Source organism: Phascolarctos cinereus, unplaced genomic scaffold (assembly GCF_003287225.1).
Source record: "Phascolarctos cinereus isolate Bilbo 61053 unplaced genomic scaffold, phaCin_HiC Scaffold_4;HRSCAF=312, whole genome shotgun sequence".
Classification (NCBI taxonomy): Eukaryota; Metazoa; Chordata; class Mammalia; order Diprotodontia; family Phascolarctidae; genus Phascolarctos; species Phascolarctos cinereus.
In genome coordinates, this window is record NW_027555847.1 from 720,163,502 (window position 1) to 720,234,333 (window position 70,832).

General features: G+C 50.5%; 2 protein-coding genes across 2 annotated transcripts in view; one reads left to right on the forward strand and one right to left on the reverse strand.

The window, feature by feature from the left end:
- Positions 1 to 1,027: 1,027 nt before the first annotated feature.
- Positions 1,028 to 26,742, reverse strand: PATZ1 (POZ/BTB and AT hook containing zinc finger 1). Its single transcript, XM_020996547.1, is given in 6 exon segments — positions 1,028 to 2,209; positions 2,211 to 2,461; positions 4,144 to 4,281; positions 10,741 to 10,912; positions 23,357 to 23,420; positions 25,418 to 26,742. Coding segments are annotated over 6 exon segments (2,118 nt in total). The 3' UTR covers positions 1,028 to 2,041.
- A 34,605-nt stretch (positions 26,743 to 61,347) lies between these two features.
- The window catches only part of DRG1 (developmentally regulated GTP binding protein 1), a 12,066-nt gene continuing 2,581 nt past the window's right edge, over positions 61,348 to 70,832 (forward strand). The window contains exons 1-6 of the mRNA XM_020996545.2: positions 61,348 to 61,509; positions 62,028 to 62,151; positions 62,649 to 62,824; positions 66,007 to 66,076; positions 67,493 to 67,662; positions 69,848 to 69,978. Of these exons, the coding sequence (XP_020852204.1) occupies positions 61,468 to 61,509; positions 62,028 to 62,151; positions 62,649 to 62,824; positions 66,007 to 66,076; positions 67,493 to 67,662; positions 69,848 to 69,978 (713 nt within the window). The 5' untranslated portion in view covers positions 61,348 to 61,467. The remainder of the gene's footprint in view (positions 61,510 to 62,027; positions 62,152 to 62,648; positions 62,825 to 66,006; positions 66,077 to 67,492; positions 67,663 to 69,847; positions 69,979 to 70,832) is intronic.

The window sequence follows — 70,832 nt, forward strand, 5'->3', positions numbered from 1 at the left end:
ACGCTCTGGGCATACAGAGGACTTTCTCCTGTGCTCCAACAGCTCACGACCTAATGACATTTATTTATTTATTAAGAACATACAAGAGTGGAGAGAAGGCCTTCCCAGAGGACAGCCTGGTAGCCTTGGAAGGCCTGGGAAGGGCTACTGCTGAGGGTGAGATCTGAGGGGTTGTTTGGAACCTACAGGGTCATGGGGGGCAGTCTGGGAGAAGGCATCTGAGGGACAGAGACCCTCCAGGATAGATGGCAGACAGGCCAGCCAGCAGAGGGGGGCTGGGAAGGGGTGTGGTGGAGCAGGGCTCCGAGCTCTTTGGAGAACTGCTGGAGCCTCAGGCTGCCTCCTCCTGGTGAAGACCTTCTCATCTACCCTGGCTTGCCTTGGCCTTCACGTGTATACAGTTATTAGGGTTCCCCTCCTGACCCCGGACGTTCCTCGACCTATAGGAGCGTGGCCTGTGTGCAAAGCGCACAGTCTAGGCCACGGTAAGGCTGTAACAAAAGCATTTCAGGGTCAGATTCCTCTCATCAGACGAGGGGATTCTGTCTACATTCTGGGGGCCCCTCTCTACCAGGGTTGTTTAACCTTCTGGGGGGCAGCAGTCTGGGGAAGCCTACGGGCCCCTTCTCAGAAAAATAGCTTTAAATACACAGGATTACAAAGGAAACCACAGGTTAGTGAACACAGAAAGACAGACATCCTTTTTTCCCCACCCAAGTTCACAGAACTCTTGAGATGCAGCCACAGACCCCCGGGCTCCTGCTCCAGAGGCTCCACGGGGCTGGCAGGACCACACGGCCGACACCAGAGCACCTTAGGATTCAGACATCAAGGGGACACCAGAGAGAGGGGAGGTCAGGAATTGGCCCCTAGGGACAACGCGCCTGAGAGAAAATCTGGCATTCCAAGCCAAGCTTCTTGGGACCCCCAGACCAGGAACCACGCCCCCCATCCCTCCGTCGCATCAGCGGCTCCTTGCCTTGCCCCAAGCTCCAGACTACCCAATTCAATAACCAGACAAAGCGGGTAACATACTAACTTTTTTAATACAGTCTGATCAGATCAAATCACATCACTCGGCAAAACTGGGTTTATTTCAACGCAACATACGAGTGGTACAGTGTCCCCAACTCCTGGCTTCTACTATCTTTGGGGTACTCGGATAGAAACCAAACTTCTACAACCCCAACCAGACTGGCATTTTTTTAAAATTTTGCATAAAACTATTTCTTCCATAGACTTAAAACCATCAACTAGCCAAGTTATTATTTATGATACGCCTAAAAAATTTTAATACTAACCCTAATGTGACTGCTGCTTAAAAAGAGCTCTGTATATCACCTGGACTGGCTTTCAGTAGCAATTCACTACAACAGGTCCTAAAAATAATAACAATAATAATAATAATCAGAGAATTAAAACCCGACAGCAAGTTGAATGGTCAAAGTTCCAAGAGAACTGGCTTGGGATGTTGGGTGCCCTCGGCAGCTGGAGCCTCCCGGCCTCTGGTGGGGGGGGCGGGGTTGGGGGGCTCGGGAATCTCGGAGCCCCCGGCCCAGCTTCTCTGAGAGTCTCTGAAGAGGATCGTGGCACCGTGGTCTGCTAGATGCTACAGGCTTCCGGAGTCTTTCCGAACAGCTGGGAATTGATCAGTGTTTGCAGGTGGGTGGAAAACTTACTGCGGTTTCGTGGGTGGAAGGAGGGAGGTCAGGGAGGGGAAGATGGAGGGAAGGACAGGGGAGAGGGCCCCGGGACGCCACGGGGAGTCTCCACGGGAAGCCGGTCCAGGTGTGGCCTCGGAGACGTCTGTAGTGTCTGGCTGTCCCGTGTCCTAACCCTCGTCCTCGGCCGCAGAGACGTCCCGTACGGCTTCGGTCTGAGAAGCTACCTCTACAGAGCTTTTAGGAATGGGGTGGGGGGGTGGAGGGAGGGAGTCTGGGGATTAAAAATGAAGAAAAATCTCTCAGCTACGGAACCCAATGACATCACTTCCTTCCTCATCCTCAGCATCGCACTGCTGCTTCCGGGGGACGAGCCCACCTCACTTTCCCTCCGGCCCCATCGGCTGCTGGTCGACCTCTGGGTCCACGAGCGATGAAGCGAATGCGGACTGCACGATCTGAAAGCCGAAGGACTCCAGGAGGGACATGTTCTGCTGGGGAGAGAAGGGGGAGCCCAGAGTGGGGCCCAGGTCCCCCAAGGGCCCCCCCGAGGGCCCGGACATGCACCTTCTGTATGTGTTTGTTCAAGTAGGACTTGGATCGGAAGAAACTCCCGCACTCGGGGCAGGGGTACTTCTTCTCCCCGTCAGGCTCCATCTTGTTTTTGGGGACGGCCATGTCACAAGAGAAGGAACCGTTGGTGCTCTGTTTCTCGGGGGTCTTGAGGTCGCTGGCATCCGAGAGGTCACCGTAGGAGTCAGAGCTCTCAATCGGGTCCTGATGTGAGCATTTCTGGCCTTCTATAAACAGAACGAGACAAAACACACAGATGAGGCCAGGCTTTGGAAAGGCCCCTTCCTGGAGGGGAGCGGGGGCTCAGACTAGCAAGCTTGGGCTGGGATCTGGGGGCTGGGGGCAGGGGGCTGGCCAGCAGGTAGTCAAGTCAGACGTGGCCCCAGAAGGGCCCCAGGAGGCCTAACCGCTCAGTCCGTGGGCCAGGCACCTGTGAGGAAAGGGATCAAGAGACCCCCCCAGAGATGCCGCCTTCCTCGCTAGGGCCTTCTCTGCCCACTGCCCTCCGCCTCGCCCCCACCTCAGCCCGAGGATGGGATGGACAGCAGAGGAGACCAATCTACAGTCCCTGAACACCTGCCAACAGCCAGGTCCAGGCTGCCCCCCTCGCAGTTCAAGGCCACAGAAGAAGGCCATCCACCAACAAACACCATTCGCGGAGGCCCCCTGGCCCAGCACGCCTCCCTAGCAGGGCAGGACCGTCCTGTCCGAGCTGCCACACTCGGCTCGCCCGCATCTTGGGTCCGGGAAGAAGAAGCACTAGTTACCCCAAGAAAGTGGAGCCCAGAGCCCTGGATTGCGAGCTCCAAGACGGCCGTTGGCGATCATCCCGTCCAAGCCCCTTGCTCATTTTACAGGGGAGGAAACAGAGGCCCAGAAAAATTGGAGTAACTCGCCCAAGGTCACCAAGGTGGTGAGAAGCAGCAGCAACATTCACACCCAGGCCCTCTGGCTCCAAATCCCGTGCGCTCCACACTAAGGTAGCACACTGCCTCCTCGTCTGACTCCAGCTCTCCTTGCTCCAGATAAGAGACGCCCACCTGCCCGCCTGCCTGACTGCCTGCACACACAACCTGTGCAGACCCTACCTGCCTGCAGCCCCCCCCCCCAGGGAAGCCTGGGAGAGAGACGAGGCCAGACCGACTCCTCCTCTCACCACCGCTGGCCGCGAGCACCCCAGCTCGTCCCAAGCCCCTTCAGCCTCTCCCTAAAGACTTCAGGCCCGGAGCCCGCTGTGTCCAACGGCCTCACTCCTGACTAGCCCCAAGGCCGCAAGGGGGCTGCAGAAGGCAGAGCTACAGGCCCCGACCCCAGGGCTCTTGCCGTGGACCTCTCGAGCCCCTGATGGGAGCAGGGAGCATGCCATCAATCAGGGCGGGGGAGAGCGATTGGCCGGCTGAGCCCCCGGGGCTCACGGCCGAGGCCACAACAGACCGCGTCTCACCAACCAACGGGGGCAGTTCCCCTTCTCCCTGGGTGACTCAAGGCTCTCCAGGAGGCCCTAGGGAAGGAGGAGGCTTCATCGGCCCACACTTCTGACCTCACAGGAGCCTACCTCACGGCCACAGGCAGGTTGGAAGCAGTTGGCTTCAATGCTTCCAGACCCCCTGCTCACCCTGGACACGTCCTCTGGTTTATCATGCAGGGGGGGGGGGCGCGGGGCCAGGAGTCAGGGGAGGGCTGGCGGCGGCAGAGTGCAGGCGAGGGCCGGGAGGTGTGTGGGGCCTGGCTGGGGGACCCGAGTAGCCTCACTCACAATCCCCAGGGCCCAGCCTGAGACCGCCTGGTGCCCGCCCTCGACGGCCGCCTCTGGGCAGCCGGCCCGCTCCGCCCCTCCTCCCCGTGCCCAGCCCGGCGCCCACCGCACGGTCTGCGCAGACAAGCAGCGTGCAGAGCAGGGAGTCCTTGCCTGTGGTGCCAGAGGTCCTGACGCAGTGGAACGCTGCTCCCCCATTCGGGATGGGCTCCTGGCGCCTGGAGACCTGGGGAAGGGGAACACCGTGGTGGGTTTTAACATGGACCTTTAAGTAGGAGGCAGAGGAGAAACCTAAACGAGACAAAAGGAGATGAGATCCTGCCGCCGGCACCGAGAGACCTCAGTTTCCCCGACTGCGCCCGGCTGCCGGGCTCGCGCTAGGGGGGCAAGGCGGGGGGGGGGGGGGATGGCGTCTGACCGAGGCAGCCCGGGAGTGGGGAGAGCCCTGCCGGGTAAAACTCCCACAGGGCAGAGCCCAGCGCCCCGGGTCTGAACCAAAGCGCTCAGTAAACGTTCGGCAGGGGAAGAAACCGGACGCCAAAACATCTCCGTCCTTCCTCGCCCCTCGGACAGATGACCAGCCTCCGCGGCTATCTCGGGCCGGTTCAGACCGTCACAACTCAGCACGAGAACAGTCACTGAACCAAGAGATTCTGCTTGTGCAGCGAGGGGGAAGAGACAGGTTCCGCCAAGTGAGAGTTGGCCTTGCTCTCCTCAGACGGGGCAAGAATCTCCACGGGGTGACGGAGGTCAGGCGGTCAGACCCAGCGGGGCAGGGGGCAGGGAGTTCTTTGCCTATTCAGCCCTGGCATCTGAGAACCAGCAAAGCAGGAGTCGGGGTTTGTTGTTTTTTTTTAAGAAAATGAAACAGAGCAAACGCCCTCTTTGGTGTCCAGGGAAACCAGAGGAGATCAGACCTTAAGGGCAAAGTTCCCCTGAACAGTCAGATTTTGTTTCTTTGGGGTGAGAGTTTGTTTTTTAATTGCAACCTCGGGAAATAACTATGAATTAACTGCTGACATCTTCCGAATTGCTAAAGTACTTTTAAAATTGGGAAGTCACATTAAAGGGACACAGTTATCTCTGTTTCTACATGTCTTTATCCGTAGGTTTCCGACCCTGGAGTTATATTTTCAGAGCCGAGAGGCTTCAGAGGTCCACTCTGACTCTCTAGAAAGTGTGAAATGAAGATGGTGCCTCTGCCGTTAATCTCCATCCATTTGCTTGGAACCAAAGCCGCACTGAGGAGTGCGATTTCTGGGCTTTCTCCAGCTAATGCTGCTGTCTCCAGTATGTCTGGAGAAGAGTCCAATGACACCACTGGCTTTAGTACGCACATCTCCAAATCGGGATATTATGAAACTCTAGCCGTTCTAGAAGATTTAAAACAACATTTTTGGGGCAGAGGGCGTGGGGATGGGTAAAGTGGCTACGTCCCTTCAACCCAGTAATAATGATTCAGCTTGTATACACTTGAAACTTTCATGACTTTTTTTTTTTAAAGACATGACCGACTGGGCCCACTTGTACAGGACCAAATGGTCCTGAGAGATAGCCCAATACATACTTAGAAAAGCCACTCATCTGCTCTTTATTTTGACTGTCATGTCTGATGAACCCCACTAGCACAGCTTGGGCTAGGGTCCCAGCACAGACACTTCCGGGCTGTGTGACCAGGTAAGTGACTTCCCTCTCTGGGCACAGGCCAGGGCTTGTGCGAGGAGAGCTTGTGGTCAGCCAGGAGGCGTATGGGAACGGGGGCAGGGGATGCCCCCCCCTCCTGCCTTCCTTACCCTGAAGTGTACAGATCGTTGTGGAGGAGAATTCTAGTTATTCTGCTGTCCGGTCCCTGACCCCTAACAGCATCTGTGTATCTGTGCTGTGTGGATGGATTAGTATGGAAGATCTCTGAGAGCAGGGCATCTCTGAGTACAGTGCCTAGCCCAGGGGTGAAAAGACAGTAAGACACTTAGCAAATGTGCTGAAATGAAATGGGAGTAGGAAAAGAAGCCTCCTACACTGAAAGGCTGAACGGGTGCTCCCAGACGAGGAGGAAGAGGATGGTAATGGAAGAGGAAGGTAAGGGGCAAGGCAGGGCAAAGTCTGCTGTTGCTGCACACAGAAATGGTTTCATTCTTTGTACTTGTATCCCCAACAAGGCACGCAGGCAGGGCTTGACAAATACTTGTCAATGGACGGGTGGATGAATAAATGGACAGATGGGTGGGTGGGAGGGGCTCTGGAAATTGTTGCTTCAGGGAGGGGGGTGGACTAAATCTTACACTGGTGTCTGATGCTTGTCTGATAAAACTGCTTGGTTCTCAATAGAGAAACTGAGTAAGGTTTGAATGAAATCTACTCGCTGCTTTGGGGACTGGGTCATAAATGGGTCCAGAAGCAATGCTCAGAATGCAAGCTCTCTGAGGGCAGGACTGGGTTTTTTTTATGTCTTTGTGCCTCTTATATCCAGTTCCCTGCACGAAGGCACTAGATGGAGCACCTGTTACTGGATGGTATGGCCTTGCGGGCACTGGACCCTGGGCAGAGGGGCAGGTGGGAACCTAATGGAGCAGCTCACGAGTCAGGCTGCACAGATCCCCCCCTTCCTGCCCTGAAAGGGCCTGAATCGTATTTTTGTGACTGGCCCCTGAGGAGGGGGTGCACCCAGCTTTACCTAGCTTTGCCTAAATGAGGCTGCTGGGAGATCTGGAGACCCTGGCTCCTTTCTTTCCTTCCTTCTTTCCTTCTTTCCTTCTTTCCTTCTTTCCTTCTTTCCTTCCTTCCTTCCTTCCTTCCTTCCTTCCTTCCTTCCTTCCTTCCTTCTTTCTTTCTTTCTTTTTCCAATCGCTGAGCTATTCTGGATATTAGGAATACCGCAGCACGAGCTAAAGCAACTTCCAGGAGAACAGGGCACTAGGCTGGTCTCGACTATGGCTACAAGGAGCACAGAGACATGGGGACAAAGGTGAAGAGGGCCCAAGTAGAGCTTTGGGGCAGAAAGCATCTCGGGGGCTGAGTGCCTCGGGTCAGAACCCTGGCAGCGAGGGGGCGCATGAAATGGAGATGACAACATCCACAGCCTCGCTTGGCGGACAAGGAGCCTGGAGGCCAAACTAGGCCACGACTTCCACCCTCCACCCAGAGCCCACTAGCTCCTGACTCCCAGGTGCTGCACCTCTGGGGATGGGAGCTAGCTGCAATCCCCAGGGGAAGAAATCTTCCTTTATCTGGTACTGGTGGTGGGGTAGGGCGGGCACACACACACACACACACCCTCTCTGTTAAAACTAAACAGGTAATGAATAGCTACTCCTGTCCTGCTGTTAAACTCGACTATTCCTTCCAATGCTGAAAATGGGTTAGGCCTGGCCCTTCCATTCTCCCGGCTCCCATCTTCCTTCATGGCTAACTCCCTACCCTTACACACAGGGTACTCCATCATGGGGCTACAGCCCCCTGCCCCACCCCTTCTCCACCATCCTTCTTGACAACGTGCATCCCACTACAACTGAGGCTTTCAGACCATTAGGCTTCTAACCAGAGGGTGGCTGCTGGTAAATGTTTAACAAGCAGCTCTCAAAAAACAAAATTACACACTTTTAAGTTTAACCCGCCCCATTCACACGGTCTCCATCATTTTTTAAAGTCTAGACAGTCAGTAAAACAATGAATCAAGTCCCGGTTTGTAGCATCTGCTGATTTCTGAGGTACGAAGGCTCACGCTATGAACAGAACAATGCCTCAGGAGCCGGCACAAGCCGGCTCCAGCCCCCTCTCGTGCCCGGCCCCAAAGAGTTCTGGACTCCACAGGAGGAGAGGGATGTTGGGAATTTCCCAGGATTCATTAGAAAGGGCCTGGCGGTCCTCTTGTCCAGGCTCCCCACCACGTGAGCTGCATCTCCTCCCAGCGCCAGGCAGGCGGGCACCTGACCCCCAGAGGCAAACATCCTCCGGGGACGACTGCTAGGCCGCTGGTGAACAGAGATGGTGGACGTGACCCTACGTACACCAAGCCCCCGAAGGAATGCTGCTGAAATCATCTCTACAACACACAAAGAGGCACTGCCCTGGGCTGAAGACAACCCAAAGCAGCCCCTGGCCATTCCTGGCATCCCCAGCACATAACATGGTGCCTGGCACAGAGCAGGTGCTTAAGAAATGCATTTCTCAACTGTCTAGAATGGCTAGGGCCAGGGTATCTTCTTAAGTGAGGCTCTACACCAATTTTCTCTATCGGAGAAGGAAATAACAATATGTCCTAAGCTCCCATGTCCCCCTGTACATAGATGGCGGCTTAAAAGTGTCTCTGATGTCCAGAAATGATGCCTCATCTTCCACTCTCTGCCAAACGTCCTCTGCTTGATTCTTTTTCTACATCTGTACAAGGAACCAGCCTAGTCCCATAATTCTAGGAAAAGTACTCTGCAAACCTCAAACATTAAAGCAAATGCTTTATTTTTTTTCTTCTCTGATTAAGAATTGGATCATATCCTGTCCCTCTGACTTCCCAAGATGGGTTAGCCTAAAGTTGACTTTTCTTCTGGTGCCCTGGAGAAAGGGGGCCAAAGGCCTCCAGGGCTGAGGCCCAAGGACATGCCATCTGCAACCTGGATCCAAATGTGGCCCTTCTGAGAAAACGTGGTCTTCAATTTCATTGTTTCTGAATCATTTATCCCAGTGACTAAGTCTGTGTTCCAGCAGCCACACCACCCTCTTTGCCAGCTCTAGGAGAGAAAACCATATAAATCTTGTAAAATGTCAATTGTTTTCATTAGCTGCCTCTTCACTTGGGGTCTGTTTCCAATCTGTTCAGCATTTTCCATATTCTGTCATAGTCTGTGGTCTCCATTCTCTGGTCTTCATGTCACTGTCCAGGGCTGGGTCCATTAATGAGGTTCCATGGGGTCCCCTTGTCCTGGAGACAATAGCTAGGACTCTCCAATTCACCTGGGAGAACCAGTATCATCTCTCACTGGCCTCCACAAAGTTTACCAGATGCTAAGAGCCATGACAACGGAAGATTGTTGTGGAAACACTGGCCAACAGTTGGCTTGTCTGGGTTTGAAAGGATGCTTAGGCACCATCTGAAAGCTACATCTGACTGGAGGAGGGGGGAAATCCCATTGGCTCAATGTCTCGCCCCCACTACCACCCAAGCACTTTAAGCCAGCTACATACGGCCTCCACACCCAGCCCGGCTGGCCTGCCTGCACATCTTCCCTACAAGCACTACTTCCACCTCAAGGAGGTGTCCAAAAACTTGAGGGTCTCTTAACTTTCTGGAAATGATGGCTTTGCAATCAGCCCAACCCGGGTTCTCTTGTTAAGAGCATCTGATGAAAAGCATCAGCTCCCAGGGGCCAGTGAGCCCAGCCTCTGATCTCCCATGCTGTGACTGCCCCACGCCATTGTGACCTCAGTCTGTGAGCCATCAGGCGATACGCTACCCCTCCAGCCCCTCTGCTGAGGGCTGTTATTAACATCACTTCACATCTGTGAAGCATCTGGACACTTCTTAGATACTTACGCCGAGGATCACAAGGATGGTTTATCTAAGGGGTTGCCAGAAGTCACACCCTCCCCCATAGTAGTAATAATAACAATAATAATACTAGCGCCTTATCTGTAAAGCCCTGAGTATGCAAAGTCTGCTCTCAAATCCATACGATTCTTTGATCCTCACAACCCCGTGAAGTAGGCTGGGCAGGTGTTATCATCCCCATTTTACAGATGAGGAAACTGAGTTTCAGAGACGTGACCTGCCCACATCACGTGTCAAGTAAATGGCGGAGCCAATACAAGAACCCCGATCTCCTGACCCCACGGTCCAGCGTTCTTCCCACCTGACCTGACCTGCCAAGCCCACCATTCTTAAATCCCGTGGGAGCCTTTGGACGTGTCCCCTCTGATGAAAATCTCCTTAGCTCAGCTCTGTCTGTTCTACCTGCAGGGGCTCCAAAGAGACCCCTTGGCTCCGCCACGACCACCACAAAGAGTTGGCCTTTCAGCATCTTCCCACACAACTGGTCCCCATGTGGCCTCTTTGGATTCCTTCAGGGTCCCTAGGTGTGAGCTGTACATCCCTCCTCTCCCAGTCTGGCAACCAAGAGAGACGGCTGGGAAACGGAACCTCCCGCCCAACTGCCCAGATCCCCACAGTGTTCTCACCTACTCTGGGCACGGATCTATCAGAATTTTGCCAGGTAAATGGCCGTCCAAAGAGATGGAAATGAAACTGTAACCGGATACAATGAACTCAGTGGGTTCTTCTCTATCTACTCATGCCCCAGAGTCTTTGCCACCCCAAACTCCCCCTAGATCTCCAGTGCTGGCTAGAAGAAAGTCAGAGTCTACCCTCGCCAGGGGACGCACTGCCGCCCCGGCAACGTCCTACTGCCAGGCTATCTACAAGTGCATGTACCTGCCACTGAGAGCACACAAATGGACCGGCATCTTTACAGCTTTGACCTCATCCATCCAGTTCCCCCAAATCCCCAAGAGACACAAGGACCCAAATCTGGGCAGAGACGCCGCTCCCTCCCTACCCCCGGCTCCTTGGGTTGGCCCCCAACACTGAGTGAGCAAGCAGTTAGCAGGAAGCAGAAGCCAGGCCATGCTTCCTGCTCAGTGGGAAGGAAGAGCGGCGTGGGGGTAAGCCAAGGACGTGGCGGGATGCTGGCGACACGAACCCTCTCTCAAACACCCACGCTCACCGCCACCCGCCAGGACGCCAGGCAGCAGGAAGATTACCTCGATTACAGATACTGCAGAAGTTGCTCGGTCCTTCGCTGTGCTTCTTCAGGTGATCCGCCATGTATGCTGCCCGCAAGTACTTCCCGCACACCTGGCAGGGTACCTTGTCTTCATGGCAAGCCAGGTGGGAGCGCAGGCGGTCACGGGTGGCAAAGGAAGCGTTACAGGTCTGTGGGCAGGAAAGAGAGTCAGGGTGAGTGCCCACCTCTTTTCTCCAGAGACAGGACGCCCGGTTCCCGGGGAGACACTAGACCTCGGGGAGCGCTTACACACAGCTTGGCTGGAACCCAGATGAGACCGACTGTCCCAAAAGTAAGACAGCTGTTCCAGTGACACTCAGTAATACCTCACCTGTCTTGCAGAGATATTTCTTACACCAGTAAGAGGCAGTACAGCAGAGTGAGCAGAACCATCCTCATAGCCAGGAATCAACCAGTCAATCGCTCAGATCAAGAAGTATTTATTAAACACCTTCTACGTGCCAGGCACTGTGCTAGGCCCCAGGGAGGCAAATACAAAGAAAGAAACCATCCCTGCTGGCAAAGAGCCTGCACTCTGAATGGAAGGCCTGGATCCCAGCGTCTCCAAAGACGCTGTCAAGTAACATCCGTGCAGTGCCCCCAGGCCGGCAGACTTTAAACTGCAGTGCTAATCAATCAGCTAGGAGCAAGGCACAGTGCTAAGTAAGGAGGGTACAAAACGAGGCAGAGGAAAAGTCCCTGCCCTCAAGGAGCTTAGGTTCTTTTTTTTTTCCTATGCTTTCTTATGTTTTAATTTTTTAATGGTACTTTATTTTTTTCTAATTACATGCAAAGAAAAATTTTAACATTCCTTTAAAAATTCTGAGTTCCAAATTTTCTCCCTTCCTCCCTCATCTACACCCTTAAGATGTTAAGCAATTTGATACAGGAGATTGTGTGTGTGTGTGTGTGTGTGTGTGTGTGTGTGTGTGTGTATGTGTGTGTATATATATGTGTGTGTGTATATGTGTGTATATATGTGTGTGTGTGTATATATGTGTGTGTGTGTGTATATATATGTGTGTGTGTGTGTGTGTATATATATATGTGCAATTATGTGAAATCTATTTCCATATAAATCATCGCATGAAAAAAAAAGAGACCAAAAGGGAAAAAAAATATACAAAAAAATAAAGAAAGTGAAACTAGTCTGCTGTGATCTACATTCACACTCCACAGCTTCTTTCTCTGGATGTGAAGGGCATCTTCCCCACCAGTTCTTTGGTCCTGTATCACAGTATCGCTGAGAATAACTAAGTCATTCCTGTGGATCGTCATGTAATGTTGCTGTTACTGAGTACAGTGTTCTCCTGGTTCCTCGATGAGTTTACATTCTAACAGGAGAGACAACATGCAAACACACACGTACAACTGAGGGATGAAGGCACTGGAATGAACAGGCCTTGGGGAAGGCTTCCCATAGGAGGTGGGCTTTTAGCTGGGGCTTACAGGAAGCCAGGGAGGTCCCTAGTTGGAGAGGAAGAAGGAGCGCAGGGCAGCCAGAGAAATGCCAGGAGCCACAGCGATAAGGAGGAATTTCCATTCGAGGCAGCTCCAAGCTGCCTCTCTATCAGTCGGTCTACCCCAAGACCATCCAGGCCCACCTTTCTGGATCCTCCAAGAGCAGGGGTGGCAACTGAGGCAGCTCATTCCCTTCTTGGAAGGCTGGAGCCTCTTCACTGCTCACAGACTCAGTTTCCTCATCTACCTCCCAGGACTGTTGGGGAAACTCAGTGAGATCACCTGGGAAACGCTTTGTTTAAAGTGATACCCAACTATATCCCAAAGAGATCAAACAAATGGGAAAAGGACCCACATGTACAAAAATATTCAAAGCAGCTCTTTTTGTGGTGGCAAAGAATTGGAAATTGAGGGGATGCCCATCCATTGGGGAATGGCTGAACAAGCTGTGGTATATGAATGTAGGGGAATACTATTGTGCTATAAGAAATGATGAACAGGCTGACTTCAGAAAAACCTGGAGAGACTTGTATGGTCTGATGCTGAGCGAAGTGAGCAGAACCAGGAGGACTTTGTACACAGTAACAGCCACATTATGCAATGACTAATACTGTTAAACTGAACCCTTCTCAGCATTACAAGGATCTAAGACATCTCCAGAGGACTTGTGATGGAAAATGCTGTCCACATCCAAAGAAAGAACTATGGAAGTCGAGTCGCTATCACTTATTTTTACCTTCTGTTGAGTTTTGTTTCCTCTTTCTGATGGTTCCTCCTATTGGTTTTAATTTTTACTTACAACTTCACCAACATGAAAATATGTTTAATGGGAATGTAAATGTAAAGCCTATATCAGATTGCACGCCGTCTTGGGGAGGGTGGGGGGGAGGAAGGGTGAGAAAAATTTTCAACTCAAAAGCATATGGGAGTGATTGTTGATAAATCAAAATAAAATAATAAAATTTAAAAAATAAAAATAAAAAAAAAATAAAGTGATACCCAAGAGCTGGCCAGCCATTATTATCATCATTGTTAGGATGCTCCCAAGAGGGAGCACGGCATGGTGGGGAGAGAGCCGGCCTCAGAAACAAGGAAGAGCTGGGTTCAAGTCCCATCCCTGACATATCCTGGCTGTGTCACGCTGGGCAAGTCACTTAACCTCTGAGATGCCCATCTGCACAGACCTCTACCCTCAGTCACAGGTACAGTGCTTGTCCCCATCTAAAGGCTGCCATGCTCTTCCTAATCCTGAGGCAAAATATGAACCAGAAGTGCCTGAAGGGAGTCCCAATCTCCCCTAAAGGATCAATATAGGTGGCTTTTTTCTTTCTTTTTTTTTTTTGTAAGGCATTTGGGGTTAAGTGACTCGCCCAAGGTCACACAGCTAGTGTCAACTGTCTGGTCTGAGACAGGATTTGAACTCGGGTCCTCCTGACTCCAGGGCCAGTGCTCTATCCACTGCGCCACCTCGCTGCCCCTATGTGTGGCTTCTGAATCAGTCACCTAGATGAAGCACCTACTATGTACTTGGCACTGGGCTAAGCACTTTACAAGGTATTACCCCATTTGGTCCTCACAATTACCCTGGGAAGGTGGAGCTATTATTACCTCCATTTTATGGATGGGAAAACCGAGGCAGGCATGGGTAAAGTGACTTTCTCAAGGTCACCCAGCTAGTAAGTGTCTAAGGCCAGATTTGAACTCATGTCTTCTTGACTCCAGGCCCAGCGCTCTAATTGCGGAGCGGCCTAGTGGCCTCTCGTGACCACATTAAGAAGCTCAATTGTGTCAAACGCAGGTGAATTTGAGGGGAAGTGGCTTCTAGTGTAGACCTGTGCCCCCAGCCCCTCCCTCTCCACTTGCTTCATACTAAGTGGGCGTGGCGGTACTGCCAAAAGGGAACCATGCTACTGTGAAGCAAGGAAGAGAGAGGGCAATGGAGGCCGGACTCCAAATATAACTCTTGGTCACAGCACGACGGATGCCCACGAAATGACCGTACAGCTTCTGGCTCTGTGGGAATTACCGACCCGGGCAGACAGAAACAGGCTTGGCAACTTCAACTGGTTCCTTCCCCAGAGCCATCTGCCAAATGTTCACTCGCTCCTCCAACAAGCAATTGTGAAGCACCCAGTGTATGCAAGGGGCTGTGATAGGCACCCGAGACACAAAGAGAGGTCAGGGCACAGGCCTGCTCTTAAAATCTGACAGGGAAGAAAGGCGGGAAAACAAATAACCTTGATACCAGGGAGAGTGAAATAGAAAGACATGCTGGGAACGGGAGTAAATATTTATATAGCACCTACTATATGTGCCAGGCACTATGCAAAGCCCTTCACAAAGATTATCTAATTTGTTCTTCACAATAACCCTGCAAGAGAAGCACTGTTATCCTCATTTGAGGAAACTGAGGTAGACACACAGATTACAGTGACTTGCCCAGGATGACCCCGCCAGTAAGTGTCTAAGGCCAGATGTGAACTTGGGGGTTCCTGCTTCAGATCCGGTGCCACCTGGCTGCCACTGAAAGTGATGGGGACGGGACTGAATCCAAGGGGATGAGGGCTGAGAAGGGAATCAGGGAGACTTCCAGGCCTCTGGGCCCAGCTTTGAAGGAGGAGAGACAGCATCAGCAGTTAGACAGGGGAGGAAGGAAGGACCGCGTGAACAAAGTCAGGAGAAAGCTCTGGGGAAGAAGAGGACAGAGCTGAGTGGGGATCACCGAGGCCAAAGGGTACAAACTGCTGGATCTGGAGTTCGAATCCCCCATGGACCCCTTGCTACCCAAATGCCCTCGGATAAGTCAAGCAACTGAACCTCTCTGGGGCTCAGTCAGCGCCTCTATTACCTGAGGGGGCCGGCTTAGTGGCTCTAAAGCTACAATCCTTTGAAATAGGAGAATATGAAATCAGGCTGAAAGGATCAGTTAGAGCCCGACTCCCCAGATAAGAGGCAGAGAGGAGCACAGGAAATAAAGTGGACAACTCTGATGACATGAAATTGAAAAGGGTTCTGCACAAACAAAAGCAATGCAACCAAAATTAGAAGGAAAAGTGGGAAGTGGGAAAAAACTATTTGCAGCAAGTTTCTCTGACAAAAGTCTCATTTCTCAAATAGATAAGGAACTGAGTTAAATTTATAAAAATGAGAACCATTCCCCAATTGACAAAGAGCCAAAGGATAGGAACAGTTTCTAGAAGAAGAAATCAAAGCTATCGACAGTCACATGAAAAAACACTCCAAATAATCATCAATTAGAGAAATGCAAATTAAAACAACTCCGAGGTATCACCTCACAGCTATCAGATCGGCTAACGTGACAAAATAGAAGAATGACAAATACTGGAGGGGATGTGGGAAGACTGGGACACTAATGCACTGTCAGTGGAGTTGTGAACTGATCTAACCATTCTGGAGGGCAATTTGGAACCATGCCCAAAGGGCTACAAAACTGTGCATACGCTGTGACCCAGCAACAGCACTTCTAGGGCTGTATCCCAGAGAGACCATAAAAAAGGGAAAAGGACTTATTTGTATAAAATTATTTATAGCAGCTCTTTTTGTGGTGGCAAAGACTGGAGCTCGAGGGGATGCCCATCCATTGGGGAATGGCTGAACAAGTCATGGTATATGAACGTAATGGAATACTATCGTGCTATAAGAAATGACAAGCAGGACGATTTCAGAAAAACCTGGGGAGACTTACAAAAACTGATGTAAAGTGAAGTGAGCAGAACCAGGAAAACGCGTACACAGTAACGGCCACACTGTGCGATGATCAGCTGTGAATGACTTAGCGACTCTGATCGAGGCAACGATCTAAGACAATTCCAAAAGACCCGAAATGAAAACGGTGTCCACCTCCAGAGAAAGAACTGATGATCTCTGAATGCAGACGGAAGCAGACTTTTTTCACTTCCTTTATTTTTCTTGCTTTTTTTGGGGGGATGCAACATGGCTAATGTGGAATGGCTAACGTAGCATGACTTCACATGTATGATAATTATCATACTGCCTGCCTTCTTCATAGGCGGGGGAAAGAGGAGGGAGGAAAAGAATTTGGAGCTCAAATTTTTAAAAAATGAATGAATGAACAAACATGAATAAATAAATAAATAAATGAAAGCCCTGGATCAAGGGGCTTTGAATGCCAGGATCAGGAGGTTACAGCCCCCTAGACAGCAAGTTACGGAGTTAATACCCATAGCTATAGCCTTAGTTATGTTCTTAAGGCCAGGGCTGCAGGCTGAACTAAATCTCTCATTTATCAAAACAAAAAGAGTAACCCATGCCTGGACACAGGTATTAGGTCCCCAAACACTTTCATAACCACGACCTTAGCAGATTCTCCTACCCTTCAGGAGGCACTCAGGGCAGGTGTTATCCTAATTTTACAGCTGAGGGAACCAGCTGTAGGGAACTCAGCTGTCTGCCCCAGATCACCTGGCTACTCGGAGCCCAACCCAGAACTCAGGTCTCCAGGCTCTTACTTCAATCCAAAGGCCAAACATCCTTACAGGGTGGTCCCCAGCACCCTCGCCCAGAGGCAGCACCTCAGCCTCATCTTAAAAAACAAATGACATTCAAGCCAGAAGGGTCCTAGGGACAACTTAGTCCAAACCCCTCCCTGTACAGATGAGGAAATCCAACCCAAAGCGAGGAAACAGCGATCCCAAAGTTACAGAGACAGCTGCCACGGAAAGTTGCCTCCGAGAAAGGCATTTCCTCCACCCCAACACACCCTGTCTTACTAAATATTGATCAAAGACAGTGTCAGGGGAATGAAAAATTACTATTATTTTTGCTACCAATACCCCTGAGACAGCTGCAGCAGCCCTCCAGAGGCCCAGAACAGGGAAGGGAGCCGGGCAGCGTAACCAGCTGACAGGTGCTCCCAAAGGGCCCCAGAGATACTCGGGGTCACTGGGATCACAGATCCAGAGCTGGGAGAAGTCTTAGGGGCCACTGAGTCCAACCCCTTCATTTGACAGATGAGGAAACTGAGGCCCAGAGGGGGGAAGGGACTTGCCTTCACCCAGCTAGGAAATGTCCAAGGCAGGCCTCAGACCCATGCCAGGGAAATGAGTGGACCAGGATCACCCAGCAAGTGAGTGCCTTTGCCGAAAAACCACTCAGGCCACGTTCCAAGACGCGTTGGAAAATGTGAAGAGCCTAGAGTGAAGGAGACCTGGAAACATTGAGACCTGCCCATCGGGGGAGCGGTGCCCATCAAACCTCTGGAGGATGGCCACCCTGGGGGTTTTCTGGGCCTGACCACAGAACAGGAGCAAGGAAGCAAAAACCATGAGGTGTGACGCGAAGAAAACAGAAGCCAAACCGGGCTCCCCGGCCTCCCTGGGCAGAGTCACTGCTCAGCACCAGCCAGGGGCTCCACGAGATCCACAGTCGGGGCAGCCTTCCTCAACGGCACGGCCTCTTTCGTCCAGGCTGGTGACCGCCCTCCAGAGGCCACACACTCCTTAGCCTCCTTTGTAGTTATTTAAACTCTCAGCTGACCATGGAAGGCCGAATAACTTAATCCCCACTGGCCTGACTGCTCTCCCTCATCCCACCTCTTCTCCCTATCTCCTCATCCATCACCAGGGAAGGTAAACTAAATTTAATAATCGCCTCAGCAAAACATAATTTGGAAATCCAATCTGTTGAGGAGTGCATCTCTCTGTAGATATCACAGGATCTCCAATCGGAAAGGCCCCCAAGGGGTCCCCACACCTATCCCACCATGATGTCCCCGAGTGGTCATCTTCCCTCAACTTGAAGACCCTGGAGGACAGGGAGCTCACTACTTCCCGACAGCTCTCCCTGTTAGGAAGCCTCTCCCTTCCACTTTCCCACCTTGCTCCTGATTCCACCGTCTGGGGCCTCGCACCACAAATCTATTCCTTCTTCCCCGGAGAGCCCTCCAACACCTGAAGCCAGCTCCCATCTCCTCCCGGGTCCCGGCTTCTCCTGGACGGAGGATCCGCCTGGAGACCATGGCACGCCAGCCTCCCAATCTGACTGCCACACCAAGATGCTCCCAAGCCGCCACCCCCAAGTCCCCCTTCCACATCAGCGCGGTTTTGGTAGCATTTCACTGAAAAATCAATTGTGGGTCCTCAGCCCTCGGAGGTCACAGGTTCAGAGTCCAGCCCTGGGGACCTAGAAGGGGAAGCTGAGGCAAGTAACACCCAGGGGTCTCCCTCCAAGTATCCAGAGCCCTGACCCTGCGAAGGGGAGCAGCGCTGGCCGGGGCTCGCTCCTACAGGGGCCAAGGCAGCAGAGCTCCAGGGCCAGCTCCATACTTTCCACGTCCCTGGGGTAGGAAAGAACAAGACCTGAGGCCGAGAAGGAGAGGGCAGGGTGCGTCCAGGACCATAGGAGGGGCAGGGGACCCTCCCCCAGTGCAGAATCCAGAAGCACGGCACATGAGGGCTGGCAGGGACCATCTGGTCTGAGCCACGAGCCCTCCAAAGGATCCCGGGCATTTCTAGAGCACTTTACAGAGTGGAACGCGCTGCATAAATGTGCCCTCACAACAGCCCTGGGAGGTGGGTGCTATCACTAGCCCCATTTTACAGATGAGGATACAAAGAGGCTGAGGAAGGGGACGTGACTTGCTCAGTCACAGCTCACCAAACTCCACCCGGGGCCAGCTCTGACGGCCAGGAGGCCAGTCTTGACCTGGGGTTCTCTCCCAAAGGCCCCCACATCTCTCTAATCCACCCTCGCCCTCCAAGGCTGGGAGAATATGCCCAGGTCTTTTCCGGTCTAGGTGGCCCCTGAGACTCCAAGATGGCGGCAGAGTCTGCAGGAGACAGAGCTGGGACAAGCAGGACCCCCTCCCCCTCTGCCCTGGGCTGGAGAAGGGAATGGACGCGCCCACATGGAAAAGAATGTTCTCCCCAGGTTAGACCTGAAGGGACCATGGAAACCATCGGCCAACCTCCTGATTTTACAGAGAAGGAAACCGAGCCCCGGAGAGGGGAGTCGATCCCACCTAGCCTCCCGGGCAGAAAGACAGAGGCAGGCCTCCTCCTCCTCCTGTGCTACCAACGGTGCTAAGGCGACCGAGCCAAAGCAGGCACAAGGCAGGACAGTGCCCTTCTACCCCAGGCCCGGGAGGTCTAGGCACGCCCACGTGGAGAGGCAGGGCAAATATATGGATGAGATGGGTCAGGGCCAGATCCGAGGCTTAGCCTCCCGGATTCGGTTTCACAGCCCTGCGTCAGTGAGGGCTTTTAAATAAAGCCCTGGCATACGCCTATCGAACCGGGCTCACGGACATACAGAAATGCACTGTGGGCTGCAGAGGCAGGGCATGGCCCCCGCCTGGCCAGAGGCCCAAGGGAGGAGGGGCAGGACTCTGGCTCTGCAGGTCAGCTGCCAGCACAGGAGCCACTGACTGCCTGCCTCCCTTTCCCCGTCTCTGCCTCCCCTCTCCCGTCCTCTCTCCCGTCCCCCCTCCTTCTGTTCCTCTCTGTCTCCTGTCTCTCATCTCTCTCTTCCCCTCTCCTCTCCCTCTCTTGTTCTGGGATTCAGGCTCTTTCCTCAGCAAACTGGCAACTTTGGCCGTTCCTACAGACACTATCTCACAGTGGGCCTACGAGGTGAGGGAGGGCCTGGGGTCTTCTCATACTCATTTCACAGATAAAGAACCTGAGCCTGCCTAGGCATGGGACTTGCCCAAGGTAACAGAGCGACTGTCAGAGGCAGCATCTGAACTCGGGTCTTCCTGATCCAAGCAGAACAATCTTTCCACTGGACCAATTACAGGGCTGTTTTGAGGGTCTCCTCAAGCCCATGGTCCTAGGACCACCAGAGGACACAGCTGTGGGCAGCCAAGCCTCTCGCCCCATCTGACCACCCGGGCCCTCAATCTCAGCTCTCAATCTCAGATCCTGGGCCTCCTGAGGTGGATGCCGGAGCCACGGTGATGTCTGCTCTGAGACACGGCCATGCCAAAAAAACACAGAACGACTCCCATATACACCACAACCCACGGCTTCAGTCAAACCCCAGGCCTGATCAGGCCCGGCACATCAGGAGGGAACATCTAAGCCATACGCAGCAGGGGAGGGTGAAAGAAAACAGGCGTTTGGAAGACCCCCGAGGGCCTCCGCCCAGCCCAGCCGAGGAGCCGGGGGGGGGGACCGCGTGTGCGTGTGTCTGTGTGTTCATATGTGTGTCTGTGCACTCGCGCTTCGGGTTAAAGGGGGTGGCGAGACCAAAACCCACTGATGCGCTCACCAAGACCAGAGACAAAACACACAAAGTCTTCGATGTTAGAATGAAAACTTTATCACGGGCGGACTCCGTCCTCACGGAGCCCACCACAAGCAGCAGGCAGAGTACAGAATCCTACATTTCTGGGTCTGCTGTATCAGTTTCCCGAAGCCAAGGCGGCCACAATCTGAAGACTGCTAATCTACTTCCTGCCCCAATAAACCTCAAAAACCCAAGGGTCTAACTCTAAGCCAGAGATGAAAGGGGGAAACCACCTGAGGGAAGGATGCCACAGGGCCACTCTACTGGGGGAGAGTCAGGAACTGCCAGGAGGTGGCAAAGCTCCCAGAGACCCCGTGGGGGCAGCGGGCAGGTGCTGCCCTGACGGAGGGCGGACGGCTGGATGAGACTGCTAGCTGGTTTGGGGAGACACAGACAGGAATCTGGGCTGGCTGCCTCCTGGAGGTGGTCCTGGGGGAGTGCTGACCTCCAGAGCAGCTAGCACTGCCCGGGGAGTCAAGCCACAGGGCCTGATGCTGAGAGGACCATCAGTCCCCACAAAACTGGCCACGAGTCCCAGGGAGGAGGGAGAGGCAGTACCTACAGTGTGAGTCCTTGCCCTGGGCCCAGACCCTCAGAAAGGAGGAATCTCTTCCCGGGGGCCTAGTGAGGAGCCTCCCCACAAACCAAAAAGCCCTGAGATGGGGAAAACCCCATCCCACCCAGGAAGAGGAGAAAGACGGAGGACCGAGGCAGGGCGAGCTCTCCTGAGGGAGCCAGGCAGCCGGGCTGACTTTCCAAGGGGCTCCCTCTCCCCACCCCAGGAAAAACGCCCCAAATGGGGGGGCAGGTTATCCCACAGGCCACTGGGCAAATGCCCGATTGCCCTCTGGGGTGGTCCAGCCCTGCCTCAAGTACCCAGGCTGAGCAGAGCAGAAGAGATGGCTGCCGGAGTGTGCTGGGCCCAGATTATCGAGGGCTTGGAAGGATTTTTTTAAAGAAAGGGAAAAGGCGGTATCAGGAACAGGGTGGGCCGACCTCCACAAAGCAGGCTGGGCAAAGTCCCATGAGGCCAGGTCGCTAGGCAGAGTTTCCAGGGGCGGCAGGCCGCTGCTGCTCCCTCCCCACACCTGGAAAAGGGCAGAAAGCGCAGGTTACCTCCTGGCCACCAGGCGCAGTGCCCCATCGCCCTCTGAGGTGCGTCCTACTTGGGCCAGGAGCCCCGAGCCCCCCTCGGGAGGCGCTAGCGAGCGGGGGTCTGCTCAGGGGCAAGAGTCGAGCAGGGGAGGGAGGCAGCGGGGTCTGCAGGTTCCACACTGGTGGTCACCTTTCTTCACATCTCATCGCCTCACAGGAGACCGACTGCCCTTCAGCGTACAGAGTGCGGCGTGCACCCGCCACAAGGACCTCGCAGGGCAGCACATCCCTTCCAAGAAACACTCCACTTGGAATGAGAGGCCTGAGCCCAGCTCCCCGTGCCCTACGCGTGACCTGGGGGCCGGTTCCCTCACTGGCTACCTAGCAGTGAGGAGCAGGGCCTTGAAGCTTTCTCCCATCTCTAGACCAGAGACCCTACGAGCCCAAAGTGAAGGGGGTGGGTCTGATGCCCCCGAGGCCTCCTGTGGCTCAACCCCCCAAGGTCCAACTGAAGGACACACAGTTTGCAAAGTCCTCATCCTGCCCAAGCAGGCCTGAAAAGGGACCGTACCTCCCACTAGGGGGCACTAGACCTGAAGAAAACCCCAATTCCTTCGGACTTTCTGAAGACGCCCGTTGACCCCTCATTTTTCTTCCTCGGACCCCGTGCCCAGGGAGGAAATGAGCCCTCAGGAACCAGGGCAGAAGTCGGTTCTCCTGGAGAAGCTGAACCTGCCTGTAGGTGCCGATGCCCAGGAGCCCCAACTTCCCCCAGACTAAGACGGGCTCACAAACAATGACATCTATAGCCAGCTCCCAGGCCTGGCTCTGCAATAACAGAGGGTAAGGAGCTCTGGACTCTGTGTCACAGCCTCAGCTCAGACCCTTTACTAACCAGGTAACCACAGTCAAGTCACCTCCCATCTCTGGCCTCAGTTTCTTCAACTGTAAAATGGAGACAAAAACACTCTAGTGACCTACCTGTCAAGGCTGTGGAGAGGAAGAGGGTCCTATCAACCTGAAAGCGCTTTAGAGAAAGACTTAGGGCTGGGAGACCCCTTATTTTCTTGAAAAAGGCAAACAGAGATTCCCAGGGCTCTAAGGAGGCTGGATGGGAAGGGCTCTCTGCCATGATACAGTCAACTGTCAATCACCCAGGTCCAGAGGCTCTCAAGTGGCGGTTATGCAGACTCTGATTGTCCTCTTCCTCCACTCTACTACTGAGATTCACTCAGCAGAAATCGGACAGGGGCAATGACAGGCAGTGGCGGGGGAAAGAGGTCAGAACAATTGGGCAGCACAGACCTGAGGCACTCAGGGGGCCCTTCACACACCCATCTTCTCAAGCCATCCCTCATGCCTCGGACGACTGACAGTGGGCTGCGAGCCAAGAGCAGGGCAGGGGGGGCCATCACGCAGGGGACAGAGACCAAGCAGCGGGGAGAAGAGCTGGGCTGGGCCTCAGCACCAAGCAGCTGGGTCAGGGCTGGGGGAGGCGGAGACTCAAAGGTCACGGCAGCGAGAGAGGTCACGAGGGAGAGGAGAGAGGCGTGCAAAGCATCTGCCAGCTGGAGGGATGGCTGCGCCCTCCAGCCCCCCACCCACGGCACACACACACACACACACACACACACACACATAACGGCTCGCTCCTGGCTGGTGGCCCGGGCTTCTGCACGGTTGGACACCCTAGACAATGTGACAGCAGCCTCGGCCCCCTCTCCCGCTCCATTCCCAACCCTTCACGCCTCTCCAGCAGTGGCCCCTACCTGACACTTGTGAGGCCTTTCGGACGTATGCACCTGCTTGATGTGTCCGTTCAGATGATCCGGCCTGAAAAGAAAGGGAAAAACAAAGACTTTCAAAGGGGGCCCTCAAGAAGGAGGGCAGAGGGGGAGGGGAGGGCAGTCAGGCTGGGGCCACGCCACCCCACTTCCCAGAACCCCTAGAGGACAGCCCAGCCAGGTCCTGGAGCCTGGCCACAAGCTGATCTTCTCCAGGAGGGAAGGGGAAGGTGGGCTTCCCTGACGCTGCCTCCTTCTGCCCCCAGACTGCTGGGACCGGCCAAGGAAGACGCCTTCCCAACGAGGCACGGCTGACTTGCCCTCATTTTTTCCTGGTGGGGGAAAAACATTTTCACTGTCCCAGAGCAAAGCAGCTTGGTAACTGAGGCCTTCCCCTCCCCCTGCTTCTGAACGTGGGCTGGAATTTGCTCCCTGGAGAATGGCCCACCAGACCAAGGAGCGTGGATGGTACAGCCGAGTTGTTAAACCTGATGTCTGGGGAGGCAGGTGGGCAGAGGCCTCACAACCGGTAGGACTGGTTCGAGGTCGGCGGGCGCAGCGGCCGAGCTTCCTGCTACCCCTATACAGGCCCCTCTCCGAGGCCCCCCAGCCCCCGGCGGCTCTGTCTCCAGGAACGAGGCCCCCTCCCCACCCTCAACCCTACTTAAATATTTGCTAAACATTCAGCCCCGAGCAGAAAACACCAGCAGCCAGACTTCCACCCAAACCTCAGGTCCCTCATCCCCACTGCTAAAAAAGCATGCGCTGGATATGCGGGCCCAAGGAGCCCTCTGTGGGGGGCGGGCACCTGGGAGCACTGGGGGGGGGGCCCAGGCTGGGCAGCAGAGGTCAGGAATGCAGGCTGAGGGGGTTAAGAATAAGCTCAGCCTTGTGGGGTCTCAGCTTCCCAACGCCAGCAGAGCAGGGTATCAGAGCAGGCCTGTGTGTGGCGGGGAGTGTACGTGTATGTATGTGTGAGAGGTGTGTGTCTGTGTGTATGCATGTATGCGTGCATGTGTGTAGAGTTGTATGTGTATATGTATGTGTGAGACAGGTACATGTGTGCATGTACAACGTGCGTTGTATATGTGCGTGAATACTGTAATGGGTGTGTCTGTGTATGTGATGTGTGTATATGCGTGTGGAGGTGGGAGTATACGTGCGTGCATGTAGCGTGGATATGTGTCTGTATGTATGGGGGAGTGTATATGTGTGGTGTAATGGATACGTGGATGTGTGTGGGTGTGTACATGTATGTAGGGGGGTGTATACATGCGTACATACATGTGGTGTGCACGTATGAGTGTGTGTGTATGGTGTATTTGGCGTACATGTATGGTGTGTATATGGATATTGTGATGTGTGTATATGTGTGTGAAGGCGGGAATATGTGTGTGTTTGGTGTGGACATGCGTGTGGATGTATGGGGGGGTGCAGGGTGTATGCGTGTAGGGGGCGTAATGTATACACGGATGTAAGTGTGTGTGAGAGGCGGGGGGTATACGTGTGTGGGGTACGTATAGGCACGTACATGTTGTGGGCGCATATGCATACGCATGTGTGGTACGTGCACGTTCTGTGTGTGATCATTATAATGTGCGTATCTGCACATGGGATGTGTATATGTGGGTGGGTGGTGTGTGGGAGCAAGTCCCCCACAACAGCCCCGGCACCCAGCAGAGTGCAGAATGGGGGCCCCTCCCACCGGCCAGGGAAAATCCAAGCCCCCTGCACTCTTGCACACACACGCCAAGCACAAACTTGCTCCCGCAGCCCAGGGTCGCCCCAACCCCACCCCCCCGCCCCCGCTGGCTGGACGGCCCAAGCGAGAGCCAGCCCCTCCCCCCTGCAAGGGCCCCAAGCCTGGCTGGAGACACAAAGGGCTTCCAGAAAGGCCTGACGGGGCCTTGCTCCCGGCCTCACCTCCTCCCCCAGGCTCAGGGCTGGACGGGGCTCACCGGCCCTCCGAAGCCTGCCGGTCTGGGGAGGAAGGGAGGGAGAGAGGGCAGAAGCCGCAACAGGGGCAGGGGGCAGGCCCGGGCTTACCTGGAGAAGCCTTTCCCACAGCTCTGGCAGATGTACGGCTTGCCCACGGAGCCGTCGTGGGAGCGGACGTGATAGGACATCCTGTCTTTCCGTTTGAAGCGCAGGCCGCACACGGGGCACGAGTAGGGCTTCTCCCCGGAGTGGGAGAGCTTGTGCCGGTTCAGGTGGTATACGTCTCGGAAGATCTTGCCGCAGATCTCGCAGGCCACCTGCTTCCTGGTGCGGCTCCTCTTGCGGGGCCCGTCGGGGTCCTCGGGGATGGGCAGCCCGTTCTCGCCCACCCTCTGCGGGGGGATGTCTATGTAACCCAGCTGCAGGCTGGTGACCCCGTGCTGGGCCTCATGCTGCCGAAGGCGGTTGGCGTCGGTGAACACCTTCCCGCAGAGGCCGCACGGGAGGATCCCGGCTTCTCGAAGCCCCCCGGGGGAGCCGAACATCATCGAGTCCAGCAGGTTGGCCTTCCGGGGGCGGCCCCGGCCCCGCTTGCCTGTCAGAGGCGGGGCGCTGCCGCCCACGTTCTGGAACGGGGAAGCCAGCAGCTGCGGGGACAGCGGGCCGGCCACCATGGGCAGGCGGTCAACCCCGGGGAGCACGGGCAGGGAGGCCTGGCCCGCGATGGCGGCTCCCGCGGCCCGCGCCGCCTCGTCCTCCGGCGGCATGCTGCCCGCGATGCCGTTGCCGCTGGGCCCCAGGCCTGCGCCGTTGGTCATGTCCAAGGGGAAGCCCAGGTCGCCGGCCCCCGGGGGGCGGAAGAGCATGATGTCGGCGCGGGCCGGGGGCACCAGGATCTGCACGTTGGACTGCTTGATGACCTCCTGGCAGATCTCGATGACGGACCTCATGAGCAGGAACTTGGCGGCGGTCATGAGCTCGGGGAAGCTCTCGAGGCGCACCACGATGCGCGACGTGTACGCGAAGTCCAGGATGTCCCCGAAGACCTTGGAGCTGATGGTGTGCATCTCCAGCTCGCGGCTGGGCCCCACGCCCCCCGCCGCGCCCGCCGCCACGTCCTGCGGGCCGGCCTCGGGGCCCCCCGGCGCGCCGCCGTCCGCCAGCTGGGCGCTGAACACCGACTCGAAGTACTCGCTGCAGGCGGCCAGCACGGCCCGGTGGGCCGGAAAGCTCTCGTCGCCCACACGCAGGAGCACGTCGCAGAAGCGGCCGCCGTTCTTGCGCTGCTGGTTCAGGTTGTGCAGCATGTCCGTGCTGTGCCGGCTCACCTGGTACGTGTAGCAGCCCGCCGATGGGCCCGGAGCCCCAGTCCCGGCGCCCCCGGCCCCGCCGCCGCCGCAGGACGCCGCCGCCGCTTCGCTGACCCGCTCCATGGCTGCAGGTGGGCACGGGTGCGGGCAAGGGCGGGCAGGTAGGGGCAAGGCTGGCTGGCGGAGCGGGCGCGCCGCCGCCGCCGCCGCGGCTGGGACTGCGGCTGCACGTGCGGGCGGCGGGCGGGCGGGCGCGTCTACGGCTGGCCAGCCACCTCTCCCGCCCACATGCCCGCCTGACTGCCCCGGCTGTCTGGCTGCGCCTCTGGGCTGGCGAGCTGGGCTCCCGGAGGACCTGGGGCCCGAGCCCTCCCTCCCTGTGCGCTCGCCTCGGCGGGGCTCGGCTCTGCCCCCTCCGGCCGCCAGGTGGTGCTGGCGTGCGGCTGCCGTGAGCGAGCGCGCGCTCCTTTTCCCGGGCTGCTGGGGGCGCGCGCTGCCTGGGCTGGTGCTGGGGCCCGGCGGCGGCTGCCGCTGCTGCTGCTGCTGCTGCTGCTGCTGCTGCTGCAAAGCGCGAGATGGGGCGGGCGTGGAGGGGAGGGGGCGGAGGAGGCGGGAACAAAAGGCGGCTGCGGGGAGCCGGAGCTGGAGGAGCTGGAGCCCGGGCTGAGCGGGAGAGCGCGCGGCGCGGAGGCCGGGCTGGCCCGGCGCCTGTGGGGGCTGCGGCCGAGGCCGCGGGGCCCGGGGGGCCCGCGAGGCAGGGTGGGCGGCCGGGGCCGACGGGCGGGCGGGCGCTGCAGCGCCGGTAGGCGGCCGAGGCCCGGGTGCGTGCGGGCGGGCGGGCGTTCGCGGCGGGGCGCGGGGCGCTGCGGCCTAGCCTGGCCTGGTCCGCCTCGGCTCAGTCCCGGTCCCGCTGGGGCTCCGGCCCGGGCTCCGGCTCGCCGTGCGTTTGGAGCCGCCGCGGCGGAGGAAAGATGGCAGCGGCTGCACTTCCTTTTGCACTTTCACCCCTGGGGGGGAGGAGAAGGAGGGGGCGATACCAACAACACCCCCCCCGCCCGCCGGCCTGGCCCCCCCAGCCCCGCGCCGCCGCCGCCTCCCCGCGCCCCGGCCACGCCGCCGCCGCTGCCCGCAGCCCGCACGTGGCCGCCGCCGCCGCCCGCAGCCCGCAGCCGGGCCCGCAAAGTTTGCACTTTCTTTGTGCGGCCCCGGCCCCCCGCCCCCGCTGCCGCCGCCGCCGAGGATGCGCGGCCCCCCTCCCCTCCCCCGGGCCGCCCCCCCCGCCGCCGCTTCCTGCCCCCCGCCCGGCCGCCTCCGCCAATGCCAGGCGGCCCCCCCAGCCCCCCTCCCCTCTCCCATTCCCTCCCCCTGCGCGGGGGCGGGGGGCTGCAGCCCGGCCCCCCCGGGCCGATGCAAACGAGCCGCCGCCGAGCCAGCGAACCAGCGAGCCAGCTCGGCTCCCACCGCCCGGCCCCGGCCCCGGAGCCAGGCGGGCTCAGCCGGGAGGGGGCTGCAGCCGCCCAGCCCCCCAACCCCAGCCCGGCCCGGCCAGAGAAAGACCGATCCCCCCACCCGCCACCATCAAGAGAAGAAAGGCCTGCCCCCGAGTCCCTGCACGCCTGAGCCCAGGGCTGGGGGAGCGCCCCCCAGCTCGAGCCCCCCACCCTGGCCAGGCAGCCGCAGCAACCTGCCCGCCGCGGCACCCCACGGGCAGGGGGAAGCTGCCGAGGCGGCGGCCAGGGCCCCCTCGTGCCGGACTCGGGGGCGGGGGGCAGCTGGGGACCCCCCCCTTGCCCCCTCTTTCTTTTCTTTTTTTTCGGGTGGCAAGAAAAACTCCCGAGCTGGAATTTGACAGTTGAGCCTAGGAAAGAAGCCCCGTGGCCACCACCTTGCCCTTGGGAACCGCGATCAGCCCCAAGGCCGGCGGCTTTGCAACCAGGGAGGCCCCCAGGACCCAAAATGCGCGCGGCTGCAAAACTTTTGCACGATTCCGAACTAAACACTTCCATTAGAAAAGCGGGGTGCTAGAAAGGCATTCTGGGTATTAGCATGCAAATGAACCGAGCAAGCTTCCAGCTCTGCTTCAGATCCCAAATGCTGAATTTACTATAACGTTGAAAAGGCACATGTTCCCTGGATCCTCGCTCCCGACTGCGATTGGCCTGCGCCCGCAGTTTGCACGCACAGTGCAGAGGCTTCAGCCCTTCCTTCCTATCCCCCAGGCTCCCGGGGTGGGTGACCTCAGCGTAGGTAGGCCGCCCTAGCTGGTGAGGGTGGGGCCCTGGAACAAAGGGGGAGCCGAGAGCCTCAGGGTGAGCGGGCCCCTCAGACACCAACCGGCACTCCACTCTTGTGGTGCTGGGGTCCCTTCCACCTCGCAGGAAGTCCCTGGCTCTGTCTGCCCTTAGAGATTTTCCCGAGCGACAGTTCTAGAACCTGCTAGACCTAGACTTCGGAGCTGGAAGGGACCTCACCAAGCACCTATTGTATGAGCTCGCTGCTGGCAGCTGGGAGTGGTGGGTAGTGAGACACCCTTGGAGCCGAGGAAAACTGGGCTTTGATCCACTGGCTGGGTAACCTGGGCAAATGAGCTGCAGTCTAGACAGCTCTAGCAGACCTGCACTGACATCCGGATGAAAACACCGGTTTGGCCCAAGTCTATCCCTATCCTAGGTGCTGAGGATGCAGAGCTGGGGCTTAACTTCCTTCCCTCTGGCCATCTAGCTTCCTCCCTAGCATTTCCCTATAGCCTGTTATGTGCCTGGACCTGATCGTGAAGCCCATACTTTCAGAAATGAGAAACTGTCCCAGAGCCAAGACCTGGCTGGTCCCTCTTCACCTCTGAAATCCCCCTTGTCCTTCAAAGCACGGCTTTTATGGCACCTTTCCTGCCCTGCAGCCCCTTCCCACCTGCTACTTCTGGCCACTTCTAAATTACCTCCTAGTTTATTTCACACGTACTCCAAAACGATAGTAAACGTTTACTTAGGGTTTTTAAGTTATGGAGCAGTCTTGCTCAATAGAATGTACGCTCAGTGTGGTCGCAATCGGTTTTCTTCATCTTTGTATTCTCAGCACTTAGCCCGTTAGTGTTCTCCTTAGACAGTAAACTCCCCGAGGTACTGTTTGTAATCTGCACCACTTAGCCTAGAGCCAGACGCTTAGGGATGAGTCCGTGCTTGAAGACTGCCTGCCTGACCCAGGTCCTGGCTCACCGTAGAGGCACTTAATAAATGCTCGTTTCATTGATAAGTCTGGAGATCTTGCCATATGACACCCATTTGGAAGAAACGGGGATGGTTCATCTATTAAAGAGAAAATTTCTGAAGGACCTGAGAGCTATAGGCCGGCATCCGAAGGCTGTCATTTGGCCAAGGGATTAGACTTGGTCTGCTTGAACCCTGAAGGCAGAACTAGGAAGGAATTGAGGAAAAGCAGATTTCAGTTTGAGTTGAAGAAAATTAAGAGTGTTGGCTGGTGCCCTTCCCTAGAGGGGCTTTTCAAGCTGAGGCTGGTCTGCTCTAGAGGGGATTCTGGTTTGGATTCAGGGGGAACCACATTGCCCATGGGAGCCCGTCCCATTGAGTCACTCTGTGATTTGTATGGACTAGCTCTGGACATTTCTGCTCCTATACTCAAGAAGTGTTAGGCCTTCCCCAGTTCTGTCCAGCGACTGGACCAGGTCCAGCTGTGATTTTAGGATTAGAAACTAAAGTAGTTCCAGAGCAGCCAGACACAGGACTTTGTGACTCCACCGTGGCCCCAAGGGTCTGAGCAAAAAGTCAATTAACGTTATTAAGTACCAGGACCCAAGTCCATGTGTTTAATAATAACTAACATTTATGTGACACTTTAAGGCTTACAAAGCCTTTTTCATTTATTATTTCATTTAATCCTCACAACAACCCTGAGGGGTAGGTGTTGTTACCTGTTTTACAGATAACACTAAGGCTGAGAGCATGACTAGGAAGTATCTGAGGCAGGACTTGAACTCAGAGCTTTCAGACTCCAAGTCTAGCATTTTATTCCCTCTGGCCATTCAGCTTCCCCCCAGACATAGAATGAGGTGAATCTGAAATTGACATTCCACGCTGGAAGGGACACCTAAGGCTATCTTAATCTCAGGTACCCTAGTGAGGAGTCCTTCTACAGTAGCCTCTACTTGGGGTCATCCAGTCTCTGCTGGTGATGGGGACCCCACTGCTGGTGGCAATATGTTCCACTTTTGGACAGTTCTACTCATTAGCTATTTGTCCTGACATCAACCCTAAATCTATCTCTGCAGCTTCCAAACACTGTACCTAGTTCTCCTCTCTGGTGACAAGCAAAACGAGTCTAAATTTTTCTTCCGTGTTCCATCCCTTCAAAAACTTCAAGACAATTACCTTGTTTCCCATCTCCCCTCAGTTTCTTCAAATGACCCTCACATGGCATGGACTCAAGACCCCTCAGTATCCTGGTTGCCCACCCCTGGAGTCTTTCCACATTAACAAAGTACTAAAGCACAGTGCATAGAACTGAACACAATCCTGCAGATGTGAACTGACCAGGAGAGAATGTAGCCAGGGCCATGTAATGGTCCCAAGGTTTCTATGTGTATACCAACGGAATCGGATTTTCCCTTATTAAGAGTGTTTGTGCTAGGGATGCAAGTATAGTTCAACATTAGGAAAACACCATATTGAAAACAAAAATGTGCAAAACTGCATAGTTATATCAATAGATAAAGAAAAAAAAAAGCTTTGACGAAGTGTAACATGCTAAATATCCTACAAAGCATAGACACAGGACCTTTTTATAATATCATAAAAAGCTGGCGTTATATGCAGGGAGCACACGTTAGAAGGCTTCCCAACAAACTGGGGTAAAGCAATCATACCTTTCTTCTGGTACTATAGAACAGTTTTTGAAATTCTAATGAAAGCAGCAAAAGCAAAGATAAATGACGTACACATACACTAAGGAAAGACTCAACGATCCCAATTGACGGATGAGTGATTCAAAAAAGAAGCTACTTGAGGCAATCATTTCAGGAAGCAGAACAATATAAAATAAGTCCTCAAGCATTTGAAGAATTGTCATGGAAAAACAGATTCTTCTTGGCCCTAGAGTGCAAAACCCAGTATAATGGTGGAAAGCTAGAAAAGCCATTTTGGGTGTAGAGTCAGGAGAAACCTCCCAATAATGAGAACTGTTCCAAAGTGGATTTGGATGAGGAGGGGTTCAAGTTCCCCAGCAGTAGAGGTCCTCAGGGGAAGGCTATTGGGGATATTGTGAAAAGATTCTTATTCAGGTATGAATTGGACATTCCAAGCTGTAAGAGGCCCTTGAGACCATCTTAATCCCCTATATCTGAGAGAGGATATTTTCTACAATATCCTCAACAGGGGGTCATTTGGTTTTTGCTAATGTAACCCACAATTTCCTATGGCAGTGTTTCACTTTTGGACAGTTTTACTCATTAGCATTAAACTGGATGACCCCTGAGCTCTCAGGTTCGGCTCAGAAAGTTTAAGTGATTTTTTTTTTCAGGGTCACACAACTAGTAAGTAATAGAGCTGGTTCTCTCACCCATGTCTGCAGATGCTAAGTCAAATTCTTTTCCCCCATCACCATATAACAAGAGTCCTTAGAAATACCATTAATGCTTTCTCTGGGAGTAGGGTATAAAGGACTCTTTTTTTCAGGTCACTTGATTTTTAACTTTTTCCCTGGAATCTTAAGAATTTTCCCTGGAATCATAGGCAACTGTCCAACAAAGTGTTTTTCTTTTCTAGGCAGAACCCAGAAGAGTGAGGGAAGCATTTCTATATGTATTCAAGATGTTGGGAAATGCGCTTTTTTTTTAATAGGTAGAACATGGACATGGGGGACAGGCCAACCTGGGTTCAAATCTTGCCTTGGAAACTGACTGGCTCTGTGAACACATGTTGTCTTTTAACCTCTTGGATCCTCTATTTCCTTTTTGTAAGAGAAGAATAACAGCAATTCTAACACAACCCCCTAGAGTTGTAGTGAGGATCAGATGCAGTAATGCATGTCAAGTACTTTGCAAACTTCAAAGCATTAGGTGATTATTATTAATATATAATAAATATACTAAAATATATATAATATGTATTATATCTCCTGTATGATAATATACTGAAATATATATAATATTATATCCCCTGTATGATATATATATTTTATGCTTATACATTATTTGAAATTACTAATATTACTAGAATTCAAATTATTACATCACTTTTATAATGGAAACAGCCACTTATTGAATGAATGAATGAATGAATGGTTTTGTTCTTGTTCAATGGTGTCCGACTCTGTGACTTTATTTGGGGTTTTCTTGGCAAAGATACAAGAGTGGTTTGCCACTTCCTTCTCAAGCTCATTTTGCAGATGAGGAAACTGAGGCAGACAGGGTAAAGTGACTTGCCTAGAATCGCACAGCTAGTAAATGTCTGAGGCCAGATTTGAGTTCAGAAATATGAGTCTTCCTAACTCAAGGCCTGGTGCTCTATCCACTGTGACATCTAGCTGCCCTGAATAAGTCAAAATATGTGCCCAAATATTGAATGTTGAATATGGGGTAGTGACTGACCCATCATTGGAAGCTTTTTAAGTGGGGGCATTGAGTGGACATAATGCTTCAGCTATAGGTTGAACAAGATGACGGATATCTTCCCTCCTAACAGTAAGATTCCACAATTTTATGACTTAATCAGTGAACGTTCTAAATGCCTTCTGTTTCCAAGCTGGGGAGGGGGGCATACCCTGCATCTTGTCTATTCTCAATGTTATAGTGGAAAGAACATGGGATTTTGAGTTGGAGGCCCTCTGTCCTTACTATCTCTGTGGCCACTTGACTTCTTTGAGGGTGTCTCTTCTGTAAATTGAGGTGGGTGGGGTGAACAAGAGGGCCCCTAAGATTCCTTGCGGGTCTAATTCTCAAGATCCTGTAAGTGTTCGATCTGACCTGGACTTCCCCTTCCTGGGACCTTGGCCTCTTATCTGCTGTGTTTCCCATCTGCATTATCATGTGTGAGAAAGAGTGCCTCTTGGTCACTGCTACACAACAAGTTCAGTATTGGCTGAGTTAAGCTCAGGAAAAGTCAGAAGAGGCTGTAGGTATGGATGCCACCGGCTAAAGTACTGGGTGTCTCATGTGGACTCGGAGATTTGATTCCTAGCCAGGTGACCCTTAAAAAAGTCATTTAGCCTCTCTGACCCTCCATTTCCTCATCTAGAAAATGAGGGTCCTGATACTTAGGTAGCGCCCCCTCTGACCTTACTCTCCCAACTCCCACTGGTACTGACAGGTTGGGTCTCCAGAGGCTGACTCCTACTCTGATAAGGATTTTATGGATAACTGTGAGGAGTTTGGGTTTCCAACACTATGGTTCCTGACCCCCTACTCATGTACCATTAATAACCAGAATCAGTTGAATTCCATCTTTTACAACTTTTACATATTAACTGAGAAGATATTACAAGAATGGTAGTTATAACACATGCAGACACACACGCCCCCAGCCCACGGGCACATTTTCCCCTTGCACGTATGAAGTCACTGGGGAGAGAGCTCAAATTTAAAGTACAATTAAAGTACAAAGTAATGGAGGCATCTATATGGCCAAAGGGCTGCCTCCCAACTCCTGGTGACTAGAGGTCCTTTTTTCTCTTTGTGAAGATCTCATGAAGCTGCCCATAGGTACAGCCAGCTCCCTTCTGAGCTCTGAATGTCAATGCCTTTCTGAAGTCTATAGCTGGTTGTCTCCCTCTTGAGGAGTCATAACCCCTGAAGCCATTTCCGTTCTTGGAGTGACTGTCTTTCCAAAGTGTCTAAGGCACTTCCTTTGTTGCTGGGTATTGTTACTACCTCTGGTGGACTCTGCTAGCACCTCTTATTTGCCGATAGGACCCCTCATGACTTTTCTGACCTTTTAAAGTTCACGAGGGAACTGATCTGACCATTCAGGAGAGAAATTTGGAACTATGCCCAAGAAACTGTATAACTATGCACGCCCTTTGACCCAGCAACACCACTATTAGGTCTGTATCCCAAAGAGATCAAAGAAAAGGGAAAAAGACCCACATGTACAAAAATATTTATAGCAGCTTCCTTTGTAGTGGCAGAGAATTGGAAATTGAGGGGATGCCCATCTATTGGGGAATGGCTGAACAAGTTGTATATAATTGTGATGGAATACTATTGTGCTATAAGAAATGAAGAGCAGGATCTTTCAGAAAAACCTAGGAAGACTTACATGAACTGATACAAAGTGAAGTGAGCAGAACCAGGAGAACATTGTACATAGTAACAGCAACATTGTACAGTGATCAACTGTGAATGACTTAGCTATTCTCAGCAGTACCATGATCTAAGACAATTCCAAAGGACCAGTGAAGAAAAATGCATCTGAGAACTAATGAACTCTGCGTACAGATTGAAGTATGCTTTTTTTTACCTTCTTTACATTTCTTGCTTTTTATTGTTGATTTAGGTTTTTTGTTTGCTTTTTGCAATATGACTAATATGGAAATGTATTTTGCATGACTTCCCAAGCATAATTAATACATTGCTTTCCTTCTCAAGGTGGAGTGGGGAGCAGAAGGGCCAGAGAGAATTTGGAACTAAAAATAAATTAATATTAAAGATAAATTTTTTTAAAAATAAGTTTACAGGTTACAACCTGGTCAATTCTATTTCTGAAAAATTCAGGTACATAAGATAAGGAGAGAACTTAAAATAGAAGCTCCATGTGCTTATGGACACTTGGTGGGAGATAGGTTATCCACTCTTTTCCTTATCTATCCAGCACTCATATCAGTACTGGCTTCATTTGCTGCCTGGAAGGAATCTTTTGTGTTCAAACTCAGTTCTATCTCAACACCTTCTGAGTTAGCTGTTCTTCTCCACAAACAATTAGGAGACTTCATCAGCAAAACTAAGTATAATCATGGGGAGGGGGATGGACCTTTAATAAAATAGAGAACTTCCAAGCATGTCTGATAAAAAGACCAGAGCTGCACAGAAACTTTGAAGTGCGAACATAGAAGTTAAGAGAAATGTTAAAAAGGCAAACATGAGCAAATGATCATAAGAGACAAAACAGGGATAAAATGCTCCCATTCTAATATGAAAAGATGACAAAAAGTCTTCCCTCTGAACTTTATCATCATCAGGGGTCATAGAATCTAAGTAGACAAGACTTGTGGTTCTGTTATGTTTTGCTCTTAAGAAGGGAAAGGAAGAAGAATGCACCAGGTGGGGGGCAGCTAGGTGGTGCAGTGGATAGAGAACTGGCCCTAAAGTCAGGAGGACCTGTGTTCAAATCCGGCCTCAGACCAAACACTTGACGCTTACTAGCTGTGTGACCCTGGGCAAGTCACTTAACCCCAATTGCCCCCAAAAAAAATCCTACAAAAAAAAAAAAGAATACACCAGGTGGAAAGGAGAGGAAGATTAGGGGAAATCACCTCACATAATCAGGGTGTAAAAGTAGACAAAGGAGAAAAGGGATGGGGGGGCGTGCTGCTGACACAAACTTCATTTTCATTTGAAGTGATCAAAAGAGGCAAGAAAATACATATACATCCATGAGTACAGAAATACATTTCAATTAATAGGAAAATAGGCAGGAGAGGGGAAAAGAGAGAATGGGGAATTAAAGGGAGGATAGATGAACAAAGAGATTAGTCTTAAATAAGGCAGACTCTAAGAGTATACAAAAATATTTATGGCTTTTAGGTGTCAAAGAATTGGAATTTGAAGAGCCCATCAATTGGGGAATAACTGAACAAGTTATAGTATGTGAAGGTGTTGCAACACTATTATAGTGTAAAAAATGATGAAGTAAGAGAGAGGGGAGACAAGATGGCGGAGTAGAGAAGCATTCAGCCAGGCCCTCTCAAATTCCCCTCCAAAGAGCTCTAAGATAACACCTCAAATAGAATTCTGGAATGGCAGAACCAACAAAAGATCAGGTGAAACAGTTTTCCAGCTCAAGACAACTTAGGAGTTTGGCAGGAAAGGTCTGCCTCACCTGACTGATGGTGGGCCCAGGGAGCACAGGGCAGACAGCACAGACTAAGACTTAGGGGGCAGCTGCATTGGCAGTGGCAAGAGCTTCTGGAGCTCTCAGTCCACTGACTGTGGGGTGGGGTGGGGTGACGGTGGAGGGGTGGGGTCCTGACAACTGGCCAGAAGGAGATTGCAAGGGACCTTTTGCTGGTGTTAGGTTCAGGACCCTGTTGTATTACCCACACACAATTCCAGGTCACAAGCCCAGAGCCAGAAGGAGCAATAGCACTTGCGGCTTCAGGAGATCAGGGACCCCAGTTCGAGTTCCAGTGACAAGAGGAGTGCTTGTGGTCACTCATGATAGAGTGGGGACCCTGGTCTCAATTCCAAGACAGAGAGGATCACTAGCAATCACAGCTGCCAGAGACCTGGGATGGGATCACAGTTCCAGGACAAGGAAGGGTGCTAGAGCTGGTAGCTACAGGGAAACAAGGTCCCTTCCTAGCTAAAGACCAGAGCACCAGGAGAGTAGTGACTGTACCTCTCCTTAGCTCATGCCACCTTGAAAGCACTGAAAACCTACAGACGCCTCAGAGCTAGCTCTGAAAACAGTAGCAAGAAAGGCCTGAAGCTTGGAATAGTGTCCCCTTCACCCCACAAACTGAGCTCAACTTTAACATCAAATTAAAAGTCAAGAAATAAGCTGGAAAGATATGCAAATAACAAAAAAAGAACTTGACCATAGAAAGTTACTATGGTGACAGTGAAGATCAAAACACAAACTCAGAAGAAGACAGCAAAGTCAAAACTACTGTATCCAAAGCCTAAAAAAAAAAAAAGATGAATTGGTCACAAGCCCAAAAAGAATTCCTGAAAGAGTCAAAAAGGATTTTAACAACCAAGAAAGAGAGGTAGAGGAAAAATTGGGGAAACAAATGGGAATGATGCAAGTAAATTATGGAAAGAGAGCCAATGGAAAAAGAGGCACAAAAAATGCTGAAGAAAATAACACCTTAAAAAACAGAATTGGCCAAATAGTAAAAGAGGTACAAAAGTTTCCTAAAGAAAATAATTCCATAAAAATTAGAATTGGGCAAGTAGAAGCTAATGTCTCTATAAATCACCAAGAAGCAATAAAACAAAATCATACAATAAAAAATAGAAGAAAATATGAAATATCTCATTGGAAAAACAACTGACTTAGAAAAAGAATTGAATTATTGGACTGCTTGAAAACCGTGATCGAAGAAAGAGCCTAGATATCATCTTTCAAGAAATTATCAAGGAAAACTGCTGTGATATCCTTGAATCAGAGGGTCAAATCAAAATTGAAAGAATCCACCAATCACCTCCTGAAAGAGATTCCAAAATGAAAACTCCAAGGAATATTATAGCCAAATTCCGGAGCTCCCAGGTCAGGGAGAAAATATTGCAAGCAGCCAGAAACCAGTCAGTATAACAGCAGATTTAGCAGCTTCCACATTAAAGGATAGGAGGGCTGGGATATGATATTCCAGAAAGCAAAGGAGCTAGGATTACAACCAAGAATCACCTACCTAGAAAAACTGAGTATAATCTTCAGGGGGGGAAATGCACATTTAATAAAACTGAGGATTTTCAATCATTCCCAATGAAAATACCAGAGCTGAATAGAAAACTTAACATTCAGACAGAAGATTCAAGAGATGTATAAAAAGGTAAACAGAAAGAGAAATCATAAGGGATTCAATAAAGTTTACTGTACTATGTGGGAAGAGAATAATTGTATCCCTTAAGAACTTTATCATTATTAGAGCACTTAGAAGGAGGGCACGAGTCTGAGTTATTGTGATGGGGTGATTTTTTTAAGAAATTAAAGTATGAGAAAGAAGGATGCACTGAAAGAAGGGGGAAGGTAAAGGAAGAATGGGGAAGATTATCTAACTAAAGTTATGGGAAGGCAAAAGCTTTCATAATGGAGGGGAAGATAGGGAGAAGTGACAGGCAATGCTTGAACCTTACTCTCACTGAAATTGGTTCAAAGAAGGAATAATATACACACTCAGTTGAGTACAGAAATGGGATAAGAGAAGGAGAGGGGGGCTTATAGAAGGGAGGACAGTTTAAGGGAGATTGTGGTCAGAAGCAAAACAGACTTCTGAGGAGAGACAGGGTAAAGAGAGGAGAAATGGGGAAAATAAGATTGAGGGAAATATATAGTTAGTAATCATAACTGTGAAGGTGAATGAAATGAACTCACCAGCAAAATGGAAGTGGATAGCAGAGTAGATTAAAAACCAGAATCCAACCACATATTGTTTATAGGAAACACACTGGAAACAAAGAGACACACAGAATTAAAATAAGGGCCTGGAAGAGAATCTATTGTGCTTTAACTTTTTTTTTTCTTTTTAAGCAGCAGTAGCAATCACGATCTTAAAGCAAAAGCAAAAACAGATCTAATTAAAAGAGATAAGCAGGGAAACCACATTTTGCTAAAAGGCACCATAGACAATGAAGGAATATCAATACTAAACATATATGCACCAAATGGCATAGTATCCAGATTCTTAAAGGAAAAGTTAAATGAATTACAGGAAGAAATAAACACAAACTACACTGAAGAGGGGACCTCAGCTTTCCCCTCTGAGAACTAGATAAATCTAAACAAAAAATAAATGAGTAAGAAGTTACAGAGATGAATATGATTTTTTTTTAAAATTAGATGTGATAGACCTCTGGAGAAAATAGAATGGAAATAGAAAGGAGTATACCTTTTTCTCAGCAGTACATAGCACCTTCACAAAAATTGACCATACACTAGGGCATTTAAATCCTCACAATCAAATGCAGAAAAGCAGAAATATTAAATGCATCTTTTAAAGACAATGATGCAATAAAAATTGTATTCAATAAAGGGCCTGGCAAGATAGATTAAAAATTAATTGTAAACTAAATAATCCTAAAGAATGAGTGGGTCAAAGGACAAATCATAAAAACAGTCAATAATTTCATTAAAGAGAATGACAACAATGAGAAAACATACCAAAATTTACGGGATGTGACCAAAGCAGTACTTAGAGGAAAATGTGTATCTCTAACGTCTTACATCAATAAAATAGTAAAAGAGTAGATCGATGAATTGGACAGGCAACTAGAAAAGCTAGAAAAAGAACAAATTTTAAAAATCCACAGTTACACGCCAAATTAGAAATTCTGAAAATCAAAGGAGAGATTAATAAAATCGAAAGTAATAAAACCATTGAACTAATAAATAAAACTAGGAGCTGGTTTTATTGGGGGGGGAAGGGAATACCTAAACCATTGTTAATTTTATTTAAAAAAGAAAGAAAACCAAATTACTCATATCAAAAATGAAAAGGATGAATTCACCACTCATGAAGAGGAAATTAAGGCAAGTATTAGGAGCTATTTTGTCCAATTGTATGCCAATAAATCTGACAATCTAGGTGAAATGAATGAATATTTACAAAAAACATAAATCACCCAGATTAACAGAAGAGGAAACAGAATACTTAAATAAGCCCATCTTAGAAAAAGAAATTGAACAAGCCATCAAAGAGCTCCCTAAGGAAAAATCCCCAGGACCAGATGGATTCACCAATGAATTCTACCAAACATTTAAAGAACAATTAATTCTAATGCTATATAAACTATTTGGGAAAATAGACAAAGAAGGACTCCTACCAAATTCCTTTTACAATATAAATATGGTGCTGATACCTAAACCAGGAAGAGCAAAAACAGAGAAAGAAAAATATAGACCAATTTCCCTAATGAATATCGATACAAAAATTTTAAATAAAATACTACCAAGGAGATATGTCACAAAGATCACAAAACTATCACCAGGTAGAATTTATACCAGGCATGCAGGGCTGGTTCATTATTAGGAAAACTGTTAGCTAATTGACCATATCAATAACAAAATGAACAGAAATCATATGATTACCTCAATAGATGCTGGAAAAGCTTTTGACAAAATACAACACCCATTCCTATTAAAAACACTAGAGAGCATAGGAATAAATTTACCTTGAACTGATAAGTAGTATCTATCTAAAACCATCAGCAGGCATTATCTGTGATGGGGATAAGCTAGAAGCCTTCCCAGTAAGATGAGGGGTGAAGTGAGGATGCCCATTATCACCATTATCGTTCAATATAGAACTACTAGCTATAGCAATAAGAGAAGAAGAAGAAATTGAAGGAATTAGAATAGTCAATGAAGAAACAAAGCTATCACTCTGCAGATGACATGATGGTAGACTTAGAGAATCCTAGAGAATCAACTAAAAAACTACTTGAAATAATCAACAACTTTAGCAAAGTTGCAGGATACAAAATAAACCCACATAAATCATCAGCATGCAAAGTCCAGCAGCAAGAAATAGAAAGAGAAATTTCATTTAAAATAACTGTAGACAATACGAAATTCTTGGGAGTCTACCTGCCAAGACAAACTGAGAAACCATATGAACACAATTACAAAACACTTTTCATACAAATAAAAGTCAGATCTAAACAACTGGAGAAATATTAGCTGCTCATGGGTAGGCTGAACCAATATGATAAAAACGATAATTCTACCTAAATTAATCTACTTATTCAGTGCCATACCAATCAAACCACCAAAAATTATTTTATAAAGCTCAAAAAAATAATAACGAAATGAATCTGGAAGAACAAAAAACATAGAATATCAAGAGAATCAATGAAAAAAATGTAAAAGAAGGTAGCCTAGCTGTACCACATCTCAAACTGTATTACAAAACGTTAATCATCAAAACAATCTGTTACTGGCTAAGAAATAGAATGATGGAAAGAATTGATGAAGTCTGAATACAGATTGAAGCATCCTTTTTTTTAAACTTTCTTTACTGCTCTTATGTTGTTGGTCCGGTTTTCCTTTTGCAACATGGTTAATGTGGAAGTGCTTTGCGTGACTGAACACATCTAATCTATATCAAATTGCTTGAATTCTCAAGGAGGAGAGTAGGAAGGGAGAGAAGGAGAGAGGGAGAGAGGGAGAGAATTTGAAACTCAAAACTTTTTTTAAAAATGCAGGTTAAAAGTTTTTGTTGTCGTTTTGTTTTCATTTGAGGAAAAAATAAAAGAGAAATTAAGTGTAAAAAAAGAAAAAGAAATGATGAATTGAATGGTTTCAGAAAAACCTGGGAGATGTCTATATCTATACATCTATAAATACACACACACGAAATGGTTAATGTAGAAATTTGCTTTGCTTATAACAGGGATTTTACTTTTTGTTCATTCTCAGTTGAGGGGCAAGAGTAAAGAGAAAAGGCTGATTTTTGCTGTTTGAAATTTTTAATTAAAAAAAATGTTTCATCATCATACTGTAACCACCACTCAGTCAGTCATAGCTAGAAATCAGCTCCATTAACAGTCTATGTGTTGGATTGGAACCAGACAGGGAATACTTACACATGTTCTCTAGCCGTCCCTAGAAAGGCAAAACCTAGCATACTTAAAGACCAGCTCTCATTGTCCAGTCCCCTCAGATTGGATAATGGATAGGTGACCTTTGTGCCAGAGACTCCAATGCCCCCAGGCCCCTGCCTGAGGAATGCAAAATGGAAACCTAGAAGGAGTGTCTCACAGATGCACAGAGATTCCGAGGGTCGCTGATAGGACCCAATAGGAAGACTTCTCCGGCAGAGGCTCCCTCCCCCCCAAACCCTAACCTTGCCCTGGCTCTGCTCTTTGAAGAATGCCAGAAAGTGAGCTCCTTGAGAGAAGGGAATTTGGTTTTCTTTTGGCTTTATACTCTCAGCCCCTAGCATGGCGTCTGGAACAGACTCAAGCAGCACTATGGCCGACATTCACACCCATCCATTTCTCGGTAATTCTTGTTTGTGCAGTGAGAGTACCGGGCCTGGAGTCAGCAAGAGCTGTGTTGAAATGTGACCTCAGACTCTTACTAGCTCTGGACCTTGGGAAATTCATTAAAGTTTCCTCAGATGTAAAACGGGGATGATAATAGGGCCCGCCTCCTAGGGTTGTTGTGAGGATTAAATGATCCTCAGTGAATCCTAAATACAAATTCAAAAACGAGTCCTCCGATGATTTATTTGTAAAGCACTTAGTACAGTACCTGGTATATAGTGAGTGCTTGATAAACCCTTCCCTCCCCTCCTCTCTCCCACCTTCCTTCATTCCCTCCTCTCCTCCTTTACTTCCTTAAGGCAGCTCGCCAACCTGGCAGATGTTTCAGTCAATGGTGCTGGTCGACATAGGGCACTTTCTTCTCCATTTCCGGCTCTATCATCCGCACACTTTCTCAGACAAAGCTAGAACTAGTCTCAAGGGTTCATTGGTCTTTCGGTAATGTCTCCATTCAAAGGTCATGGAGATCCTAGAACATAGTCCAATTTCCTCAATTTGCGGAGAAGAAAAGTGAGGCTTAACAGTAGCACTGGCTTTCCCAAGATGCCACAGGTTCTAAGTACTCAAGATTGGATTCCAATCCGGGTCCTCTAATTCCATACCCAAGATTTTTCCCCCAACAGAAGAAGATGAGGAGGAGATCTACGTAGTCCTGTCCCAAGCTCTAGGTGCCTCTGTTCATTCCTGGCTCTTTCTCCACTCTCCACCAATGACAGTCCTTCCTGTCATCAAGCATCTCCTCCAGCCCAAATCATTTCTTCTCATTCATTTACTCATCTAACAAGGATTTATTGAGCATTTTTAATGGTAGGCTCAGGAAATAATAAAGAGGAAAATTTTTTAGAGGTCCTGCCTTCAAGCAGCTTATAGCCTACAACTTAAAGAGATAAACACAATACATCAAATTTGAGGAGAGAAAACACTGACAATTAGGGAAAACCTTCCTGGAAGATTCAGCATCTTAGGTAAGCCATGAGGAAAGATAGGATTCTAATTGGAAGAAATGAGGAGAGAACACATTCTAGCTGGGAGACAGCCTAGGAAAGGCATTAGAAGGGAGGAGTGCAATGTTCTGGACTTGGGATAGCCAGTGGATCAGTTTGACTGGGACTTAGAGATCAAGAAGGGGAAAAATGTGCAGTAAACATTGGAAAGTAGGCTGGGGTCAGACTGGGATGAGCTTTAAGTGTCAAGCAGAAGGGTTTTTCTCCTAGAGGACAGAAGAGCTACTGAAGCTTCCTGAGGAAGGAGCCTGTTTCAGGAAGATTATCTTGGCAGCTGTGGTTATATCAGGAAGGAGAAAGACTGGAGTCTATTGTGATAGCCCAAGACGGGGGCCTGAACAAGAGCTAGTCTCTTAAACCAGGAGGAGAAGAGAGCAGGCTGATGGGGAAAGATCTTAGGTTCCATGACATTTCTTCCCCCAGTCAAAAACCATGTAGCCCCTGCTAACTGCAATAGATAGATACCACGCATCATGTGCACACACATTACACCTGCCAGCTGAACATAATAGGCAGCATACAAGGCTCATACATAAAACACCCACGTGGGGTGAACTTTACACACACGGTCATTTGTGTGGCATCTTGCCCAGGGTGCACCCTGTGCCAGGTAAGAAGAGTAGAAGAGTGAGCTGTGCGGCTGACATCCTTAGTCATGACCCCTCAGGGAAGCAGGCATTAAATCAGCTGAATTTCTGCTATGGGCGGCTACCGTTTCTGAACGTTTTGTTTTGTCTTTCTCTTAGCTGGCATTTATACGGTACTTGAAGGTTTGCAAAACACTTTACATACATCATTTCATTTAATCTTCTCAACCACCCTGGGAGGTACAAATGCTATTATTGCACACACGTGTACCCCCATTTAACAGATGAGAAAACCAAGAAGTGAAGTGGCTTGACCAGAGTCACCCCACTAGTAAGCATCAGAGGGACCTCTTCCTGACTCCACATCCAGCACCCTATCCGTTGTGCCACCTACATGCCTCCAACAGCAGTTCAACTCAATAAACATTTATTAGGCACCTATGGTATGCCAGGCACTATGCCAGGAGCTGGGGATACAAAGACAAAAATGAAACAGTCCCTGCCCTCAAGGAGCTTACATTCTACTAGGAGAAAACAATGTGCATGCAGATGATTATACTAAATGAAAAAAGTAAGAAAAAAATTAAATAAACATAATTTGAGAGCACTTAGAGCACTGGGCCTAGAGTCAGGAAGACGTAAGTCCAAATTCATCCTCAGATACTTACTAGCTGTGTGACCCTGAGCAGGTCACTTCCCCCTATTTGCCTCAGTTTCCTCATCTGTAAAAATGAGCTGGGAAAGGAAATGGCAAACCACTTTAATGTCTTTGCCAATAAAACCCCAAATGGGTTTTTCTAACACAGAGAGTTGGACGTACTGAAACCACTAAACAGCTTAACAACAAGAAGGATCGGAAGAAGGCTGATCATGGTGACTCTCTCCCCTCGCCCCCACCCTCTCCCAATCATAATGGCCCCTGGACTGAGCCCTGAAGGGAGTTTAAGGGTCAGGAAAAACATATAACAATTGTCTCCTATAGACCTATCCAAAAGGGGGATGGGCTGCCCCCGGAGCCCATGGATGCCCCAGTCCTTTGCAGGTCTTCAGGTAAAGGTGAATGAGCCTTGGGGAGTTCTGGTCCAGGTCTGGCTTAGCCTCAGTGGTCTCCGGCATCCCTCCAGACTCGAGATTTCAGGGATTATGATGCCTGGCTTTGGGCAAGGGATTTAACCTCTCCAAGCTGAGGCTTCCTCCTCTTTAACAGGAGGCTCTGAAGAATCCTTGCCCTGCCCACTTCACAGGATTGTGGGAGGAAGGGGCGTCCTAGCTGACCTATTTCTCTCAGCTCTGGTGTCTGTGGCCCTTACCCTTCCAGCAAAGTGGAGGCTAGCTTGAATGTGGGAGAGCTTATCTTGTTTCCTGCAGGCATAGGGACGGCCCCAGGTCCCCGCAATGTCTTCAGCCTTCATTTCACTTCTTCTGAATCCTGGGTTCAAGGCTCTTCCCAGGGGGATCGGCTGCCTGATCGCCACCTGGGGCCTTTCCTTATCCCGATATTCCAGTTTCTCTGCGGGCAGTGAGTGGTCTCAGGAGGGCCTCAGCTGCTTTCCAGAGCTCTTCTTTAGCCTGAAACTGCCCCTCCCTTCCTGCCCCCCAGGGGCTTTTTAATGAATTTATAAGCTTTAGTTTTCCTTCTGTAATAGAAATAGGACTAGTTAATCAATAATAACAATGATAGCTAACATTTATATAGCACTTTATAGCTTGCAAAATGCTTACAGAGATGATCTCATTTGATCCTTGCAGCAATCCTGGGAGGTAGGTCCTATTAAGATCCTCATTTTACAGTTGAGGAAACTGAAGCAGACACCGGTAAAGAAACTTGCCCAGGGTCTGAACTTGGGTCTTTTGTGCTTCAGCTGCTTTCTTCCCCTTTTCCTGTTGGTGAATTGCTCTTGGGACCTCCATTTCAGGAAGGACCCACAGTAGCCATCAGACTATGGCATATTCCCCTTAGCCCCCTTTTCAGCTCCTCTTGGGTGTTATCTTCCCCCGTTAGAATGTCAGCTCCTTGAGGGAAACAGCTATCCTTCTTTTTGTTTCTATTTGTAGCCTGGCACTTAGCACAATGCCTGGGCACACTGTAAGCGCTTAATACGTGCTCGTCGACTTCCTGACTGCACTACTTACTATGCCAAGCCAGCATCTAGCACATCTTATTTGAGCCTGACAATAACCCTGGGAGGTAGGCGCTTCCTCTGGATTTCTCACCTAATCCTCTAGGGTCTTCACACTCTTTTGCAGGTGAGTCCCCCAAGACTGTGCCTGCTTTTCTGGGTCAAATGCTTTTTCATAATCAATAGCAAACTCAGCAGGACTTTGCTTTCCCTCCTTTTCTCAGGCAGCTGTGTGCCACTGTGCCTGCTGCAGACCCCATCCAGCCATCGCCCCAGGCCAGCCCGCCCCCTGCCAGATCTTCAGGACATACACCCTCCAAGCCTTTCCACCTCAGGCTCTGGGCCCAGTGATCCAATCAGTGGGGCCCTGGCTTCTTCAAGCTGAAGACCGTGAACATCAACTCCCGTCTCTGTGATGCGTCAGACCAAGACTCTCCTTCTTGACCACCATTCCCTTCCAAGGGCTGCCTCCCTCATTAGACTATAAGTTCCCTGAGGGCAAGGACTTTTTCAGTTTAACTTTGTATCCCCAGCACTTGGCCTGGCACACAGTAAGCACTTCACAAATGCTTTCCACTCATTCATTCATACATTTATTTCATTCACTCATTCATTTGCTCGACTTTAGAGAGTTGTCCATGGAAGTCTACCTGTACCCCTTCTCCTGCCTCTATCAAGCATGCCCTCCATGTGTGCGTAAATCAGGGAATTGTGGGATGACGAGTATTGACCTAGAAGGGACCTCAGAGGCCTTCTGGTTCAGGCTCCTCATTTTACAGATGAAGAAACTGAGGCCCAGGGAAGTCTCCCAGTAATTACTTCTAGTTTAGCCCAGCAGAACAAGTCCTCTTCCCAATGACAGCCCTTCTGATATTTAAACAATCAGTCGACAAATATCTATGAAAAACGTACCAAGCACAGCTAAAGGTAAAAAGACCTGATTCTTTCGCCTCTCTCTACTCTCTTCTTTCCTCTCTCCCCTTCTTTCCTGTAAATCCACTGAGCAGGAGGAGCTGTGGTCTTTCTGAGATATTCCCTTTGTCTCCCTTTGACCCCATCTTGTCTGTGCCGTCCCCACCTCACCCCCCACCTCCAGACTCGCCTGGGCAGTGGTGACATCATCATCAAAGCTCAAGAGCATAATGAGGAGGGTGATAAGTAGTCAGCTACTTTGGCAAGAGAGTCAGAATAGAGGCGAAGTAAGAGATTTCTAGATTTGGGGGAGGGCGGAAAGAATTATGATCCACCCTTGACCAGGATCTAGGTACGAGACTCAGAAACAAATTGGAGGAGAGGACGAAAGCTTCTAGCCATTCTACTCCCATACATCCAGCCAACTGTGTAACAGATAGGCAGTGTTGGGCTGAGGCAATTTCTAGAGCAGAAGAGCCTGGGAGTCTGATTTCAGGAGAGTCATGGTGTCCTGGAGAGGCTTCTGAGCATGGGTCGACATCATGCCAGGTTCTAGCCTTTGATTGGCTGAAGTTGCTGAGCTGAAGCTGATGGCATCTTCAAAAGGCTTTAATCAGCCTTTGCCCTCTTCCTCTCTCCTTCTTTGATGGGTTCTAGAGACAGACAGTTACCATAAGGGGAGAAGCCTCCACCCACTGCCTCTGAGGCCAAAGTGTGTCCCCTTAAAAAGAGGTCTCTATCCTTTGTTTCTGGTGTCCTATATATTTGTTGGTTTGGGTGAAATAGCTGGAGGCTGTGACCTTGTGAGCCTCTAAAAGGTCACAAAGTTGTCAGGAAACTGAGCTGTCCAGGAAACTGAGAGTTGAGTGCATTCTGGGTTTTTTAGCCAGCCCAGCGGTTGATTCCCAAAGGAATGAGGAGTGACCAGTGCTAAGTAGAAACTGCTAATTATGAACTCGTTCTCACTAGAGACTAAGGGGGTGCAGGAGAAAATGTACCACCCATCCCAGGTGTGGAGGAGAAATGTTTGTATTTTTATTTTTACTACATCTTTGAAGTCAATATCCCTTTGGAAAAGCTAATTGTTACTGAGAGCACTGGGTGCTGGCCATTGGCAGTTAACAGTGGAGGGAGCAGGACTAACTGGGGCCCAAGCTAATAGCATTAGAGAAGATGCCCTCCCCCCCCCCACTCCTTAGGGGCTGCCAAGTCTTGCTGTAGCCAGGTTGACTCTGGGACAGTGAGGCCAGAGCATACCTGCATTATCCTCACCAACCTCAATCCCAATTACTTCAGCCACCAAGGGAGAGACTGTGGGAAGGGAAAAAACGCTAATCTTGTTAGAGAACAAAAATAACAAGGAATTTTGTTTTACATGGGCTGGACATGCTCCCTTCAGGTTAGAAGTCTCTCATGGCCCAAAGGCTCCCCCAGGGACTTTGGGCTGGCATGGATTGGGTCTGATTCTAGAGCTATTCCCTCAAGGAGGCCGGCTTTGTGCTTTGGGCCTGTGATCCCACCTGGAGCTCATGCAGAAAAACATTTTATCCAAATCTTAGGTGAAGCTCATGTCTAGATTCTGCCATGTGTGAGTAATGGGGTTCCCAACACCCTCACAGTACACAAAGTAAAGTATGAATGTTGGGTACAGGAGATCATTGATTTTACCCCACAGAGAATATAAAAGATACCGAGGACTTACAGGAATCCACAAACAAACACTTCCATGTGTCCACATCTACTCCCCTCTCCACCAAGGAAATAGAACTCGGGGCTACTCTAGGGGAAAGCCACTGCCAGCCTGGTGAATCCCCTTTCTCACACAGGTCTATAGTGTTCCCAAGACTGTTCAGTTGTTCAGTTGTTTCAGATGTGTCCAGCTCTTCATGACCCATTTGGGGTTTTCTTGGCAAAGATACCAGAGTGTTTAGCCATCTTTCTCCAGCTCATTTTACAGATGAGGAAACTGAGGTAGACAGGGTGAAGTGACTTGCCCAGGGTCACCCAGCTAGGAAGGGTCTGAGGCTGGATTTAACTCAAGTCTTCCTTACTCCAAGCTTGTTGCTCTGTCCAATATGGCGCCATCCAAGACTGTAGGACCGTTCTCCAGAAGGAAGACCTCTTTTGGAGCTCACTGAACAAGCAGGCTCTTCTCTTTTTTCCTAATTATTTTTCAGTTAGAGAGCATTTATTTTCCTTCGCCACCTCCCCAAACCTCTGGACTAAAGTCCCAAGGTCCCTCTTGAAGATCCCTGCTAGCTCCTCAAGCTATCGAAGCTGCACTAACTACGACCCCAGGCGACATTCAAAGGATCCCCGGTGCAAACCTGGGGTATGCTCTCCCACAAAGAGACAGGCAACCCGGAGAGCTGGAGCGCCGGCCCAAACCTAAGGTAGCGGTAGTGCATGTGTAGGGAACACAAGGGCCAAAGTAACTTACCCTGTGGAACTCAAGACATCGGCCCCTTTCTCTCTGGAGAGGGATTACAAAATTCAGTGTGGGGGTCAAGGGCTGGTGTCCGTGACAGAGGAGTCTGTCTGCTGCTTGGCCGGGCTGGCTCCTCGGGCTGCATTGTCTGTAATGGATGGGGCAATCTCCCGGACTCACTGGCTTCACTCTTGGACAGGGAGCAGTAGCGCCCCATGCCTCTACTTCAGGCTCCGGTTGGAGGTTGCTGTGATCTTTTACAAAAGGTAGAGACGAAGAGGTTAGGAACGTTGTTATTATTGTTTGTCCTTGTTACTGAAGAGGACCGTGACCTCAGGAAGGAGATGTAACCTGGATCTGAGGGAGGGAGGGCTGCGCAAAGTCACCAGCCTGACACCGATCTGTCCACTTCTGCTCCCTCAGGGCATAGATTCTGAGGCTGGTCACCGCCCAGGCTGGAGAGGAGGAGGGTGTGTAGCTCCTCCCTTCTGCCGGTTCTTTGCTGCTCAGTCCTGGGTTCCCTCAGCTAGGATTCACTCTAACTTATTTCGACTATCCAATTTGTTGTTTTTGTTTAGCTGTGTCCCATTCTCCGTGACCCCACTCGGGGCTTTCTTGGCAGAGATACTAGCTAGAGCGGTTGGCCATTTCCTTCTCCAGCTCATTTTATGGATGAGGAAACTGAGGCAAACAAGGTGAAGTGACTTGTGCAGGGTCACCCAGCTAGTAAGTGTCATGGAGATGAGTTCCTGACCCAGGCCCGGCACTCTGTGCACTGCACCACTTAGCTGCCCAGTTAAGGGCACAGAGAGCAGCATGCTAGCCACTCGGAGAGGGCCAGAACAGCTGCCTCTTGTTCCAACCTTCTGCTTTTCCTCCTGGTGGGAAATCAAGTCTCCCTTGAAGAAGAGTGTGGAGGAAAGAGGATAGACCTGTCTACTGCGGCCCTCTGAGCCACACCAGACACCACCATGCCCTCCTTGGAGAACTGCTGTCATTACACATATGTGACCTCATTCGCTCCTTAACAAAGCCCTGGGAAGCAGGCGCTCTGCTTACGGCTCATTTTATACATAGAGAAAACAACCCTGAGAGATGGTGTGATTTGCTTTCAGACCAACAGCTAAGTGACTGAGGGAGGATTTGAACTCAGTTCTTCCCAACAACTCCAGATCCCAAACTCTGTGCACGGCATCACCCAGTAAAGTAAGGATAATAATGCCTACCTCCCAGGGGCCCAGGAAATCTCCATCAAAACTGTGTTAAACACATGTGGGTAGGGACAGCTGTTATGAGAGCCAGCAAACATACCGAGAATCATTTTTAAATTTCCAGGACACCGCAGTGGTGCCCTTTCCGTGCTTGTTTGCTTTCTCTGCGTGTGCCCCTGCCCCTCCGTGGGTTCCCTCTCCCACTGTAGTGTGCCATCTGTGGGAGAACATTCCCCTCTCTCTGGAGGAGCTTGTTGGGGGAGGGGGAAGGGAGCTCCCATTCCCTCCTGCCTCACAGAGGCCTCCAAGTCCGAATCTCCAGGGCAGAGAAAGAAAGGAAGCTCCCAGGACTTCCTTCCCCAAAACCATCTGGAATGACCAACACCCCAAGCTGACTGTTGATAGGGATGGTTGATGCTTGTGTGCCAGGTCTATCAGAAGGCACTCTGCCAGTCCCTCTCCAGATCGCCATCCTAGGTCCAAGGGAAAACAGCAATGCAAAGAGCTAAGCTGGCAAAGCAGAGGCAGAGAGATCTCGGATGCCTTTGAGGTCTCCTGGAGGTTGAAGGCCAGCTCACCAGTCTGGGATGTGCAGACTCCACTCCCTTCCTTTTTTTTTAGAAATTGAGATATTCATCTATCTCTAGCCTATTGTACCGATCCCCGTCACGATCTCTCATGAGGAAAAGTCATCATTTGAAGGTGGCCCAGTGGATAGAGCTACAGGCTTGGAATCAGCAAATCTCATCTTCCTGAGTGCAGACAGTTACTATCTGTGTGACCCTGGGCAAGTCATTTCACCCTGTTTGCCTCAGTTTCTTCATCTGCAAATGAGCTAGAGAAGGAAATGGTAAACTACTCCAGTATCTTTGCAAAAAAAGGGGAGGGGCTTGGAGAGTCTAACACAATTGAAACAATTGAATAACAAAAAAAACAAAAACAAAAACCCAATGGAAAGACTTGTATGAACTGATGCAAAGGGAAGGGAGCAGAACCAAAAGAACATTGTACACAGTAACAACGATATTGTATGATGCTCAGCTATGAATGACTTAGCTATTCTCAGCAATACAAAGATACCAATGTCGCCTTAACTATCATTTCGGCCAGTTCTTTTGATAACCAGGGATGCAGTTCATCTAGGTCTTGTAGGTAAGATTCCAGAGGTATCTGCTTATATCTCCCCAAAGGCTGCATGTAGATAACACACACACACACACACACACACACACACACACGCGCGTGCACACACACACACACACGCACATACACACACATCCTAGCACAGGGTAGACTCTGCATAAATCCTTTTTCTCTTCCCTTACCGCCTTTATCTCCTATGATTTTCACAAAAGCCTTAAGAAGCAGATGTTATTAGAATCTCAGTTTTACAGAGGAGAAAAGTGAGCCTGAGAGAAGCTAAAGGACTTGCCCAAGGTCACACAACTAGTAAGTATCTGAGGTAGGATTTGAACTCAAGTCTTCCTGACTCCAAGTTCAGCCCCCTAACCAAAACTTCAGGTCTAATCTGCTCTTTCCCTTTTATATGTCTCTCCAGAATACTTCTGCCTCTGCCTTTGCTTCTCATGAACACAGTCCTGACCAATGCAGCCAAGATTAGAAGGAAAGCAAAAAATGGGAAACGATTTTTACAACATACATCTCAGATAAAGGCCTCATTTCTCAAATATAGAGAGAACTGAGTCAAGTTTGTAAGAATACAAGTCATTCCCCAATTGATAAATGGTCCAAGGATATGAACAGGCAGTTTTCAGAAGAAGAAGCCAAAGCTATCTATAGTCATGTGAAGAAATGCTCTAAATCACTATTGATTAGAAAAACACAAATTAAAATAACTCTGAGGTGCCACCTCCCACCTATCAGATTGGCTAATATGACAGAAAAGGAAAATGATAAATGCTGGAGAGGATGTGAGAAAATTGGGACGATAATATACTGTTGGTGGAGTTGTGAACTGGTCCTACCGTTCTGGAGAGCAATTTGGAACTATGCCCAAAGGGCAATCAAACTGTACATACCCTTTGACCCATCAATATCACTTCTAGGTCTGTACCCCAAAGAGATCATACAAATGGGAAAAGCACCCACATCTACAAAAGTACTTAGAGCAGCTCTTTTTGTGGCGGCCAAGAATTGGAAATCGAGGGGATGCCCATCCGTTGGGGAATGGCTGAACAAGTTGTGGTATGTGAATGTAATGGAATACTGTTGTGCTAGAAGAAAAGGCGAGCAGGATAATTTCAGGAAAAAACCTAGAAAGACTTATATGAATTGATGCAAAGGGAAGGGAGCAGAACCAGGAGAATACTGTGTACAGTAACCGTAACACTATGTGATGATCAGCTGTGAAGGACTTAGCTCTTCTCAGCAATGCAATAATCCAAGACAAGTACAAAGGACTTATGATGAAAATGCCATCCACCTCCAGAGAAAATGCTGATGGAGTCTGGATGCAGAGCAAAGCGTACTATTTTTCACTTTCTTTATTTGTGTGTTTGTGGGGTTGGTTTTTTTTTTTTTGGTCTGTTTCTTCTTTCACAACATGACTAATATATTAGTCATGTTTTCTATAGAAATATGTTTTACATGATTGCACATATACAACCTGTATCAAATTGCTTACCATCTCAGGGAGGGGTGAGATGAAGGAAGGATGAAAAAAAATTGGAACTCAAGAATTTTTTTAAATGAATGTTAAAAATTGTCATTATATGTAACTGGGAAAAAATAAAATACTATTTTTTAAAAAAAGTAAACACAGTCCTAAGCCCTCAGCAGGCCTCCAGAGTCACCAGTTTTATCCATCGAGAGTATCTGTATGTGCTAGAGTTGCCTTTCCTAGGGACAGCATTCACTCAAAGGTGAAGAGGTTATCTCCTACTGGTCCATCCTCTATGCCCCCAGCTAAGTGCATTGTCTGATACTGGTCCAGTCTCTCAGATGACAAGATCAATGGAGGGGAGTGGGAGAGAAGAGAAAGAAGAGAGAGGAAGAAATTCTCCCTTCTTTCCCCTCCCCCATAGCAATTCTCTCTTAAGTATTTGGTCCCAACTCCTGAACTGGAATCCTCCCCCAAAACACAGGCTTTTGCTGGATGGCAGAGAAGTCCTTTTAGAGGTGAGACTGGCCAGGAATGCATTGGACTTCTCCGCGGCTGTGTCTCAGCGTATCTGCTGGGTAGCGAGATGGTGTGGGCATCTGGCTAGCCAGCGATCAAAGAATGGGGCCCGGGGGATTCCTAGCGGGGCCCCTCCGGGTGACGCAAGCCTCTGGCCATCCAAACTGCCCGCCCTACTGTCAAAGGAAACAAAACCAGCCCTCTTCCATCTTCCAGGTCCATCAGAGGAGGCAATGCCTAATGGCGCCCTGGGCCAATTCAGCAAATACTCCAGAGGCAAGTCAGCCAGGCCTGAGGATGGGAATTGATCTGGTTTTTAAAAACTGTCTTTAATCAATTCCTACTCTACTCTAGTAAACTGTCCTTCGCTACTCTTTTCTCCATTACTGACAATGCAGGAGCAGAGTATAATTTTTTTTCAAATGGCAAGACTGTCAGAGACCATAAATATGAAAATCCTTGGCCTTTTCCATTTGAGCAGTAATTAGATTTGTCTCCGTCCTTGAAAAAGGAGGAAAGGTTTTCCTTTCATTCCTCTTTAGCCCAATGCTAATTCTCCTGCTTTATATTTAAGTTGAATTGCAAATTTTTTTCTTCCTGCTCTTTAAAAGAAACCCTTTCCCTCAGTCAGTACACCCAGCTGGGGGCTAGGGCTAGACTCCAGATCCCCAGGGTTCAATCCATCAAAGATGATTGGGTTAATGGAAGGAGCCCTGACTCTGGAGTCAAAGGGCAAGGATTGGAAAACCGGCTTTGTAATACTAGTGTGAGCTTGGGTAATTTACCTAGTTGCCTCATCCATAAAATGGGCATATTAATACTATCCACCTCAAGTGGAAGTATTATTATAAGAGTAGATATTAATGGAATCAATAAATCCACCACCTAATTACCTCACCCCACTTAAAACATCAAACAGAATGCTACTCCCTTAACCAGATAAGAATACTTAAATCAAGCAGGCAAGCTAAGACTTCAGATGAAATGAGATAAGTCCTTGATCAATTCAGTAGTTCTTAAAAGTCATTAGATGAAATGGAGTGACATTGCCAGGAAGTACTTTGGATTGTATGAGGAGACTTGGTCGCATCCAATGGGGCTCATGTGAAGACCTATGAGCTAGATCAAGCATCCAGTCAGGTCTTTTCAGCCAAACCCTTGAGAAATCCTTGGGGGAGGGTGATAAGGGAGGTCCAGCAGAGCACCTGGGGAAGACCTGTGAGCTTTGGAGAGCTGGAGGATCTAGATTTTTTTCATCAGCATCCTCTCATTGTCCCCAGAACAGCAGCAGCTCCCAGCAGTGTCTACATCAGGAGCTGAGGACAGCTAGACTCACTGAGGAAAGGCAGCTTTGAAGATTCTCCGAGGAACCCAGTGAAAAACCTAGATCGTGCCTAAGGGAAACCTTATGAGTATCTGCACAAAGGAGAGAAGAGAACTTCCAGCAACCAAGAGCTTTATGATCTCAAAGCGTAAGCCCACTTTCCTCTGGATGAACTGGTGGGACAATGTGTCACAGAATTTGGGAGGCATGTTTTGTACCAACTGTTCCTTTTATATGATTCCTTTATAAAGCTAATTAAGTCTGGCTAATTAATTAATACCAACCAATAAGCTTGAAGGAAAATACACTGGGGGCGGGGAGGGCTTATGCTCCCTACCACTGGAGGACCACCCCGTCTCCCCACCTGGCCCTTTGGAGTCAACCTTAGAACCCCTAAGGAGATATGGTGGTCATCTGTTGGGGGTTCGAGCCTGAGTGCTAGTGGAGGCTTTGAGAATGGAACCTGAACCTGTACCACATTATTATTATTGGTTCTGGTTAGATTTCATTCCTCCTGCCTTTCCTTGACCCCTCCCCCTGGTTGTTGTCCTTTGTTTTCCAAAAAGGACCAGAATGACATCACTGTGCTAGAGTCAGGTTTCAGTATGTCCTTCTCACTGTGGCTGATCAAAGCAACAGGAACTCGAAATGCTCTCCCACAGGTTGGGCACAAGCAGTCCGAGCAAACATTTGGGCCGGGTTCTCTGCATTTGTGCATCTTGGGTTTCTCTTGAGCTATTTCAGTTCTGCCTTGCTCATAAAGCACAGTGCCTTCTCTGAGGAGGGCACGCCATGCTGGGCAGTCCTGTGCCAGCGTCTGCCGCGTCCTACAATCAATTCCAAAGTGCTTAAGAGAGGCCTTTTCTGAAAGTGTCCTTATATCGCTTCTGCTGACCACCACGGGAGGCCTGCCTTGTGTACGTTCTCCATAAAACAGTCTTCTTGGCACTCGAACAACGCGACCAGCCCATCAGAGTTGCGCTCTGTGCAGTAGAGTTTGAATGCTTGGCAGTTGAACTAGAGAAAGAACCTCAAGGTCCAGGTCCTTATCCTACCAGGTGATTTTCAGAATCTCCCTAAAACAATTGAAATGGAAGCGATTCAGTTTCCTGGCATGGCCCTGGTAGGCTGTCCAGGGTTCACAGGAATACAACAATGAGATCAACACAATGGCTTCTGTAGACCTTCAGTTTGGTAGTCAGTCTAATACCTCTTCTCTCCCACATTCCTTCAGAGCCTCTCAAACACTGAGCCAGCTCTGGTAATGTGTGCGTCAACCTCAAGGTCAATGTGTACATCCCTGGAGAGTATACTGCCAAGGTAACTTATCTGCAGTATCCAAAACTTCTCCATTTAACCCTGGGCCCTAAGTAGCACAGGAAAGGAATCTTTTGTCTGAAAAGGAAAGTGGATCCCAAGCACCCCTTAGGGTACTGCACTTAGAGTCAGGAAGACCCAGGTTCAAAGTCTGCCTTATCTGCTTACTGTATGGCTCGGGTAAGTCACTTCACCTATCTGTGCCTCAGTTTTCCCAGTTGTAAAATGAAGGGATTTTAGTCTCTAAGGTCCCTTTTTTGAGGTCCCTGTTAGCTCTAAATCTCTGATGGACTTAACAGGCCAGAAGCCGTGGAGGTTTGCCCTGGCCTCTCTACAGAGTTGGTGGACAGGGCAGTATTGAATCTGAGGGGAAAGGGATGGGTATCCTATGGGTATGAATGTTTGTGAAGGTTGCATATGTCTCTGCATGACTATGTCTACGTGAGAATGTAGACGAGTGTCTGCACATTTGAGCGTATGCCTGGATTCAGCTAGGCCACTTGGCAGAGAGAACACCAGCCCTGAAGTCAGGAGGACTTGAGTTCAAATCTGGCCTCAGACACTTACCAGCTGTGTGACCCTGGGCAAGTCACTTCACGCTGTTTGCCTCAGTTTCATCATCTATAAAATGAGCTGGACAAGGAAATGGCAAATTACTCCGGTATTTCTGCCGAGAAGACCCCAAATGGTGTCCCAAAGAGTCAGCCGCACTGAACAACTAATACCTACATTCAATTAATGCAGGTATTAATTAAATTCAATTAATTCAATTAATCATCGATTTAGAAAGGACCTTAGGTCATCAAATCCTAACTCCTTCATTTTATGGATGAGGAAACTGAGGCTCAGCCAGGTTAAGTGACAGTGCCTGAGACAACATTCAAACTCAGGCTAATTCAACAAACATTTAACTAAGTGGACCAAACATTGTTCTTGTCAGCTGCTGAGGATACAAAGACAACAAGGAAAAATGTGGTTGTCCCTGAGTAGCTTCCGTTCCACTGGGGAGATAAAACAAGGAAACACAGGACATATACGTGTAGCATCCTCTATGTGTGGGGGGAAGTCTTCCCCCTCAACAGATATTTTTCCCACTGGTAGAGGCCCGAGAGAGTGGCTGCTACTATTCTCAGGTTCTGAGGGACTGGGTTTCTAGTATGATCTCTTGTAGGACCCCACTGGTGTATTTCCCGCCAACAATCAACAACACCTACTTCACTGTTTAGCAAAGGTGTTTACTAAGAAGATATACCAAGAATTTTTGTCGTTATTCAGTCATTCGGTCATTCAAACATGTCCAAGTCTTCATGACCCCACGGACCACAGCACGCCAGGCCCTGCTGTCCTCCACTATTTTTCAAAGTCAGTCCAAGCTCATGTTTGTTGCTTCCACGACACTCTCTGTCCATCTAACCCTCTGCCGTCCCGTTCTTCTCTTGCCTTCAGTCTTTCCCAACATTAGGATCTTTTCCAATGACTCCCGTCTTCTCATTACATGGCCAAAATATTCAAGCTTCAGCTTAAATTGCCCTTCCAATGAATAATCTGAATTAATTTCTTTAAGTATCAGTTGATTTGATCTCCTTGTAGTCCTAGGGATTCTCAAAAGTCTTCTCTGACACCACAATTCAAGAATGTTGATTCTGTGATACTCGACTTTCCTTACAGTCGGACGCTTACAGCCGTATGCTGATGCTGAAGAAAACAGCTTTGATCATACGGACCTTTGTCAGCGAGGGTGTGTGCTATCCAGATCTGCCATGGCTTTCCTTCCAAGGAGCAAATATCTCTTAATTTTGTGGCTGCAGTCACTGTCTGCAGGGATCTTTGAGTCCAAGACCATAAAATCTGACACTGCTTCTATTTCTTCTTCCTCTATTTGCCAGGAAGTGATGGGACCAGTTGCCAAGATCTTAGTTTTTTAACCCTCCTCTTTCACCCTCGTCAAGAGGCTTCTTAATTCCCCTTCACTTTCTGCCATCAGAGTGGTATCATCTGCATATCTGAGATTGCTGATATTTCTCCCAGCAATCTTCATTCTGGCTTTTGATTCATGCACGCTGGCATTTCACATGATATACTCTGCATATAAATAGAAGGTGACAATACACAGCATATTGTACTTCTAATTCAATCTTAAACCAATCAGTTGTAAATGCCAAGAATAGTATTTACAAAAACATTTCCCCCCAAGAGCCTGGGTACATGATTCCACAACTATACACAGGGTGGGGTGGGGGGGTGGACACTAATTTACAGAACAAAGATTGTGAGGTACATGCATAGAGAAGACAAGGCCAAGGTCTAACAAACAGCTCCATGCCAAAGTTGCTGCTTTTCTTTCTCTGTGAGTCCCGAAGTCCCTTTAGATGTTGATCTGGGCAGGACTCCCAAGTCACCCACCCACCAGAGATCTTTCTTCAGATGGACATTCACTCAGGTACGCAGATGTTATCTTCTGCTGGCCCAGCCTCTCTGCGTCCAGCTAAGCGCATTCACTACCTGGTACTGGTCCAGCTTCTCCACCAACAAGGCGGGGGAGGGGAAAGCAAAAAGAGAAAGAAATGCTCCCTTCCTCCCCTCCCCCTCAGCAATTCTCTTCCAAGTCCCTGGAACTCGTGCACTGTGGGGAGGGACCCCTACTTGTCTCTCTTACCACTGGACACTTATTTTATGCTCAGGCCCAAAGTTTTGTCTGGTTTTTCCTGCCAATCCCAAGGTCTTTTCTGTATAGAGTTATCAGACTTTGTCCAATGGTCAAAGACTTCCTCTCAAACTGATTACTGACTAATTCACACTTCTGATTGTTTGATTCTGATTGGTCCAGCAGTGGTATGCTGGTAAATGTTTAACCACCAGCTCTCTGGGGGAAGAGGAATGTGCACATGATATGTTTTCAGTATTAATATTTTCTCCATCGCCTTCTTTTTATATTCTTTGATACTTTATTTTTAATAGTATTTTATTTTTCCAATTACATGTAAAGATGATTTTTAACATTCATTTAGAAAATTTTTTGAGCTCCAAATTTTCTCCTTCCCTAAAAAGATCAGAATTTTAAATAGGTTATATATATGCCACCATCTCCATCACTTTCTTAAGTCCAGACAATGAACAACACAAAAGATCAAGCCTTGATTTGCAGCATTTGCCAATTTTCAAGGCATAAATGGTCCCTCTAAAAATTTAACAATCAGCTGTCAGGAGCCCAAAGGAGCTGGTTCCAACACACCTCTGCATGGTCTATGTTAAGACTATGTTAATTACATACAAAAGTGATGTGGAACCACAGCAGGGCCAATTGGGAAAGGTTTTTTTGGTGGGAAATGGAGCCTAAGCTAAACTTTGGGTCCCCAAAAGAGGAAGAAGTGAGGAGGGAAGGCTTTCTAGGAATGGCAAAGGCTTGGAAGTGGGAGATGACTTGTTTGGTGGGAGTACAGAGTGTGTAAGTGTGAGGAATCAGCCTGGAAAAAAGGTGGGAGCCAGACAGCGCCGGGATTAACGTGTGCGGTTTGTGTGTTTACACACGTGCAAATGGTCTACACTTGTGTACCCGTGCACCCATGTGCATGCCCATCTGTACATCTGTGTCTACGGGTTCTAACACACATGTCGTGAGTGTTTGTATTATTGTGTCTGTGGACATATGTGAATGCCATGTGTTTGTATGTGCCACTGTGTGTATAGCTGCGCACATATATGTATATTTTTATATGCATTGCATGTTTGTATGCATGCGTATACACTGTACGTGAAACGTTTGAATGTTTCCTTCCGTGTCTAAGTTCATGAGTGTATGTCTCGGTCAGTGACCAGTGCCAGACCTGGCATATTGCAGATGCTTAATTGATGCTTGTGAAAATTGCACTGAAACGCCTCCATGTGCTAATGAATGTCAGCCTGGTGTAACCGGTAAGGCTCTGGGCAGGGAGTCAGAAAGACTCGAGTTGGAATCCCAGCTCCAACATTGCTTAGCTGTGTGACCTTAGATGGGTCACTCGACTACTTTCCCTCAAAGATCCCTGCTAGTTCTAAAGCTGTGACTTGTGTGTCTGCGTGTGCGTCTACCTGCAGGATTATGATGTGGTATGGTGTCTGTGGGTTTGTGGGTGATCACAATCACAGCTAACATTCGTATGGCCCCCCCGCGAGGTTTGCACACTGCGGTGAGGCACACCGTCTCATTTGATCCTCAGCGCACGGCTGGGAGGTAGGTGCCACATCCCCATTTTACAGATGAGTAAACTGAGGCAGGCACATGCACGTGCACGCATGCTTGAGTGCTCTGTGGCTGCGCGTGTGCGCGTGTGTATGTGTGTCTATATAGGCGTGAATGGGATCAGTGTGGGTGGGTGGGTAAGTGTACGTGGACCTCGGTTTCCTCCCCTGTAAAATGAGGGAGTTGGACCAGATGACCCCTGCGGTCCCCTGCAGCTCTACCTCCAGGATTCTGTACTATTGGGCACACGTGGGAACGCACGTAAATGCATGTATACGGGTGTTTGTGGGGTGAGGGCGGAGAGCACCGTGGCACGGCTGGGCGACCAGACGCTCTCTAGGACCCAGCGACTGCTCAGGGGCCGCCCACGAGGGAGGAGGGCGGGAGAGGAGAAAGAGGGGGCGGGCCTCCCTCCTTCCCTCCTTCGCTCCTTCCCAGAAGCCCTCGGGCTCCGCTCCGCCCCCGTCCTCGCGCTGCGCCGGCTCTGGCGACGCTTGGCCGGCGCTGCGCCTGCGCCCGCGCCCGCGCGTGCGCAGAGCGGCCTGTAGTCTCGCGGCCTGTGCTTCCTCCGGCTTGGGCTGGCGGCGGCGGCTGCGGCTGGGGGAGCGGCGTGAGCGGGCGGGGCAGGGCAGGGCAGGAGCGACAGCGGCGCCACCATGAGCGGCACGTTAGCCAAGATCGCCGAAATCGAGGCCGAGGTAAGCTATGAGGCCCCGGTGCTGGGGGGGTGGGGCGGGGCGGAGGTGCAGCAGCCCCGGGCTGCTCCCTGAGGCCCTGTCCGTGGGCCCCTCCGCCTCCTGACGAGGCTTTGGATCAGAAATCCCCCTCCCGGGCGTGTAACTGGGGACAAATAACGAGAACGTGGGGAAAGCGGACGTAGAAATGAGTGACTCGGTGGCGGGCACCCGCGCTGCAGCGGCGCCGGCGGCGACCCCTTCCCTGGCGCCGAGGCCCCCCCGGGTCTGCTCGTTGCCCCCTTTGGGACCGGCGTGCCTCGTCCGTAAAGACCGGGGCCTCGAGTCCCTCTGCAGCGTGACACGTGACCTGAAAGGGGCAACGGGGGTACAGCGGGAAAGACACGCTCGCTCTGTAGAAAGCACCGGGATCGATCCTGGAGATACAAGTAGTGTCCTCTAGCCCTGGGCTTTGGGTCGGGCAGGGGCGGGGATGCTCGACCTGTGGGACCGTTCGTGCCCGTGGCTCTGTCCCCCCGCAGATGGCTCGGACTCAGAAGAACAAAGCCACCGCGCACCACCTGGGGCTGCTGAAGGCCCGGCTGGCCAAGCTCCGGAGGGAGCTCATCACCCCGAAGGGCGGCGGGGGCGGCGGCCCCGGAGAAGGTCAGGGTGCTTTCCAGCCCGGGTCCTTTACGGCTGTGGCCGAGAGATCGCGGCTGTTTGGGCTGTTTAGCCCAGGAGTTAGCTGCCTGTGGATTTTGAGCCACCCTTGGGAGTGGTTCATGGGGGCGCTGAATATTGTTGGTTTTGTCATCTTGTGTCTCCCTAGTCGGTAGATAGTAATGGTACGACTACTGGGGGGGGGGCTGAAAAAAATTTGACTTTTGAAAGGGGTCTTCATACTCAAAAGTTTACACTTTAGAATTTGGTGTCGGGAAAGCACTTAATACAAGTGAGAGGAGAACACAGCTCGTTTGGCCAGGCATGGCGTTGTACTGTCACGAGTTCTGTGTGGTATCGTAAAGCAGGGGTGAGGGAAAGCATGAATGTCATGACTTGAACTCGATTTCCAGGCTGACTTCCTGTTTGGGGGGGGGCGGGCAGCCGGAGGATGCCATTGTTAACGCATCTCCTTCATTTGGTGTTTGTTCGTGTCTCAGGATTCGACGTGGCCAAGACTGGCGATGCTCGGATCGGCTTTGTGGGGTTTCCGTCTGTCGGGAAGTCGACGTTGCTCAGTAACTTGGCTGGGGTGTATTCTGAAGTGGCTGCCTATGAGTTCACCACTCTGACCACTGTGCCTGGAGTCATCAGGTACAAAGGTGCTAAGATCCAGGTGAGCCAACGCTGACAGTCCAGACCCCCTCCTGCCTGCGTGGCCGAGTAACTTCGTCCCAATCCTTGGCCTCTCTGGAGCCTGGGAAGATTCTCTTTGTGACGGCTGCCTCCCGGGGCTGAGGGGATCACGGATGGGAATGGAGAGGGGGCTCTAGAACTTTGGTGAAGGGTCAGTAGGCAGTTAGTGAGGCCTCCTCGGGCCAAGGCTCCGGCCAGGCTGTGGGGGGATACAGAAAGGTGCAGAGTAACACTTGGGACCTAGGTTCAAGAGAGGAAGCAGAGTCCTGTGAAAAGGTAACAGCTCCCACAAGGCAGCGTGAGGCAAGCTCCACATGAGTGATGTCGGGAAGGAAGAGCTTCGTTAGGGGCAGCAAGGATGGTGAGGGCGGCCAGGCCTGCAGGGAGAGGAGGGCAGGGGCAGAAGCAACCCAAGGCCCCTCTAGGCATGCCCCAAGGACCTTGAGGGGGTCACTTTAACTGAAACAGGGGGCTTGGGTCAGGAAGAGTGAACCAGATGACCTGTTCAGAATTGACTTTTCTCTTTCTGCATCAAGCAGTTTGATCTTATATTCCAGCATTAGTGATTGTATTTAGTCCAGTGAACATTCATTATGTACTTACTCTGTACTAGGCACTGGAGAGCAAGGAAGGAAGGAGACCAAAATTCCCTGCCCTCAGGGAGCTTGCCTTCTGCCCCAGCCTACAGCCTACAGGGAGGGAAGGAGGAAGCAGGACCAGGATGAGGAAAGGCTCCCATGAGAAGTCATGCTTTGCCAGGGAATTGGCATCTTTGGAGTCAGCCAACAGGCATTTGAGAGCCTTACTATCTAGAAGGGGATAAACACACTGATTGGGGAGTGGGCTAGCAACAGGAGAATGGGGGGGGGAGCCCTCTGGAAGGAAGTGGGCCTTGAGGCTGACCTTTGAAGGCTCATGGAGTTCCAAGAGGCAGCAGGGAGGCTCAACCTGGGGGACAGCTTGTCCATGATTGTCACGTTGGGGGACTGCAGGTGGGCGCTAAGTGTGGGGTGGGGAGTGTCGTATGATCGGCCTGGAGCCAGAGCGTGGATGACTGAACACCAAGCTGAGGAACCTGTATTTGGTCCTAAATTAGGCGATGGGGGGGCGTGTGCCTTACTGAGACCACTTAAGCAGCCAGGAGGGTAGTGAGGAGTCAGCTGCGGAGTCTGGGAGAGAAGCGCTGAATGCCAGGATTCAAGGAGAGGTGGAAGAGGTGGGCAGGGAGTGAATCAGCAGGGACTAGCCACTGACTGCCTGTGGGGAGGGAAGGTTTGCCAGCCTGTGTGAGAAGAAGGATGATCCCCTCACCAGAAGTGAGGAAGGGGAGCTCTGTTTGGGACACGTGGGACAGACAGGGGCAGATAGCAGACTGGTGATCAGTTGGAGATGAAAGATGGAATCTGAGGCTGGGGACAGGCCTAGATAGGTTGATTTGGAGGATGTTTGTGTAGAGATGACAGTTGATCCATGGGACTTTTACTATAGAATAGAAATTCTGGCCAGGTCTGCTGCCTTCTGACACCACAGGCCTTTTTTTGCTTAGGTCAGCTTGGGGCCCAAATGGAATTTGTTGAATTGAGTCCAGTCTGGACTTGGAAAAGGCTGAATGTGACGATTTCCACAGAACCTATTGTTGGCTGCAGGCTGCTGTCATCTGAAGACAGACCTGCCATTTTCCTTGGCCCAGCTGAGGTGCCCTTGAGGCAGAGTCTGGAAGGCAGAGGATGGAGGAACAGACCCGGGGCCTGGTTTGCCCACTCCCAAGGAGGGCTGGGAAGGAGGAGTAGGGTGGCGTGGCAGGGTCGGGTGGAGAGAGGTTGGCCCGGGGACCGCCCAGAGTGTTGGTGAAAGCAGCAGATGCCCCTCTCTGGCCTCCTCCACCTGGTGCCCTGTGTGAGCCTTGTGTGATGACAGCTAGTACAGACACACCGTAGCCAGCTTGGAGGATCCATGGCGTGTTGCCTGCTTTTTCAAGGGCTGAGGAAGGGGAGGGAGGGAGAAAATTTGACACTCAAAATTTTTTTTAGAAGAATGTTTTTTTTTACATGTAATTAGGAAATCTTTAGTAAATAAAGCTATATTGGGGAGGGGGAGGCTAATGCACTGAGCGCTTGAGGCCTGCCAGGTGCTTTACATACGGTGAGCCCCCCTCAACCCTGGGAGAGAGGCACTATGTACATTGCCCTATCTTACGGACGCCAGAGCTGAGGCTCCCGTGTTCTGCGACATGGGGCAGTCATCGGGTCTGAATCCCTGTTGCCCTCTCTTCAGATCCAACCCCCGGTCTCCAGAATGTGTCGCCCCTCCCTAAGGAGTCTGGCTGATCCCCACGCAGCAGCGCTGCTTCGGCTGCTTCTGAGGCATTTCCCCACAGCTGCTGCAGGTTGAGGGTCTGTGAGCTTTTAAAAGGCAGTGCCAGCTTGAGCTAGCCCCGAAGTGAGCCCTGACGGTGCCGGGGCCTGGTGGAGCGCACCCCCAGGAGTCGAGGCTGCTGGAAGGCCCCCGGGCCCTGAGCTGGCCCTCAGGGCTGGGTCCTCCCGAGCCCGTCACCAGCCTCAGAGGATTCGCGGGTCCAGGCTGTGCCGTCCCGCAATAGAAAGCGTCGGTCTGTTCTTTAGCGTGGCGGTCAGCTCTCAGAAGACCGTGCCGCGTTGTTCACTCTGGGTTTTTTAGTGATTGGTTTTGTTTGGCCCATCCTTTGCTTTCTCACAATCGACTACTTGTAGAACCTTTCCAGAAAAACAGTGCAGCAGAAGCCCTCAGAAGTGAGTCCTGCTGACACGTAGGCGGCTTTCTGCTCATGGTGCGAAGGGCGTGTGGGCATCTGACGTTAGGACACACCACCACATTTGCCCTTCACATCACTTAGATGTGCTGTTGGCGTGCCTTGGCTGGCGTCTTCTCTTGGCCCCGCTCTGCTTCAGCTCGCTCTCTGTTTCTCTGCCGTCTTTGTATGACGATAATTGTAATAACACCCGGTTGAGCCATTCCCCAGCCCCTGGGCACGGGCCTTGTTTCCAGCTTTTGGATCTCAGAAGCGGCCCTGGCAAAGAGGACCGGGAAGATGACACTCCCCACCCCCTCTGAGAGCTGGGGAATTGCTCGTTCTGTCCGGTCCCTTCTGGTCATCGTGTGTTTTTCCCTCCTTCCTTCGGGCAGCTTCTGGACCTCCCAGGTATCATCGAAGGTGCCAAAGATGGGAAGGGGAGAGGCCGGCAGGTCATTGCAGGTACGTGAGGCAGAACCCGCCTGCGTGGAATCGTTTATTTGGGTTGAAATCATCCTTTGTGTTGGAAAATGTAGCTGGGTGCCCTGGGCCGTCTGGAAGCTGCATGGCTTCAGGCAAGTCCCCCCTCTTCTCATCTATGGGGTGTGAGGCCTCTTTCAGTTCTAACTCCAGAACGCTGTGAAGTCGGTCGATGGGAGTGTCAGTGACTTTACGTTCAGAAGAGAATTTCAGACGGGAGCTCTTGGTCCCCTAAACCTCTTCATTCCATAAGGCAAACTGAGGCCCACGGAGGTTGTGACTTCCCCTTGATCTCCCAACAGTTTGGGGTAGCTCCGAGCCAGAGCCAGTCCCTTTGATGTCTTGTTACCTCAGAGGAACAAACTCACTGATGTCACCGACTAGTCAAGGGTCTGTTTGCAGAGTGCTCAGCTTGTGTCAGTGACCCCTCAGGGCGTCATCCAGACTCTGGGGCAGCACTTAAGCCAGGTCAGAAGCCGCTGGCTGGACGGCAAGGTTGGACCACCAATGTTTCCTCTGGAGCTCGGCTCCCTCGGAGCCCAGAGCTCTCTCTTGTTCCGCATTGGTGACATTCTGCTGGTTCAGCACTCCCCCTTGTCCGCATGCACCCCTCTGCTGTGTGCCAGAGGGGCCCCTCTAGAATCAGCGTGCACCCCTCTGCTGTGTGCCAGAGGGGCCCCCCTAGAATCAGCATGCATCCCTCTGCTGTGTGCTAGAGGGGCCCCCCTAGAATCAGCATGCACCCCTCTGCTGTGTGCCAGAGGGGCCCCTCAGATCAGTGTGCTCCCCTCCGTTGGGTGCCAAAGGGGCCCCCTAGAAGCAGCATGCACCCTCCATTGGGTGCTAGAAGCCCCCATCCCACAGGAGAAGAGGAGCAGTGTCAGTGGGTCCTTCACCCTGCAGCTCCTGGGAGGAGCAGCAAGGCCAGCTTGGGGTTATGGGCTGAACATGGGGCTCCCCCTCCGACCACTTACAGCCTCTCTCTCTCCGGGCCTCCATTTCCTCATGTGTTAGGTGGCGATGATAACGCTCTGAGGAGAGCTTCCTGGGGTCAGGTAAAGCTCCCACTAAGCACCCACTGTTGTGGTTTACCAGAGCCCTCTTTACTCAGCCCTCGTCTTTGGCTGTGGCCCTGCCTTGGGTGTGAAGAGGAGCAGTGACCTGTCCAGGATCACACAGCCAGTGTGGGTCTGAGGGGCTGCCTGCTGACAGAGGCCGATTTTTGTTTAGTTCAGTCATTTTCCTCATTCTCCTCGTTGAAGTTGAAGCGGGGGGCAGGGTTCCTGGTGCCCAGTGAGGTCCCCGTCTGTGAGTCCTGGGCCTGGAGAGCCACGGGCTGGTCTGGTAGAGGGGGCCGCTACTGGGCTAATGTGGGGCTCCTCCTCTTGCAATCTTCAGTGGCCAGAACCTGCAACTTGATTCTTATCGTCCTGGATGTGCTAAAGCCCCTGGGCCATAAGAAGATCATTGAAAATGAGCTGGAGGGCTTTGGAATCCGCTTAAACAGCAAGCCCCCCAACATTGGCTTTAAGAAGAAGGACAAAGGAGGCATCAACCTCACGGCCACGGTGAGTCTTGCTGGCTCTGCCTGGGGGCGTCTTCCCTCGTGGACTTTGGCCCCCACGGGTCTGGGATGCCTTCCCTCTCTCCTGCCTCCTCTTAGCTGAGGCTTTCAGGGATTCCCCTGCCAGTGTCTCTTTGCCTTGACTTTCCTGTGTATCTCCCCTCCCTGAGCACCTCAGGGGCAAAACAGTTTGGTTTTTGTCTCTGTCCCCAATATCTGCACATAGTCGGGGTTCAGTAATGCTTTTGCATTGAAGTGACCAGAATGCAGTGGGCTGGTGAGTGAGCAGGCCCCATGCTGGCCATCCACCCATCTGATGTGTCCTTTCAGGAAAGGCTGAAGTGTTGACCTTGGCAGAGCCACAAGTTAGCTAAGCGCACTGACCCATTGACTTCCAAGGTCCTGGGGGCAGCACCCATGAATAGGGCCCAGTGCTTGCCCTCACTCTGGGGGGGAGAGACTAAGAATGATGGCCCAGAGATAGGCGTGATGGTCCCTGAGAGACGCCTAGACGGTGCTCGGAGAGGTCAGGCAGTAGGGTAAGGGGTTGTTTATGGCTGGTTGGATCTGAGGGGAGCAAGCCTTGACCAGGTTTTCTGGGCAGTGGAGGCCCTTAATGGGTGGAGCTGCAGGCTGGGGACACAGCAAATCTGGTGGGTCCTGTGTCCTTTTCCTGGATTCCACGTGGGCTTGTCTTCCGTTTCACATCTCATTAATTTCCAGGTAGAGCCCTCCCTTCACCAGGCACCCAGGTCCTTCCCTTAGAGGAAGGATCCCCAAACGTCAGCTGCATGTGACGGAGGAGAGGTCTTTCCTCCAGCGCTGGGGAGCCTCAAGGCTCCTTAGAGCTCACTGCAGAGGGGGCTGCTAGGTGGCACAGTGGATAGAGCACCAGCCCTGGAGTCAGGAGGACCTGAGTTCAAATCCGGCCTCAGACACTTGATACTTACTAGCTGTCAGAGCATTCAGCTTCCTTTCACTCTGTCTGTCTGTGGGGAGGGAAGGCTGCCTTGGAGCAGGTGCCTGATGGGAATCTCCAGGGCACGGGGCACAGAGTCGCCTTTTTTGAGCACAGTACCAGATTGCCTTCCGGGATGGCTGGACCAGTTTACGCTGTCGGCGTGCTTATGTTGCGATGGTTCGGCCAGCGTGGGCTCCTTCCCTCTTTGTCGGCCTGTGTGGTCCGTAGCAGTTTGTCACGCCTCTCCCCCCTTTGAGCCCTTTCCAGTCAGGCGGCTGTTTGCTCTTATGTGGTCACATTTGTTCCCTCTCTTTCTTGGGTCCAGGGCTGTTTTGGAGATGTTTGATGCCAATTCCTTTTACCGGCTGATGCTTTTTCTCCTTAGTCCTGGTTGTATTGGTTTTGTTCATGACAAAGCTTTTCAAACTAATGTAATCAATGACACGTTTTATTTTTTTGTGAGATTTCCGATCTTTTGTTAGATTAAGCTTTAGCCACAGTTGTAAAAGACATACTTTTATCCATTTTTCTCTAATTTCTTAAATGATGGTGTGACCCTTTAAAGTACTTACATCCATTTTTGTTGAGGTTTTTTTTAAGTCTTTTTTTTTTTCCCTAAGGATTCCCTATGAGAATGCACACATGTTTCCTGGAAAGAGTAACACTTAAAATTTTTAAAACACAGCTAGTTTTGTAATGTTTTGTAGTAACATTTTGCCACAGTTGACCTGAATGTTTATTTTTTAAAGGTTTGATTATTTCGTTTTTCACTAGTTAATTTGTATACCACTATAGGTTTTTGTTTTGTTTTGTTTTTACTATTACAAAAATGCTACCAGAAATAAAAACACAAAACCCCAAAGTACTGCTGGGAATTTTTTGGCACGTGTAGGTAGGTTCAGGTTTTGGTTTTGGACTAGTCTATTTTTTAAAAATAACAAATAGTTATTTTCTCTTCCTCCCACCTTCCTTTCTCTCCTGAAAAACAAAGCCTTTTTAACCAGTATGCATATTCAGGCAAAATAGATTCCCAATACATTTGTCCCAAAAAGCGCATCTCATTCACGACAGGTGACTGAACTTTAAGAGCAAAGCTCTGTTGGACAAGACAAGAGAAAGAGAGGAAAGGAGAAAGAAAAAGGAGATTGATTGATTGATTGCCTGGGGGAGGATGAAGGCAGGGAGGGGTCGGCTCACCTTCTGCTCAGTGCCCTCTTGGTTTATTCAGTGCCCTCAGAGTGAGCTAGATGCCGAGACTGTGAAGAGCATCCTGGCAGAGTACAAAATCCACAACGCCGATGTGACCTTGCGCAGTGACGCCACAGCCGACGACCTCATTGACGTGGTGGAGGGCAACAGGTATGGACCGAAGGGCCCCGTGGTGGTGAGAGCTCGTGCCAGGGCTCTTGGCCATGCGTTAGCTCTGCCACCTCCAGCTTCTCGGTGGGTCTCCTGGTTTTCCTTCATAAAAGAGAGCTGATGAGCCTCCTTCAGAGTTGAGGGGTTTCCCGTAGTAGAAGACCGTAGGGGTCGACCCCTCTCAAATTTTGATCACTACCACGGGCACAGAATTCATAGGTGGCATGCTTGTCAGGTTTGGAAGGAGCTCCTAGGTTGGACAGAGGGAGCTCATGGTCTGCTTCGTCCTGGAGGAGGAAGGTCCTCGTGATCCCCCGTCAACCCCCAGCCTGAGCGTTTCCTTAATCTGCCTCTGCTCCAGGACCTCCTGCAAAGGGGGGGAGCTCATCAGCTCCTGAGGCCTGGGCCCCTTTGATTCATTTGCTCATGTAGGAAGCGCTGAGCGCCTTCTCTGTGCTGTGTGTGCCAAGCTCAGTCAGCCAGGTTTCCTGATCTCCAGCCTCAGTGTGCCTCTTTCAGCTTCCGCCCCTGGCCTCTGGGCCAAGATAAATGAGTCTCTTGTTCTACATGACAAGACAGCCCTTCAAGGACAAGAGGACCGCCCACTCCTCTCTAAGCCTTCTTTTCTCCAGACTAAGCATCCCCTGTTCTTTCAGCCATTCCGCCTAGGCCGAGCTCTTAGGGCCATTCGCCGTCTGGTTGGCATCTTCTGCGTGCTCTCCAGCTTAGACAGGACTCCAAATGGAGGCTGACCAGGGCAGAGGACAGAGGATGTGGAGCCCAAGGGCTCCACTGCTGACTTGCTGATTCACAGCCCATCAAAAGCCCATTGTTTTTTGGACAAATTGTTCTCC